Source organism: Marmota monax, unplaced genomic scaffold (assembly GCF_021218885.2).
Source record: "Marmota monax isolate L192 unplaced genomic scaffold, Marmota_monax_Labrador192_F-V1.1 WCK01_AAM20220418_F8-fsc00003, whole genome shotgun sequence".
Taxonomy (NCBI): domain Eukaryota; kingdom Metazoa; phylum Chordata; class Mammalia; order Rodentia; family Sciuridae; genus Marmota; species Marmota monax.
Genome location: NW_026694084.1, coordinates 4,132,440 through 4,204,528, shown reverse-complemented (window position 1 = coordinate 4,204,528; position 72,089 = coordinate 4,132,440). Strand labels below are relative to the sequence as shown.

The window sequence follows — 72,089 nt, the reverse complement described above, 5'->3', positions numbered from 1 at the left end:
TATCAATCAAGTTTTGTTTCTGAAGCTGAGTGGCATATACACCAGTGCCAGGGATCCTGTATACATAACGGTATTTTGTTGTTGTTTTAATTTCAAAGTTTCAATGACTATGAAGTAAACATTGATAGATAAAACCCTCATGTACAAAAGCTCTTGAAGGCCTTCAATATTTATTGTAGGAAGAGGTGCTTGATCCCAAGGCCTCACACATGCTGAGCTTAAGCTCTACCCTTGAGCTATCTCCCCAAAGTCCTCCCCCCACCTCTCTCTATATATAAATATTGTGGTCAAAAATACACAATATAAAATTTACCATTTAAACCACAGTTGGCATTCTTTTAATGCTATGACACATGACAGGTGAGTAGGGGAATGATACCAACTACCCTAGAAACCAAGATGGTTCGTGTGTGATTTTCCTGTTCTGCCAGTGTTTTGAAGGGATCAGAAGGAACATTCTCACAAAGAGAAAGCCTTCCCCATCTTGGAGAACCCCAACAAAAAAGCTAAGGACCCAGCAGAGGTGCCTTCTGTTAGTGGACACTGTGTGACCCTCCACATCATTATTTTATTATTATTTTAACTCTCTGAGGAAGTCCAGAGCTTAAATAAGAAATTATGAAGACATTTCTCCTTATGTTTAAATAAAATGACTTAAGAAAGCTACCTTTATAGAAACAAATGTGCTCAGGAGCTCCCTTCTCTGAAGAGATGTTTCAGGATGTAAGTCTGTGAGGGAAGGTGTGGCTGTGTGGCTAAGCTGGCTAGCTACGAATGCAGAGTGGACTGTGCCAGAATTTTTGTTAGAATAATTGCTTTTTTTTTTTAATCAGGGCCCTTCTTTAAATTTATTTGTTGTTGTTGTTGTTGTTGTCGTTAGGGATTGCTCCCAACAGTGCTTTACCACTGAGCTACGTCCCAGTTCTTTTTAATTTTTTTTGTATTTTGAGAGGGTCTCACTAAATTGCTGAGGCTGGCCTTGAACTTGTGATCCTCGTGCCTCAGCCTCCTGTGTTGGGATTTCAGGGATGTGCAATCATATGTGGCTGCTTCAAATGTCTTAAGGCCTTGAGTGGTCTGGCCCTGACCCTATTTTCCCCATAAGCCCTGTTATGCATGATTTTGTTGGAGATGAGCTTTTTGAAAACTACAGACTTGTACAAAATCATATGAAATACATTATTTATATACATTTTTATATGTTCTAAATATATAATTTTTTAAAATTTAAAAAGGCTGCAAAGGAAAAATACTCTAGGTATGAGAATTATGTGTTTTCTACTTTCTGAGCTGATATCAACTAGGAGTTAGGCCAATTGAAATGGCTTAAACAATAAGGAAAATGTATCATTGAACACAACATGAAGTTCCAAACACAGGGTGGCATATGTAGCATGGCACACTGATGTCATCAAAGAATAAAACACTCTATCTTCTCCTCTGCCCTCCTCAACACCTTAGCTTTCCTTGTTGGCTTGTGTTTTCATGGTTACAATGTGGTTGCCAGAGCTCAGAGGTCACACTGTCACAAAACTGGATTCAAAGGCAAAAAGAAGTTTTTGCTTTTGTAGGGATTTTTTTTTTCATTAGGGAAAAAACATTTCAGAAGTTCCCTACAGATTTCCCATCAAGTCCCTGTGCCACATTTGGATCACATGGCCATGCTCTAGTTTTAAGAGAGGCCGGTAAATAAGTATCTAGCATTTCCACCCTTTAGAGGAAAAGGCAGCTCTCCAGTAAGGGACACTCACTGGGAATGCTTTTGGACTGGCCCCTAGCATTGTCACCTGAGGCAGTAGGTAACCAGACAGGTCTGTCTGTCAACAGAGTTTATGCTTTAACCTCTGTTCCATGATATCACCTTTGAGATTCATCCAGCTCTTAAATTACCCTTCCATCACAAACACCGTCATAAAACCACACCCCCACACTCACCTTGTCCCTTCCCACCTCCTATCTTTGCACACCGAGTTCCCTCAGCCTGGAATTCTGTCCCTTTCTACATTGTTTTTATGCACGAAATCCATTCTCAATGGTGTCATTCAAACACCAATTTTTCCACTATTGCGACTCTTCTCTCTGATCTCCCAGTATAGAGGAGCTCCCCACACTCAACAAATCCAGTGAACTGAGTTGAACTGTTTTGCCCTCTCGGTACAGAGGTATGTGCCTGTGATTCCAGATACTAGGAAGGCTAAAGCAGAAAGATTTCAAGTTCAAAGCCAGTCTGGGCTGGACAACTTACTAAGACCCTGTCTCAAAATTTTAAAAGGAGTGAAGTTAGTAATAAAACACGCCTGGGTTCAAATCCAGAACTGAAAAAAAAAAAATTAACATTATCTGTTATCTATTTATACAGTGTTTTCAATATAAAAAAGGGTTCTTCCCCGAATCATGCAGGTAATTTTTCTTAAAATTAGTTCTTTTTGGGGGGTGGGGCTGGGGTTGTGGCTCAGCAGTAGAGCGCTTGCCTAGCACATTTGAGGCCCTGGGTTCCATCCTCAGCACCACAGGAAAATAAATAAATAAAGATATTATGTCCAACTAAAAAATAAATATTTTTAAAAAATTAGTTCTTTTCATCTTCCAAATTATTTGGGTGACTATTTTGAGTCTCAAACACTAAATACTTTAACTGTTAAGCACCGGTCTCTATGGAGTTTTAAACTGTTTCTCAAAATTAGCAAAATGTTAATAATTACTAAACCTAGATGATGGGCACTTAGGGATTCATATACTACTGTACTTTTGCATATATTTAATAAATTAAAAATGAGTTGGGATAGGACTTCTGGTTTCCAGTTCTGCATGTACGGAGTCTGGAAGTCACCACTGTCCCAATAGCAAGTAAAAAGCTGAACACACTGAAAAATCACATCTTCTTTGAACTATATGAGAGATGAAGACTCAGGGCAAGCGGCTGCTCCCAAGATCAGACAGATAGACAGGTGAACGCAGAGCGTGAGGTCCAGGTCAGGAGTGGAAATGTGGCAGGAACCACTGAGGGGCAGGAAAACTGCACTGCACTTGACGAATGACTAGAGGCTCAGTGCAGACACATCCGAAAATTAAGAACTCTGGAGGGAGTCAGTCATGCCATGGGGACCCCACACTTTTGTGAGTTTTACTTCCTGGGGCTCAACCGAGTTCTCACAGTAAATATTGGAGAAAAATCCCCATGTGTTTCTCAAGAGGGGAAATGGAACCATTTCGAAATACACCATTAGCACTCTGTGTCCTTAACAAGGTCCACCCTAGGAAAAATACTAGTTAACCAGAAGCTAACTTGCTGGGATATTACAAGAGCCTAACTGACCTGGGGGAAAGGAAATACCCAACTCCAGAACCAGACATGGCAGTAATGCTGGAATTATCAAACTGGGAATTCAAAACAACAGTTACTATGGCAAGGACTCCAGAGTGACCTGGAGTTGGGTATTTCCCTAATTAATAAAGTAAATGGCATGCAAAAACAGATGGGCACAGTAAGCAAAGAGATGGAAATTCTAAGAAAGGACCAAAAACCAATATGAAGATTTAAAAATACTGTATCAGAAATGAAGACTACCTTTGATGGGCTAACTAGTAGAGTGGACTAGGAAAGAATCTCTGAGCTAGAGAATGGATCAACAAAAAACTCCCAAACTGAAAAACAAAGAGCAAAGACTGAAAAAAACAGACCGGAATACCCAAGGAATCTGGGAAAACTATTACAAGAGGTGTAACATATGGTAATAGGAATACCAAAAGGAGAAGAAAGAAACAAAGAAATATTTGAAACAATATTGACAAAGTATTTTCCTAAATTAATGTCAGACTCCAAACCACCAACCCAGAGAACACCAAGGCAGGATGAATGCCCCCGCAAACCCCTCCAAACCTATTGAGGCATATCATTTTTTTAATAGTTTTCCATGAGATTTATTACTATTGATGTTTCAATAATGTTTGTTTTCTCTCTCTCTCTCTCTCTCTCTCTCTCTCTCTCTCTCTCTCTCTCTCTCTCTTTCTTTTTTAGTTATTGGTGGACCTTTATTTTACTCATTTATTTATATGTGGTGCTGAGGATAGAACCCAGTGCCTCACACATGCTCAGCAAGCGCTCTACCACTGAGCCTCAACTCCAGCCCCCTGAAGCATATCATTTTTGATTTATAAAAAAAAAAATTTAGATTCCTGAAGAATCCTATATATGGATGATAGATAGATATACAGAGATATACAGATACAGTTATATATTTATATCTACATCGATATACACACATCATATATGAAACATGTGAATCATATCCAACTTCTTTTTTTTAATATTTATTTTTTAGTATTAGGTGGATACAGTATCTTTATTTTATTTTTATGTGGTGCTGAGGATCGAACCCAGTGCCTCACACATGCTAGGCAAGCACTTTACCACTTGAGCCACAACCCCAGCCCTATATCCAACTTCTTAGAAATCATGCAAGCAAGAAGAGTGGTGTGAGAAAAAATAAAATCCACCAACCTAAAATTCTGTACCCTGAAAAATTATACTTCAAAGGTGAAGTAGAAATACTTTCTCAGATAAACAAAAACTGAGGGAAATTGTTGCTAATAGTTCTGCCCTACCAGAAATGTTAAAAGAAGATCTTTAAAGGAAAGGAAAATAATCCAAGAAGGAAACTCAGATCTGCATTTAAAAAGGAAGAACATTAAAGAAGGAATAAGTGAAGATAAAATAAAAACTTAAAGCCTAGTGCAGTGGTGCGCACCTGTAATACTAGCAACCTGGGAGGCTAAGGCTGGAGAATTGCAAGTTCAAGGCCAGTCTTAACAATTTTGGGAGACTATCTCAAAAAAAAAGGCTAGGGATGAAGCTCAGTGGTAGAGAACTTGCCTAACATGTCAGCGGGCTTGTGTTCAATTCCCAGTACTGCCAAAAAATAGAAATAGGGATAGCAACAATGTATTTGATTGTGTACACTTAAGGTATACATGCTTATAGGAAAGTGAAAAGAATGACAGCAATGATACAGGGGACAAGAGGGAGGAAGCAGGATTATTTTGTTATTATAAGGTCCTCACAAGCCCACAAAGAAGTATAGTGCTATTTTTGTCCCAGTCCCCTCACCCTCCCACAACCCCACACTGCCACCAACGAACACAGGAATCTCTACCACTCATATTCCCAGCCCATTTAATTTATTGCATTTTAGTTTTGAGACAGGGTCTTGATTTGTTGACCAGGCTGGCCTGAAATTTGTGATCCTCCTTCCTCTGCCTCCTGACTTGCTGGGATTACAAAGGTGTGCCACTGTACCCAGCCAGTAAAGCCTTATTTGAAAGTGAACTAGAAGCCGTGTGTCCTGGGGCAATCACAGCAACTCAGGAGGTGGAGGCAAGAGGATAGTAAATTCAAGGCCAACCTTGGCAACTTAGTGAGACCCTGTCTCAAAATAAAAACTAAAAAGGGCTGTGGATGTGACTCAGTAGTAGAGCATCTCTAGGTTCACTCCTCACTCGGGGATGGGGTGAGAAAGAAAAGAAAATAGACTTGAATTGTTGTGAAGGTACATTGCAAACCACTTTACAAAGTTTTAAAAAGTACAATTGGTATGCTAAAAAAGGTGAGTGTTAGAGTCTGTAAACAAGTCAAAAATAACACCTGGCATTTTGCCAGGGGAATGTTAGAGTTCATAAACAAGTCTGGATGGTGCCTGGCAAAATGCCAGAGGGAGTGGTTTGAGAAGTAACAAAAGCGAGCCATTAAGTGTGGAGATTCCATATTGGTTGACTGATGTATCTAGTTTATGCTAATTAGATAAGCTGTGTGGAATGTATAAATACTGCTCCTGTCCTGCAATAAACGGCTCCTACTCCTGCTGTATCAACGTTCACAAGTTGTTCGTCACCCCCCGGTTATTTTGCTGCAGCCGGACTGCGGCATTTGGTGGCCCGTACGGGGAACGTCTGAAGCTTCGGGGTAAGTGAAATTGCTTGCCCCTAAGGGAAGGCGAGAGAATGGGCGACCATTTTAAAAAACAATGTGTTCTTGTTTTGATTTGTTTTGTGTTTGTTTCAAGCTGCCTATCCCTAGAATTTTCTCAGGCAGATTGGGAAAAATGGTTGGCTCAAGGTTTGAAGTTCTTCACCCCTGAGGAAGAGATAGAAATAGACCACAAATGCACATGTCAAGAAAATAGGAAAATTGATACAACGATTTTTTGTTCCGTTTTTGTTTCATCCTGTTTCGGTTTTGTTTTGTGTTATCTTACTGGGTTGCGTTATCTTTATAACAGATTAGAAATTAGTAAAAAACAAACTGAAAGAGTGTTAAGTAAATTGTTAGAGGTTCAGACCATGGAGAAAGACATTTTAGATCAAGCAAAAGAGAAGGTCTCTCAAGCTAGTCAGACAGAGGAAGAAAATTTAAAGGAAGAAAGCTTAGAGGAGAAACAGCTATTAGGGAAAAAGCTACAACAGGAGGCTGCTACTAACACCGTTCTATCACCAGAGGGCGTAATTCAACCAACAGCTCCCCCTATGGAGATAGCTGAGTGGCCCTCAAACCCCGTAGTTGATAGATGGGATCCTGAGACAGGACCTCAAAGATTAGCATGCCCTGTACTTGAGCAGGCAGGAGGGCAGCGAATTCACCGTGCTTTAGATTTCAAAACAGTGAAGCAGTTAAAGGAGGCTGTAACAACCTATGGTCCTCAAGCACCGTTCACTGTAAGCATGGTCGAATCCATTACCAACTTGGACATGACGCCAGCAGATTGGGCTAGTATGTGTAAATCTGTGCTAAATGGAGGACAATATTTGTTATGGAAGGTTGCCAATGAGGAATTTTGCAGGGAGACAGCTAGACGAAATGCAGCAGCCGGTTACCCTCAAAGAAATCTAGATATGTTGTTAGGAAAAGGGCCTTATGAGGGTCAACGGCAACAAATTGAATATGATCCTGGCGTATACGCACAAATTGCTGTAGATGCGGTTAGGGCATGGAAAACTTTACAGGGGCATGGAGGTTTACAAGGTCAATTATCTAAGGTAATACAAGGAACTAATGAACCTTACGCTGAATTTGTAGATAGGCTTATTCAAGCAGCTTCCAGAATTTTTGGGGATACAGAACAGGCAATGCCATTTATAAAACAACTGGCTTATGACCAAGCAAATCGTTGTTGCAGAGAGGTCATTAGACCATGGAGACATGAAGATTTAAACACATATATTAAATTATGTAGAGACATTAATGAACAAGGGCAAGTCTTAGCAGCAGTACAACAGGCTTTAGATGCCAGGCCAAAAACATGCTATAATTGTGATCAAACAGGACATTTTAAAAGGAGTTGCCCCATAGGAGGAGGGTTTAACAAAGCTAGATATCAAACGAATAGAATACCGGGTATTTGCCCACGATGCCGTAGAGGGAAACATTGGGCTAATGAATGCCGTTCTCAAACCACCATAGAGGGTATTCCGTTATCAAAAAACAGACAAGGACCAAGTGTTTACCCACGATATCGTGGAGAAAGGCATCGAGCTCCATTGCCAAAAAACGGACAGGGGGGCCCAATGCTCCGGGGCCCACGACCACAAATGTACGGGGCACTGGAGGAACCCAGAAACACCATGGAGGAACCCAGCAACACCATCAGGGTAGTGCCCAGGACACATTATCCATCAGATCTCTCATCAGACGAACCAGAGGAAGCGCAGGGTTGGACATCTGCGCCTCCGCCAGAGCAGTACTAACTCCAGAGATGGGAGTTCAAATCATTCCCACAGGAGTAAAAGGACCTCTTCCCCAAGGAACAGTAGGCTTATTGTTAGGACGCAGTTCTTCTACGCTAAAAGGACTTATGATAAGTCCCGGGGTAATTGATCCCGATTATGAAGGTGAAATAAAAATTATAGCTAGCTCTCCAAAGGGTATATCAGTAATTTCACCAGGAGATAGAATAGCACAGTTATTAATAATACCCAGCCTACATGATAAATTTTCCAGTAGTACTATAGAAAGAGGTTCCAGGGGATTAGGCTCCACAGGTGTAGATTGGGCTATGCTGTCTTTAAATTTAGATTCTCGTCCCATGCTAAAACTAAATATTCAAGGACATGAATTTAATGGACTACTGGATACAGGTGCAGACCTTAGCATCATATCTCGTCAAGAATGGCCAAAACATTGGCCGTTACAACAAGCCACTCAAACGCTTCGAGGCCTAGGAGTGGCGACTAATCCCCATAGAAGTGCAATGGTATTAGATTGGAAGGATCCTGAAGGATGTGAAGGAACTATACAGCCATATGTATTGGATCATCTTCCTATAAATTTATGGGGACGAGATGTCCTAGATCAATTAGGTTTGACATTAACAAATAACATCAATCCAAATGCGCCCACTATTAGGGCTAGACAAGGTTTCAGGAAAGAAAAAAGATTAGGAGAACAAGGCATAGCAGCACCAATTCAGATAGATCAGGGAATAAATAGACATGGACTGGGTTTTCAGAAGGGGTCACTGAGGCAATAAAAATTACTTGGAAATCAGATAGACCAGTATGGGTTCCTCAGTGGCCCCTGACTAAAGAAAAGATACAAGCAGCCCATGACCTGGTCAAACAACAATTAGCGGAGGGACATATACAACCTTCCGTATCTCCTTACAATACTCCCATTTTTGTCATTAAAAAGAAATCTGGTAAATGGAGATTATTGCAAGATTTAAGAGCCATTAATAATGAGATGGTTATTATGGGACTTGCTCAATCAGGGATTCCTCAATTGTCTGCTTTGCCAAAAACCTGGTACGTTTTAGCTATAGATATTAAAGATTGTTTTTTTTCAATTCCAATTCATCCTGAGGATAGTCCACATTTTGCATTTACTATCCCTGCACTGAATCATGAAGGTCCTGATCAGAGATATGAATGGAAAGTACTCCCTCAAGGGATGGCTAACAGCCCAACTATGTGTCAAATTTATGTTAACAAAGCAATCCAGCCACTTAGAAATCAAAATCCTAAACTACAAATATTTCACTATATGGATGATGTATTGTTAGCACACAAAGATAAAAACACATTGCTAGAATGTTATGCCACACTTACAAATTTATTAAAAAATTATAATCTAGAGATAGCAATAGATAAAGTACAATTAAATTTTCCAATTAATTATTTAGGAGTTCTATTATCCTCAACCATGGTCCGTCCACCAAAAATTCAAATACGAGTAGATCAACTCAAATCACTTAACGACTTTCAAAAGTTATTAGGAGACATAAATTGGATAAGGCCTTATCTAGGCATACCAACAGGAGAGTTGGGACCTTTATTTGATATCCTAAAAGGTCCATCAGATCCAAATTCACCCCGCATGTTAACGCCTGAAGCAAGAAAGGCATTAAAAATTATTGAAACATATATGGAAAATATGCATTTGGATAGAATTGATATAACTTTGCCTTTATTATTTATTGTAATACCAACAAAAAATATTCCTACAGGAGTATTTTGGCAAGAAGGTCCATTATTGTGGATACATTTATCTTATTCTCCTAACACTATTCTTACTAGGTATCCTGAGGCTGTAGGACAATTAATACTCAAAGGAATAAAAGCAGCAAAGGGAGTGTTTGGAATTTCTCCCAATAAAATTATTACTCCATATACTATGGATCAAATTGATGAGTTAGCTAATGAGTTAAATACTTGGGCAATAATCATGTGTAAATCTAATGTTTCATTTGATAATCACTTACCATCTAATCCTTTGTTGTCTTTTTGGTCTTCGCATCCTGTAGTTTTTCCAAAAATGACAAGAAAAACCCCTATCATGAATGCTCCAAATGTATTCACTGATGGGTCAAATAATGGTACAGCAGCAGTAGTTACCCCTGATCAAACTTTTACATTTTTAGTACCCAAACAATCAGCTCAAAAGGTAGAGCTTAATGCAGTTTTACAAGCTTTTGTGATGTTTAAAGATTCTGTATTTAATTTATTCTCTGATAGTCAGTATGTAGTTAATGCTATAGTATCCCTTGAAGATGCTGGCAGGATTTCCCCTTCCTCTACTGTTTTCTCTTTGTTTTCTGCTATACAAAGTGTAATCTGGGACAGAAAAGATCCATTCTTTATAGGACATATCAGAGCACATACAGGATTGCCTGGAGCCCTTAGTTTGGGCAACGATTTAGCAGATAAAACTACACATGACATACATATTTTCTCTACACTAGAAGAAGCTACACATTTTCATAAAAGGTTCCATGTCAATGCTAATACTTTACAAAAGCGTTTTAAAATAACTAAGGAACAAGCTAGACAAATAATAAAACAATGTCAAAATTGTGTGACCTTTTTACCACAAGTTAATCTTGGAGTCAATCCTAGAGGACTGATACCTAACCATATTTGGCAGATGGACGTCACACACTTGCCACAATTTGGAAAATTAAAATATTTGCATGTTACAGTTGATACTTCTTCCGGATTTTTGATGGGCTCCCTTCATTCCGGAGAAAAAACTAAAGATGTTATAGCTCATTGCTTACAAAATTTTGCCACTGTGGGCGTTCCAAAACAGTTAAAAACAGATAATGGTCCTGGTTATATTTCTACCTCTTTTAAACAATTTTGCTCATCATTTGGCATTACTCATATAACAGGAATTCCATACAATCCACAGGGACAAGGCATAGTTGAAAGAGCTCATCAAACTATTAAAATGTACTTACTAAAGCAAAAAGAGGGAATTGGAAAGGGGTATATGTCACCCAAAGATAAACTTAAAATAACCCTTTTTACTCTAAACTTTTTAAATTTGGATTCCTCAGGGCTTAGTGCTGCGGAAAGGCATATGTGTCCAAAAAATGTACATAAGCCTAAGGTACTTTGGAAGGATATTCTAACAGGACAATGGAAAGGTCCTGACCCAGTGATTGTCTGGAGTCGGGGTTCTGTTTGTGTTTTTCCACAGGGAGAACAGCAGCCGATTTGGATTCCAGAGAGATTAACTAAAACAATTTCTACAGGCCAAAAGGAAGATGATTTGACTCAAATCCATAACAGCTGATATCCAGAACTCCAATTTGGCTATTCTTACATCTGCGACGGTGATTAACCAGGATGTTTTTTTCAATATTTATTTTATTATTTGCCTTTTCCCACATCATAAAGTTCTATTTTATTTTTGAGCTCATACAGACCTAGGATAATGTTTTTCTGATCAGTTTTATTTTTTGACTGTGGAGTTTTTAAGCATTGCAATGGAGATTTCACCTAGGTAAAGCTACAAGGCCTTTACTATTGTCTTATGTGTTGTATGTTATGTGTGCACACTTCTGTTTTGTGTTGTATGTCTGTATGTGTGTATGTCCATATATCATATATGAGGAGCGCTCATGAATAAATGGATCCAAATTTTTTTATTCATGTGATTTTAATGGTTTAATTTAGATTGGGTAAACAGCTGTTGAAAATTGTTTTAATATGTGAACAAATAAGGAGGTTAACAGATCTGTTTGTTTACTTTCACCTTTCCTTCTCATTATATTTAATAATTCTGTTCAGGATAATGTAAATTGTTCAAAAAATTGTTTTCTTAGTGCCTGTTGGAATGTTACATAATTTTTTTCTTAGCATCATTGCCAGAATTCCTATCTTCATCCCAGTGCCGGTGAAGACAAAGATAAAACCAAACTACAGCTTCTTCGATAGTTATCACAACAAACTGTAAAAACTGATGCATCAATGAATAATAACTCAACAAGTAATGCTCAATTAAGGAGTTGATTTACTTTGGGAGGAAATGGACACATTGACAGATTCCTCTGCTTTGAATTGCTTGCAGACCTTGCCTGGACTATGTATCATTTGTATGTATTGTGAACTATCTGTTGGTACAGCGAATTGTGGTAGTGCTGGAGTATTTTTGCTGATGGTGTCACCGGTGGTACAATTTTTCAAAGGAGCCCTCAATTGGCTTAGTGTCATGGCATTTTGCATCCTCCTCCCTTCTACTAGTGATGGTCTAAAATTTGGGGGCCAACAGAGGTGAGGCAAAGAACCTCACCCCCCACTGGTGCAAAGGCCTATCCACAAGTATGGCTGTATGCTGGACCGGTAGTCAGTGACGGGTATGATCCAATTGCAGTGGTACCAACCTAAGACAGGAGGCTGACGCCTAGAGGTCAGTTCATCCGATGACGGGTAAGGACCATATGTTGAATTGGACTGCCTAACAGGCACGGTCCCTAAGCCACATTGCTTGTTGTTTAATTAAACAAAAAGGGGGAGATGCTGAGAGCCACGGCCGAGTCTGTATGGCCCCTGGCATTTTGCCAACAGTATTGATTGACAGGCGAGGCATTACTATCCGCCTCTGCCGCAACTTTTGAGTTCTCGCACTATTTTGGAGTTCTCATGGGGATTTCCGGGGATTCCCCGAGAGTTCCCATTGGTTGGGGAAGTGCAGGAGGAGGGATTTCCGGGAGAGATATTTCCGGCTGGGGGTTCCTGGACAAGCCTCCTGGCGCGTTTGGGAGGATTCCCCGGGAGCTGTGTGAAGTGTTTTCCTGCAGTTTAAAAATAAAGTTTGTTCCTGCTTCAGTGGCTCGTGATTTGTGCCCAGCCAGACTGCGGCATTTGGTGGCCCGTACGGGGAGCCCCGGGACACTCGGGGGTAAGTGACGAAAAAAAAGCTGCCCGTCCATAGATAGGACGGGAGCAAATCTGCTCGTCCCTAGGCAGATAGGGCGAGAGGAAAAATGGCCATTTCGAGAAAATGGAGAAGATTGATACAGTATGTTTGTGTCTTGTTTTGTCTCAGTGTATTGTATTGTCTTTGTGATGAAAATATGGAAGGGGTGTTAAGTAAATTACTAAGAGAAGAAGGCACCCCAGTGGAACCAAGAATAGTTAGGGCATGTGTCGATAAGAGCCCAGGAACTCTAGTCAGAAAGAAAAAGAAAGTTCAGAAGAAGAAAGATTATCAGAGGAGGAAGGATTATCAGGAAAAAAGTTGCAGCAAAAGGCTATTACTAAATACTTTTCGTTACCGGAGGGTGCATGAAGCGGAGAGGCGGCTGCCGAGTGTGCAAGCCTCTCACAGCGCAGCAAGGATTTTCCAAGAGGTGGCGGCGACTGGCCCTTCCCCGCCTCCTGGCCTGGGAGCTGGCTCTTCCACTGCCGCGAGCCCAAATCTAGACCTGACCCCGAGGCACAGTCTCCCAGGCTCTTGTTCCCTGTGCCCAGTAGCAGTTTGAGTCTGGGACACTGCCCAGGGCCATCTGGGGCTGCCCAGGACACTACAGCCGGCAAAAGACGCTACTGGTGTCCCTGATGTTTGGTCATTTTCAATGCCAATAACTAAGCTACAATGGTTCTCCCACACCTGGAAGCTAATGAGTAATGAGCACCATTAAGGCTTATTTCAAATGCAAAAAAACCTTGAGATAATGTACTAAATTGTTCAGAAGGTTGTTTTCTTAGTAGAATGCTACAGGATTTTCTTTAGCCATCCGGAGTTCCTGCCTTCGTCCCAGTGCCGGTAAAGACCAAGGTGGAAGAATTTCCAGTGTTGCTGAAAACTGGAGGAGACTTCGGAGCTATTGCTGTTTCTGCTGCTACAACTTAAGCTAGCTGCCTGCAGAACTTACCTGGACTGTGATTTAAGCTAGATGCCTGCAGAACTTACCTGGACTGTGATTTAAGCTAGATGCCTGCAGAACTTACCTGGACTGTGAGTTAATCTATTGAGACATTGCTTTACCTGGACTGAGACAACAAACTGTAATGTACAACAAATTGTTACTCGGTATCTTTGCTAACAGTGTCATTGCTGGTATAATTTTTCCAAGGGCTTCTTGCATGGAGCCATCAAGTGGCTTGGTATTGTGGCATATTGTATCCTCCCTTTCTGTTTGTAGCAGGTTATTTATGGTGTTTCTGTAAAAACCACTATGGTCGTTATTTAAATTAAACAAAAGGGGGAAATGTTAGAGTCTGTAAACAAGTCAAAAATAACACCTGGCATTTTGCCAGGGGAATGTTAGAGTTCATAAACAAGTCTGGATGGTGCCTGGCAAAATGCCAGAGGGAGTGGTTTGAGAAGTAACAAAAGCGAGCCATTAAGTGTGGAGATTCCATATTGGTTGACTGATGTATCTAGTTTATGCTAATTAGATAAGCTGTGTGGAATGTATAAATACTGCTCCTGTCCTGCAATAAACGGCTCCTACTCCTGCTGTATCAACGTTCACAAGTTGTTCGTCACCCCCCGGTTATTTTGCTGCAGCCGGACTGCGGCAGGTGAGAAAAAAGAATCATAAAATATTCAAGTAAGATCACAAGAAGGCAGAAAAAGAGCAGAATACAAAAATAATTCTAAGGGATAGGCATGTAGCTCAGTGGTAAAACAATTAACTGTGGTGCAGAGAGCCTGTGTTCAGTCCTCAGCACTACAAAAAAGAAAGAAATAAAAAGAACAAAGACAGCAAATGCAAACCAATAACAAATATGGCAGATATCCATTCAACTAAACCAACAATTCCTTTGAATAGCAATGATGCTAATACACTAATTAAAATTATAGATGACCCAAGTTGCTCAAAAAACAAGATATATCTACATGTTGCCTACAAAAAAGGAATTGGATCTTCATGCTGCAAAATATTTGAAGTCTGTGATTGTGTACTTAGAAAAACATAATGGAATTCAGATGTTACATGTGGGAAATTAGTCTTTAGGAATTTAGACACAAAATCGGCAAGCATTCTGGTAGGATTTTTTTCTTTGCTTCCCCCAGATTTAAGAATCGATGGGGGGCTGGGGATGTGGCTCAAGCGGTAGCGCGCTTGCCTGGCATGTGTGCGGCCCGGGTTCGATCCTCAGCACCACATACAAACAAAGATGTTGTGTCCACCGAGAACTAAAAAAAATAAATAAATATTTAAAAAAAAAATAAAGAATCGATGGGGAAAACATACATTTGGCAAAAGGGTACCAGCATGTGTGAACACAATCCAGCTCATCGGTAATGTTAAAGCTCTTGTTGTTGATATACATTTGTTTTCTTTAGATTGGAAACTTCCGTAGTCACATTTGGTCTTTTTCAGGTAGTTTCCAAATGTGATATTTTCACATTTGCTCAAATAAGCTGGAGAACTTTCATTTTAAAAATAAAACAGCTAGTCGTGGTGGTACACACCTGCAATCCAGCTACTCAGGAGGCTGAGGCAGGAGGATCACAAGTTTCAGGCCAGCCCGGCAACATGGAAAGACCCTGTCCCAAAATAAAAAAAAAGGGGGGGGGGCCCAGATACAGAGGAAGAGCACTTGCCTAGCACAGCCCTGGGCTGGAACCCCAGTAACAACCAAAAACCTATTAAGTAGCTTTGGCAGAGCTGACAATAAATTTTAGCAACAACAGTTAACCAGTAGCAAAATTACCCAAAATTATTTTAGGTCAGATAAACTTTACTATTTTAAGGGTTCTCAGGATTTTCCTCTTTGTGAAGTTCTGTCTGTTCTCAGTTAAAATTCTGTCTCCTCTGTGAAAACTTCAAGATTGAGGTTTTTGTTGTAAAAACAACAAAAACAATTTTATCACAGTCTTAGCCAGTTCATATTGAACTCTTGCTATATGGAGGCAACCGATTAAAAATCGTAAGAGTAATCGTAAGAGTATGCCTTTTCCTGCTCGTATTCATCTGGGAAGAGTTTTAAAAGTAGAATCCTAGAGCTCCCCTACAGATCCTAACTTGATAATCATGACTTGGGCCTTGAAATCTGTACATTAATATGTGTTCCTTGAGATTCTTCAGTACAAGCCAATTTGGGAAACTGGATGAGCAACTTGACAACCCCTGGATACTACTGCCAGAGTTTGAATCCTGGCTTCATCACTTCTAGTATTATCTTAGAAAAGTTGTTACTACTCATAAGCCTCATTTTCTCATTTGTGATAATAACCATGTCTATCTCATAATATTGTTGTGAGGCACAAGATTTGAGGGATCTGATTTAAGAAAAATAATGGCAACAATATCTTAAATTGGCAAATTTTACAAAAATATAGGACCATGTGAATACATTTTTAGGGCTCCTCTCAGGGACCTGAAACTTCATTAGCTTCATGGAAAATGCACCTCTGAGTAGCTATTATTTTTCTTGAGCTTAGATTTCATATATATTGTTCCATTTAATTTTTGCAACAACCCTACATAAAAAGTATTATTATTACCATTTTATAGTAGAAGAATTAAATAGAGGCTCAGGGAGTAACTGACCTGCCCTTGATTATCCCAAAACAGTGGTGATACAAACTCAGGTCTAACCACAGCCCAGAGCCTACATATAGTATCATCAGGACCACGTGCCAAACATGCACACTCTGCCTTATTAATCCTCTTTCAGACAAATGACCTTGCTGAAGCTAAAGAGAGATATGAAGAGTCTTAAGCTGGCTGACTCCTCCATATTATGGAAGGTCACCATAGAGTTGGGATTGTTCTCGGCTTTGCATCCAGAATCTCAAGTTTTCTTCTTCAAGCATACTATAGCAACCAATGACTTAACTCAAATTCACAAGAGGTTGACTTAGCAAATATAATGCCACCATGAACATGGATAATGGGAAAGTGCTTGCCTGACCCCAACCCAGTCAAGAGGCCAAACTACAGGTTAGAAGATAGTTTGGTGATGAGTCTGGAATCAGAAATAAGAGTGGGGTAGCCTGAGGAGGTATTTTCACTGAGCTACATGGCTACCTGAACAAATGACTATTTCTTCAGGGGAGAAATACATCTGACCATTGAATAGTGGGAGGGTGGGATGAGAAGGTGGGGGGGAGGTCAGGAATCAGAACATTGGTTCTCTCAAGAAAACACTGGATAAAAGATACGACATTTCTTTTTCCAGTCCTCATTTTAAAGCCAATCTCTATAAGCAGAGTTTGTAGGACTATTTTTGTTATAAGTACCTAAAAACCTAACTTGACCTGGCTTAGGAAATGCATTGGTTCACAGAGCTAAACAATCACAGAGCTGACCTGGCCTCAGTATGGCCAAATTGAGGCTCAAATGATTTTCTCTCTTCCATGCATTGCTTAATTCTCAGGCTCCATGTGGAAGTAAGATGACGACAGAAGTTGCTGCAGCCTTAGAGTTTCAAGTTCAAGTATGGCATGCAAAAACAAGCAAACAAAAACAAAACAAAACCCTTTTTTTTTCTTTCTGTGGGGCTGGGGATCAAACCTTAGGGTCTTATATTTGTCAGAAAAGCACTCTGCCACTGAACTACATCCCCAGCCAAAAGAAGATGCTCTTTGTGGTGACTTCAGTTTAACTGGCTTCAATTACTTGCTATCTTGGAACCATTCACAAGGTAAGAGGAATAAGACCTGCTGATTGGTGTTAGGCCTGAGTCCTGTTCTGTTCCTGTGAGTCAGGGGTGAAGCCCGAGGCATTTCATAGGTTGTTGAGAGATGACTAAACAAAAGAAGATGCTTCTGGAAAGAAGGGGGATGAAGCTAAACATATGTCCACAAAACTTCATGCCTGATTCATTAACTACAGTTTACAGTGTCATTTTTCTTTGAACAATAACTGCACTGCAGTGACATCTTCCTCTGAGCATGGGTGTCCCTACACACTGTTTTATACAATGTGCAACTTCTGCCATTGACCAACTCCATGGATGGTTTAATATCCCTACCCATCATAAATGGAGAATATGCTTTTAAAAAATATATGTAAAATACAAAAATACACGAAGAACAAAAGCATTATCCACAGTCTCAACACATAAGCCTAACCACTATTTCTTAGGTATTTCCTTTGTCTTCAATGAACGTGGTTTATATTTTGTCATGTTTTTGATTTACATTGTTATGATTCTCCTGCACGTATTTCTACTTTTTCCCTTAGTTATTAGTTCATAAATATTTTTCCAGATTATTACATAGACTTTATGAATATAATTTATTTTCAAAAGAAGATTTTAAAGATCATTACAAAAGTTATACATTTGTGGCAAATAATTCAAATAACAGAGAAGTGTATAAAGTCAAAAAGTAAAATTCCCAGATTTCAAAAATATGGACTAAACTCATACTAAAATCGCCACCTCTTTCATAAGACCTTCAGAAGAGATTTTTTTTTTCAAAGATCTGAGAGCCAGGCATGGTGGAACACATCTGTAATTCCAGAAATTTGGGAAGATCATAAGTTCAAGGTCAGCCTGGGCAATTTAGTGAGACCTTGTCTCAAAAAAAAAAAAAAAAGGGGGAATGGGGAAGTGACTCAGTGGTAAAGTGCCCCTGGGTTCAGTCCCTGGTACCCCTCACCTTCCCCACACACAGACAAAAAAACAACCTTAGAATACTCAGTTAATGTCTAATTTTAGGGACATAAAAATGTCTGAATTCATACTTTCTTCAGATCTTTTATATACATTGGAATTTAATTTTGCCCATGATAAAGAGAGTGAATTTAGTTCTAAGGGACATTAGCACTTTTTAAAAATAAATTATTTTATTTTATGAGATGGGGTTCTCGCTAAATTGCTGAGGCTAACCTCAAACTTGTGACTCCTCTGCCTCAGCATCCTGAGTAGCTGGGATTACAGGCATGCACCACCTCACCCAGTATTATTTGCAGTTTCAAGTCTCGTGCAGATCAATAAGGAGATTACAGCAAGGTCCCAGGCAGGATTCTCATTGCAAGTTTACTGGTAGATAGAACTATCTTTTTCTGGTGGTCTAATAGATTGAAACAGCAAGTCATCACCTGTATCCACAGTTGGTTCCTCTTTGCCACTGCACTGTATTCCGTGGTTTGAGTGTACCATGGTTTGCTTAACCAGTCACCCACTGAAAGCCATCTGGGTTGTTTGTAGTTTAGGGATATTATAAATAAAGTTGCCACAAACATTCATGTGCAGGTTTTCATATGAACACAAGTCTTTATTTCTCTGCTTGGAAGTATAGTTGGTGGATTAGATGGTAGGTGCATGTTTAGTTTTAAGAAATGGCCAAACTGTTTTCCAGAGTGGTTTTACCATTTTAAATTCCCACTAAGAAGGAGCTGTGCCACAAGCAGAAACTACATACCAGATTTCACAATTAGTGAAATTTAAAAAGTAAAATATTTCAGTATTATGTATTAATTATATGTTCAAATAATATTGTAGACATAAACAAAACGTATTATTAAAATTAATTTACTTGTGTCCTTTGATAGTTTTTAATGTGGCTGCCAGACTCCAGTCGGTTCTTCTTTGCCACTCCACTATATTCCGTGGTTTGAGTATACCAATTTGCTTAATCAGTCACCCACTTAAAGCCATAGATTCTTTTTAAATTCTCCTGAGAAGAGAAATCGGAAACTCCTTTTTAATATCTATTTATTAATACTGTTTGTGGTGCCAGGGATTGAATCCAGGGCCTTGCATATGCTAGGCAAGCACTCTACCACTGAGCTACATCCACAATACTAGATATTTTTTAATTACAAATTTGTCTTATATTTCTGTTGATCAGTGCTGCTCTGACCTCGGATCTCTCATGGTGAAGACTGACATTTTCCTAGTCCAATATCCCAGGGTTCCTGAGTCTGGAGCACCTTGCTTCTAGGTCACATGAGGCATGGGAAGATGGGTGCTGCCTTCCTTAGCACACCACACAGCCATTCCCTTAAGGCCTGGCCCAGGTCCCACAGCTCCAGGCTTTGTAGGTCTGCAGCTTCCTGCCCTTGTCAGGGAGACTTCCATCCCCTCTTCCGTCCCTTCTTCTTGTACCCACAAGCCCTCCCACCTCCATCTCTTCTGTGACACTTAGCCTCACCTATCAGGTCCGTGGGCTCAGGCTTTCAGGAAACATGGGACAAGCCACGCTTCAGGTACCTTCGGTTTCCATGGGCTTCCTGCCCTACAAAAATCCCTCAAACCACAGGTACCAGAAAGCATGGCCACCTGCTAGACACAGGGCAGAAAGGACACACAGAAAGGAGAAACAAACACTTCATCTTACTGTCACAGAACGAATTTATGGGCTGGTTTTACTTGTGATAATTGCAAATGACAAAAGAAAAAAACTACCCTTTCATTTTATTTTATTTACGTATTTACTTGGCAAGTACTCTATAGAAGAATTATGAAGGTAATTGTAAAGACGTTTACAGATATTAGCTCACTTAATTCTCAGAATGACTTTATAAAGTAGGTCCTATCAATATTTCCATTGTCTTTTTTTTTTTTCGCAGTTGTAGATGGACAGCATGCCTTTATTTTGTTTATTTTTATGTGGTGCTGAGGATCAAACCCAGTGCCTCACGCATGCTAGGCATATACTCTGCCACTGAGCTACAGCCCCAGCCCCAATTTCCATTTTCAAATGAGGAAAAAAAACCCCAGAAATTTAGAAACTTGCTCAAAGTCACACAGAATACTGGCAGAGCCAGAATTTGAACCCAGACAGGTAATTTTGAGATACGAGAGTCCTAATGACAGGGTAGTTATTGAGAATTCCTCTTAAGAAATGAATTTTCAGCTGAGCATGTTGATACATGCCTATAATGCCAGCAGCTCGGGAGGCTGAGGCAGGAGAATTGCAAGTTCAAATCCAGCCTCAGCAACTTAGCGAGACCTTAAGCAACTTAGCAAGATCCTGTCTTAAAATAAAAAATTGAAAAAAAAAAGTGGGGGCTGGGGATGTGGCTAAGTACCCCTGGATTCAATCCCTGGTACAAAAAAAAAAAAAAACAGAGTTCAGAGACCGATGCAGGAGGCCAGCCTCAGCAACTGAGAGAGACCCTGTCTCAAAATTAAAAAAATAAAAAGAGCTGAGAATGTGAGTCAGTGGCAAATTGTCCCTGTGTTCAACCCCCAGTACAAAAAGAAAAAAAAAAAAGAATTTTCAAATTGCACTTATTTTATAATCAGAAACTGAATTTTCCTTTGGTTTAAAGATCACATTGTAGCTATTCTTTGCACCCTGAATCTATCTTAATTTTAAAGAACAATCTCTTTGAACTTTCCAGAAAGCAGCCTTCTAGAAGAGCTTTCTTCCTCAGCTTACTGGAACCAGTATTTTGCTTGCTTATCATTTGTGAAATAGCTGCAATTTGATAGGTGAAGGCAGCTAGGTGGAAATGACACTGCCAGAAAATAAATAATGTAGCTGGTTGGTTTTATAAGCAACCCCACCGTTGTTTGATTTGCAAATAAGTCAGAATTTTGTTTTGAAAAATACAGTCATGCATTGCTAACAATGAAGATATGTTCTGAGGACGCATTGTTAAGTGATTTCATTGTTATGAAAACATCATGGAGTGTGCTTACACAAACTTAGGTATAGATCCGTCAGTGGACATGGCCTCCTGATGCAACTGAGAGACACAGTTATCAAGATATATGAGCTGATTCCAGGGTACAACAGCATACTGTTTTACAGTAACCTTTTTTTTTTTAATAAGTGAAAAGAGTACACTTGGAAATAACAATACAATGTATAATATAATCAATATTAAACCAGTAAACCAGTAGCATAGTTGCTTATTATTGTCAAGTATCATGTACTATACATAATTATATGTGTCATGCTTTTACATGACTGGCAGCACAACATATTTGTTTACATGAGGATCACCACAAACACTTGAGTTATGGGTTGCACTGCAGACATGTCTCTAGGCAATAGAAAATTTTCAGCTCCATCATAAGCTTATGGGACCATGATCATTAGGCAATCAGCTGTTGGCCAAAACATTATTATGTGGCATATGATTATATGTGAAATACACATAAAAGATTCTGGAAATGTGAGGTGCCGTCCTCTGTTGTCTTCATTTATGAGAAGTCTGAAAACAAAGGCTTTTTAACCAGCCTGACCCTGATACCATACCAGGCAAAGAGGTGGGGAGGCAGAGTTGCCCAAGATGGAAGGAGTAACCACAATCCATATGCAGGCTGGTGGTTCTAAGCAAAGGCTGGGCAGAGGCACAGTTGCGCCAAATCTCTTCTCACAAGAAACTGGAGAATAAATACTGTTTAGAAATATCAGCTTCATCCTTCGATTCCATTAGCTAGACCTTGGTGTTCGTTCCTTAGGGCCAGGGTCATCTTAACTCCAGCACTTGGGTCTCCAAGAACTCAACTGACAGTTCAGTCCACCTCACAGCCCCTAGCAGCTTTTTTGACCCTGGGACTGTAGATCTAGGCAAGGCCACCTTGCAGCTGGCCTCATTTGTGCTGTGATATTTTTGGATTCAAGTTATATTTATATCTTTTGAGACTTTATTTACTCCCACAGAACAGTTTGTCAAATTTTAATTGGATATAAACTTCTCAAGGGCAGAACTTTCCAAGTTATCTTTGTACTCCCAGGACTTAGCATAGAGAGGCCATCACAGAACTCAACAAAGGTGTGCCACATGAAAGAATGGAAACCAGTCTTCCTGTGTGACCCTGAGGGAACATTTGGGTGAGTTTCCCTTTTTCCTATGAACATTTTCCCATAGGTGAGAATATAGGTATGATATACATTTATAGTCCTGCTTTTCTTTCTTTCTTTTTTTCAGTTAAGACAATATAAGCATTTTCCTGTGTTACAATAAATTCTTCCCCAAAATTTTTGTAAATGGATGCAGTTTAATATTCTTTTGTATGAATATGCCATAAATTTCTAAACTAGTCTCTTGGTGTAACCTATTTGGATTATTTTCTGCTATCACAAACAAAATTATGGCCAGTTCTTTTCATCTGCATTTTGGCTTAGTTTCTTAGGAATCTATGAACTGGAATTGCTGGGTTAAATGGTATAAATTGCTTTTTGATAATTGGTAGTTGAAAACATATCATCTTTGGTTTTCTTCTGTATTTCTTTCTTGGCTAACAAGCCAAGCATTTGTCTTTATCATATATCTTGTGTGCTGGAGACAATGTGAATAAAACAAACAGGGGTCCTGCCCAGCTGGGCCTTGTTCTAGCCATCCTTGGCTAAGTGAACAAGGGAAAAGATCAAGTCAGAGAGGTAGGGTGGGATTATGAAGTTCACATAGAGACAGCAGGAAAGTAAAGACCTTACTGGAAGGTTCTGAGCCATACTGTGACATGATCTGCCTTACTTTTAAAAGGCTTTAGTACAGGGAATAGATGGTATAAACCCAAAATGTGTCTGGCACGCAGTATGTACTCAGAAATATTTCTGAATGAATGAACGCATTTCAGGAATTTTGCTAGAAAAATGACCTGTCGCTGGGTGCCGTGGCTCACTCCTGTAATCCCAGTAGCTCAAGAGGCTCAGACAGGAGAATCCTAAGTTTAGAGCCAGCCTCAGCAATGACAAGGTGCTAAACAACTCAGTGAGACCCTGTCTCTAAATAAAAATACAAAATGGGGCTGGGGATGTGGCTCAGTAGTTGAGTGCCCCTGAATTCAATTCTGGGTACCCCCCCCCCACCAAAAAAAAAAAAAAAATGACGTGTCTTGCTCTGGACAGTGTGGTAGGCATGTGAATCTTGAAACTGCTTATACTGCATTATTACTATTTGGAAAGCCAGTCTGAATACAAGGCCAACACAGGGGAAGATCCAAAAAAAGCAAAGGTGTGAAGTCAAAGTCCCAGTGGACACACCTGCACTATCTGCAGTTTTTGGTTTTTGTTATTCAAGCAAAGTTTAAGCTAATTTGGGCTGGATTTTCAATCATGAAACTAAAATCATCCTCACCAGTATAATTTTCATAGGATCCTTTTCTCCTTTCTTTCTCTCTCTTCAAATGTTCTTCTTTGTCTATTTCTTTCCTCCAACTACCACTTTGGCAGAGTTTACAGGGCCCACCCAGTTTCCATTCTTTCATTTCCTACCAACAGGACCTGGTTTAGTTGGCACAGTAAGGGGCCTAGCTAAAGAACCACATCTGCAGCCGACCCTGAAGATGGTTCCAAGTTCTGGCCAATGTAAGTGGAAGTTACATGATCAGCCTTCTGGAAAGACTTCCCTAAATGCAGACTCGCTAAGCTGGCAGACACCTTTTTCTTTTAGCCCTTCCTCTTTCCTGCTGCCTGAAATAGGATGGTGGGATTTAAAGAGGCCATTTTTTGAGATGGAACACATAGAGTATGGGAGAAGAAAAAGAGCTTGGTCTCTAATGAAGCCAACTGCCACCCCTGGAAACTTCACCTCTGAACTCCACCATGGGAAAAACAGTCCTAACCTTGCTCCTTGCCTGTCCTGTGATTTGTCACATAACACAGAACTAACTGGTGTAACCCAGTACACAGGGTCTGTCTTTGTCTTCTCTTTCCACCTTTACCCCAGGTGATCTCATTTGTTTCCATGATGCAGGAATCCTTTGCATAATAAGGTTTCCCAATGTGATACCTGCACCTTCTGCCTGACTCCCAAGCTCCAGACTCAGAGTACTGAGTGATTTCCCCAATGTTCCAAAGTTGCGTGGCACTAAACAGCATGTGGGGGAGAAGCATGGATTACAGGCCAAGGAGATACCAGTTTCCAATTTCCAAGGAGATCCCAGTTTCCAATCCTGACACCGTTATTCTCTGAATGAAGGTGGGTGAACAACATCTCTGAGCTATTAGTTTTCTTAGCTGTGAAATGGGCACGATACTACTACTTCACATGGTTTTTGTATGCAAAACAGTACCTGGCATATGACCAGTGCTAAGCTTGTCTAGTTCTCTCCTCCCCATCACCTGTCCCCATTCCCTCTCACTCTCACTGTCTTCCAAACCTTGGATAAAGGACTATTAACTGCCCAGTCTTCCAAGCTAAAAATCTTGGAATCTTCTTCAACTTCTTTCTTTGTCATTGTCATCATTCCCTCATAGCCAATCAATGACTAAGTTCAGTTGATTTTTCTCCCAGAACTGTGACTATGTTTCTCTCTCCTGCTACTCTAACTTAACCTCTTATGAGCCCTCATCTGGCTTATCTCTGGGGCCAGCCGTAAGCTCCTCACAACTTAATCTCCTACTCTTCTACCAGAGTTTCCCCTTAAAAAAAATACAGAGTCATGTCTCCACATAGATTATTGAACTTTCCTGACTTCTGATACCTTCAGAATAAAATCCAAATTCCATAAATGGTCTATCCCTTGGCATTCCCTCAAGTCTCTTCCTCCTCATTCCACAAGGACTCACCAGTTTCCAAACACCTCACACCCTCTCCTGACTCTGACTTCATGCCTGTTAGAATGTGTGTGTTCTGTACTGAGTCCTTTAATACAGAATTGCCATCAATATGTAGCCCAGTAATTGTTCATAAGTTTGTTTTCTATTTATTTATTTATATCCTTTTTTCCTCTCTTCCTTCTAAAAGGATCTGTTCATAGCCTTGGGGGAAATTGGGCAGGTGGAGAGCAAAGGTAACTTCCCAGAATAAGAAGAGAGGCCTGGGCTTGGGGAGAAGAAAGATAAGTCTCTGGGGCCCACCAGAAGCAAGAACCTGTGCCCTGCTTTCTAGAAGCACCAAAGGATATACCAGGTGCTTTATGGAAATGTCAGGGATATATAAGGGAGATGGCATCCTTCTGCCAGATTACTGTGTCACATAATAAAGCAGCTCAAGGCCCTGCAGGTTGAGTAAGACACCAGAATTTTAGCCCAGCCGTGGGTGCAGGGGGAAGCCCCAGAAGGACTAAGGTTGAATTTCCCACAAGTCTAACAGGATGGGGGCTGAGAGTGAAAATGAAATTGAATTGTAAGTTCTATGGTTTCAATGTGTCCCCCAAAGTTCATATATTGGAAACTTAATCCCCAGTGCAACAATGTCGGGAGGTAGGGGCTTCAAGAGGTGAGAAGATCAATGGGGGCTCAGCACTCATGAATGGATTTGTATGTTACCACAAAGAGGGTAAGTTCCCTTGGAAGTAACTTCCTGATAAAAGGACGGGCTCATAATGATGGCCCCTTCCTCCTTCATGCACATAAGCTCTCTTGCCTTCTTCCTTCCTTCTTCCTTCCGCCATGGGATGATGCAGCAAGAAAGTCCTTACAGACATGGTCCCCTCAACTCTAGGCTTTTCAGCCTCCAGAATCACATGCCAGATGAACTTCTGTTCATTATAAATTATCCAGTCCCAGGTGTTCTGTTATAGCAACACGAAGAGGATTAACACAATGAGAACAAAATGGGGTATTTATTGAACTGCTGAGGTTCTGTCCTGATTGAGAAGTGAGTTTCCATTGATATTCTTGGGCTACTGTCCTGTCTGCCTTCTTTTCTCTTGCTCTTGTCTTTTAGCCCCAGACTTCTGGTGTCCTAGACCAGCTGTCAGTATTTTCTATTGCTAATCCTTACAACTTCTTTGTTCTTTATACTTTTGGATTTTTTGCAGCTGGTCCTGCTTGGAAGCTTGGGCTTTGGAATCCTCCTTTGTCTAATTAGAAATTCTGTTACAACCTTGTCCTCATACACCCCAGCTGAACCCCAAGAATAGGAGAGAGAAGAGACACAGTGGAGAAAGCTCCCCCCTCCTTCTTTATCTGACAGAATTTTATTTACCCTTCAGGACCTTGCTCAGAGGTCACCTCTTGGGAGAATTCACTGACTCCCTGGGCAGGGCTCCTTCTGAGCACTTCTGTAGCAATGTGTTTATACCTCTGCTTGTCAGAATGTATTATTATTTATGTGTTTATTTAGTGCTCTTTTCACCTTGAGTAGGAACGCCTTGGGGGTGGGGGCAGGAACCCTCTCTCATTTAGCACAATGTCAGCTATAGAAAAGGGCCTAAAAATGCCTGTGTAATGCCATGTCCTCAAACCATCATACACCTTTTTATTCTTCTTTTTCTCTTTATCAGTTAGAAATGCATTGGGCTTTAAAAAAAAAGGAAGAAAAAGAAAGAAAGAAATGCATTTGGGTGCAAATAACAGAGATTGACTACAGTGGCTTAAATAATAGGAGATTCACTTTTCTCACACAATAGGAAGACTGGAGGAAAGGAGTCCAGGGCCATCAGGACTCTTCCTATCATGCTAATTTTAACATATTGGTCATAAATAATGTGGCTTCTATACCTTTAAGTGTTGCATAGATGTTCTAGGCAGGAAGAACCAAGAGATGTGAAAAGTCAACTCTGTTCCTTTTCATAGAAAAGCACAGGTTTTCTCAGAAGACTTCTGACATCCCAATGGCCAGAATTAGATCAGATGGCCACCTCTAGCCGCGAGAGAGAAAGCAGAGGACCACGAGTGTGAGTGATGACATTCTTGGGCTTCATCCCAGACCTACTGAATCAGAAATGCTTGAGGGTGGATCCCAGGAATCTGTGTTGTAACACACCCTCCAGGGGATTTGAATGCAGCTGAAGCTGGAGAAACTTAGCCATCTTGATGGCCAGTATTATGGTAGGAAAAATTCCTGGACCAGAATTCCTATCACCCATTTGTTTAAATTTGAGCATTACACATAGTATACATATTAGAGTTATACAAAGTGGGTTCATCTGAGAAAATCACATGCACAGAATCTGACCCACTCCATTTCAGTCCCTGTTTCTCTTCCCTCTGTTCCTCTCCTACCCACCCCCTACTCCACTGGTCTGCCCCTTGCTCATCCATTTACCCATCCTTGATTGGCACTTTCCACATACAGGTGAAATTCCTTGTGGTATATTTATTTATGCACATAATGTGATTTTGTTAAAATTCTTTTCACAGTTCCTCTCCCATTCTTTCCTCTTTCCCTCTCCATCTCCTTCTTCTACTTCACTGCTCCCTGTCCCCGCCTTTTCTTTTATTTTGCTCTAGCTTCCACATGACAGAAAATATTTGCCCATTGATTTACTTTGTCTGGCTTATTTCACTTAGCATGATGTTCTCCAGTTCTATCCATTTACTTGCAAATGCCATCATTTCATTCTTCTTTATGGCTGAGTAAAAACGCCACTATGGATATATACCACATGTTCTTAATCCATTCATCTATTGATGGGCATCTGGGATGATTCCATAATTTGGCTATTCTGAATTGCATCTCACTCATTTTTTATTACAAGTTTGATTACTTGCTAGCCAGGAGACCTTAGTTTTCTTACCTGTAAAAATGGGAATAATGGTTGCCCTGATTTTGTTCTCTGAATTGTCATTTGGACCAATTTAAATAATATAGTTGAAAACTGTAAATCATTAAGCAATTTTCCTGATTTTAAATATTAAGAGTGTTTGCTGAATGAATGAAAATCAGATGGTGCTAATTGGAAGGAGGAAAAATTCTAAATGATGTAGGCTAGAGTTCAGAACAAAATAAAACTTGAGTATAGTAGTGAGTCTTATGTGTCAGTGGAGAACCCTGACTAATACAAACAGCAAGTTTCTATTTGGGAATGAGGGGTTTATACTATTGTGCTCCTCTGTACTGCAGGTCAAGTTTTCAGAAAAAGGATATTCTCGTGGCACAGTTTCTGATGTTTGGGAATAGCTGAAGATACAATACAAGGCTGAAAATGTCCACGTGCTGGCCTCTTAGAGTTCTGGTCTATCACAAGGCATTTTCTGGGGGTAATAATGATGGAAAAATTTTGCAATAGTCTTATCACAATTTATGTAGCTGACGTGTTGGGCAGAGTACAAAAGCCTGGGAAATGCAAAGCTACCCCTAAAAGGTATGAAGAGATCGAAAAGTTACAACAGTCAGGTACAAAAATAGAAATTGAAACCACAGAAGTTCAAAATGCACTGTTATCAAAAACAAATGTTTGCAGCAGCTCCAGGGGTGGCTGCTACAGGTGGTTTCCATGAGAGGAAGGAGGACATAGGTGGTTTCAAAACAAACACTTTGGAGAATGAAATGGAGCATTTAGCAGAAAGCTGGGTAAGAAGATATGAAACAAATGCAAGGGATTTAGTGTCCTGCCATTTGGATTAAAAATACTGAGATGCCATTGTCTGAGCACTAAGTAAGGCAGCCATCCCTTGCTGTATTAAACCTCTCAGTCAGTTCCTTGTTTATTCATTCCTCAACAGTGTACCAGTCGTGGTTTCGTTGCAGTCATCAGCTGTACCAAGGCACCAAATTACATCCGCATTTGCCTTCAGATAAACTGCACATGTCTGGAAACTGCTGTGACGAAAACAGCAAAGCCCTACCAAGGTTAGGAGCCCGACCTATCTATTCAGGTGAAAACCACAGTGTTGAGGAGGAAATGTTGGGAGTGTGGCTGTATTGTCACCCCTGTGACACAGAGGCTGCGCAGTAGCTAAGAGACTTTTTGTCTGTGTCAGTTAAATTTGTCTGTACAAAATGTGAAGCCAAGGTTTATTTATTGATTTGTTTAACATCTGGGCTGCAACACGCAAGTGCTGTGATAAGAGAGTTTATAGAAGCAAAATCACAAAGCCACGTGTCCCTTGGCACTGGTAACAGAGGATACAATCTGCATATGGGAAGCTAATGATGTAACCTTTTGAAATGACTAGTGGTGACTTGCCAAATTCAACACCAAGTTGACCAAGTTCAGTTCAGACAGGCCAACATTGGGTCATGGATTTGAAATATTCAACCACATTTGCACTGGACTTCCTTTGGGAGTTTTAGTTTATCAGTCAGGCAGATAGCCCCATCTTCTCATCCTCATCTTCCCTCCGATGAACCCACTGACCTACTTTGCCCTCTGTGAGCCCTGAGTATCTAGTATGTAGGAAGCCAGGTCAGCTGACATTTGATATGTTAATGTGTTTCCTTCTCTGTGTTCTGGAGGATTGTGCTGGTTCTTGTTGCTCCCAAGGAGAGGATTGAACTATAATTTGGTGGAACTCAAAGAGTCTCAGAATGAACATCCCTGGGGTCAAGTGCAGGCCCCATCACTCACAGGTTATGTGACACGAGTGGGTTATCTAACACCTCTTGATCCCTTCCCTTCTCAGGCTTTGCTACTGCAATTACCCCCGTCTCTCCTGCAGCCAGTTTCGGCTTCTCCACCAAACCATTTGCAGCGGCAATACCAGCAGGCCTCATTTCTCCCACAGTAGAAATTTCAAGATTGGGATACAATTGCCCTGTCTCCCCACTTCCCTCTCCTTTCTGTTCTCTCCTTCAAAACAAAATTCCTTTTAAAATGATTGCTTAGTGGTATCAGCTGAATTGTGTCCTCCCCTCAGATTTACATGTGGAAGGCCTCACCCGTGGCACCTCAGAATGTGACTGCATTTGGAGGCAGGACCTTTAAAGAGGTGGTTAAGTGAAGACCAGGCCATTCGGGTGGGCCTCATCCAGTATGACTGGTGTCCGTGTGAGAAGAGGAGATTAGGACGGGGACAACATGCAGGGCATGGGAGCACCCAGGGAGAACTCGGCAGCCATGCCAAGGAGAGAGGCCTCGGGGGAAACCAGCCCTGCCCACACCTTGGTTTCAGATGTCCAGTCTCCAAAACTGTGAGAAAACCACGTCCATTCTTACTCCACTGTCTGAGGTACTTTGTTACAACAGCCCCAGCAAACAAATACAGCTGGATCATCCATCTTCCTCCTTGGCCCCAGTCTGTTTCTGGTGATTTTCCTTTCTCTTGTTAACTCTCTCCAGTCAGGATTCCACCAGTCTCCAGAACCACTATGTCAAGGTCATTACTGGCTGTGATTTCTCTGGATTCGGGGACCCCTCGGCTGTCCTCATCAAACTGGGCTTCTCTGCAGTTGGTGACACTCCCCTTTGGAAGGCATTTTCAGCACTGGGATTCCAGGCCATTATACTCTTTCGTTTTTCACTCACCCCATAGACTGCTCCTCTCAGACTTCTTGGCTGGATATCATTTATCCTTCTTTCTTCTGAGTGTCAGAGCCCTCAGCCCTCTTCTCTGTCCGTAATCTCTTTTTAGCTCACTCCCCCCAGTTCTATGGCTTTGACTACTATTAGTTGCACACTTACCTCCGTTGGGAGTACTCTCACCACTCCCTTGAGACCCAGACCCAAATATTCAGTTGTCCCAGACATGCCCACCTGGCTATCTAAGAGCATTTCAAATTCAGACATTCCCCAAGATCCTCTCCTGTTTCTCCCCATGCCCTTTAATAGCATCACCATTCATCCAAAGAGGTCAGAAACCCAAGCACCGCCCTTGCTTATCTCTCATACCTCATATCAATTCACTAAGCAGCCTCATTGTCTCTACTTCAAGACTTACCCTCATTTCTTTTTTATTTATTTACCTATTTTTGTGGTACTGGGGGTTGAGCCCAGGGGCACACTATCCCTGAGCTACATCCCCAGTCCTTTTTTTTTTTTTTTCAATAATTTTCAGACACAGTTTTGCTACATTGACTAGGCTGGCCTCAAATTTGTGATCTTCCTGCCTCAGCCTCCCAAGTAGCTGAGATCACAGGTGTGAGCCATCATGCCTGGCACATAAACGCCCATTTCAACCGTTAATCCCCACCTCTATGGCTGCCTTCCAGCTCCTGCTCCAAACTGCTCCTTCTTGTCCCTGAGTGACTGCATCTCATTTCCTTACCCAAAGCCCTTCTCCCCTATAGGCTGTTTTCTATTCAGTGACCCAGCTGATTCTTTTGAAATTACTGGGCCTCTCATTTCCCATCACATTTTGAATGCAATCTAGACTTCTCATTCTGGTTTACAGGTTCTCTCTTCACCTGAGCCTTGCCTACCTCTCTGAGCTGGTCTCCTTCCATGGTCCCCTTCCCTTGCCATTCTCCAGCCACAATCCTGTACACTAGGTACTCCTGTGGGTGGGGTGGGTGGGGCTGCCACTCACTGCTCCTTCTGCCTCTACTATTAGTTGCTGCTTAGGGCTCCACAGAGCTCTCCGGCTCCTTACATCATTCAGGGCTTGGCTTAAAACTCACCTTCGGGAGAGACCTTCTTTGATACCCTCTCACCTAGCACTTGTCCAAAGGTCAGAGAACTCAGCACACTCAGGTTTACACTTATGAATTTTAATAAGTGCTTACAATAGTGCCAAGCATTGTGTTGTAGAGGACAGATGAGGCAAGGCACCAAAGATAGCAGGAAACAGTTTTATTTGTCTGCAGCCAGGTTCAGAGGGCATAGCTTTCGCTGTAATCAATTAATCCCCTGAAATTTGTAATCAATTAATCCCCTGAACCCCAGGTAGTTTCAGAATTTTATACCCAGCATGTAAGGGGAGGGGCTCAGAAGTTCACATAAAAGCAGCTTTTTCTTTCACTGTTCTGGGCAAGTTAACCCTTCAAGAACAACACCTGAGAAGGGGAGAGCTTCTTCTCCCCTTTCTTTCCTCCCCCTGTCAACTGTTACCATGGAGCCCAATTGGTAACTTCTCTTATCTTAGAAATGTAGACATCTCCATGAAGCCAAGCTCAAGGCCAGATATATATTTTAAATCACATCTTGCATTTGCAAACACACTTCTACAAACTACTATACTGGATACATGTTTGTGAAAAACAAGTCAAGGGGTGTTCAGCACTGGGAGTGCTGATTTCTTCCAGGCCAGTGGCTAAGTAATAGAGCACCAGGAAAATAGGAAGTTTACCTACATTGAACTCTTTTTGTAGAGACTCTTTTGCTGATAGTCCTAAAATCAATTATGGTGACGATTTCTGGAGAAGCTTAGTTAAGATTTTCTGTGTGTGTGTGTGGGGGGGTGCCACTACAATTGTATCAGATACTTTAATACACATCATCTCAGTTGATCCTCAGAACTACCAAAAAGAGATTTTTTATCATCCCCATTTTATGAATCAGAAAACTAAGGCTAAATGAGGTCAAGCCCAAGGTCATACACTTGCCCTAAGGCCTGATTCCAGAACTAGTCCTCTTAACCATTACATTCAGCTGCATCTCACTTTAAATTCTATTATGAGTTATGGACAATATGGATACTAGCTGAGTTTATTTTCAGGGACTGATGGGTTTCGATTACATATGTGTTTGGACAGGTAAAGTAATTCAGGTATAGCAGTGTATGTTAGAGAGTGGCTTATTTTCCAAACTATGGTTTTAAACATTTGGATAATGCATAATATGGGTCAGGTAGGCACAAATCCAAGCATAGGTCTAGACTACCTGCTTACAAACATAGGAAAGAAGCTGAGGATGTTTTGCTGCTTACTCTGTTGGTTTTCTTCAGGACCTCAAGTTCTCAAATGCTATTAAAGATGTAAACTTTAGGGTTTTAAAAATATTTTTTAAAATCCTATTTCCACACGAGATAAGACATAAAAATCCTTAAAACAAGAAGGGTCTATGTGCTGGTGGGAATACACTTGTTGAACACCAGCATGAGTCAGGCATTTTCTGCTTTCTGTCCCCATTCCAGAATAGGGTCTCCATCTTACCTGTTCCTTTCCTTGCCAGGGAGCATAAAAGTGCTTCTGCTTTCCCCATCAGCAGCAGGACTGATTCCCTGCAGCCCATTCTGTGAAACCTGTTCTCAGCACTCTGAAATGCAGTTCCATGTTATAATGATAAACATAAAGAGTTACCTTTCAGGGGTTATAGGCCTTTTTGGGAAGTGTTGTGAAAACCTCCAAAAAATTGTAAAGGAATTTGAAGTTCTATGGCGAGTCCTCTTCAACCTGAAGAACAATGGATCTGGACAGGTAACATCAGATAACCAGATCCTGCAAAATTCTCAGGTACAGTGAGAGGGTGAACACAGCGCTCTTCCTTGAGCACACCAAGGACTCTCCTGCCTCAGGCTGTTGCAATTGATCTTCCTGCTGCCTGGACCACTCTTCCCCTCACACTCTTCAGTTCTTGCTGTTCAGCCTAACCATCCTACCTGCGCCCCTCCATCAACTTCTCTAGATCTTTACCCAGCTTTGTTTTTCTTCACGGCACCCTTTATATTATATATTAACTTGATTATTGTAACTCATCTGCTAGATGGAAGGTTCTCGAGGACCAAGACAGTCCTTTGTTCACTGCTCTATATCTGGTATGTGGCATAGAGTAAGTGCTCATTAAGTAATTATTGAATCAAGAGAGGTAAATAGGGAGCCTACACTCTGGGAACAAATCTTTACTCCTCACACTTCAGATAGAGCCCTAATATCCAGAGTATACAAAGAACTCAAAAAATTAGACAATAAGAGAACAAACAACCCAATCAACAAATGGGCCAAGGACCTGAACAGACACTTCTCAGAGGAGGACATACAGTCAATCAACAAGCACATGAAAAAATGCTCACCATCTCTAGCTGTCAGAGAAATGCAAATCAAAACCACCCTAAGATACCATCTCACTCCAGTAAGATTGGCAGCCATTATGAAGTCAAACAACAACAAGTGCTGGCGAGGATGTGGGGAAAAGGGTACACTTGCACATTGCTGGTGGGACTGCAGATTGGTGCAGCCAATTTGGAAAGCAGTATGGAGATTTCTTGGAAAGCTGGGAATGGAGCCACCATTTGACCCAGCTATTCCCCTTCTTGGTCTATTCCCTAAAGACCTAAAAAGAGCATGCTACAGGGACACTGCTACATCGATGTTCATAGCAGCACAATTCACAATAGCAAGACTGTGGAACCAACCTAGATGCCCTTCAATAGACGAATGGATAAAAAAAATGTGGCATTTATACACAATGGAGTATTACTCTGCATTAAAAAATGGCAAAATCATAGAATTTGCAGGGAAATGGATGGCATTAGAGCAGATTATGCTAAGTGAAGCTAGCCAATCCCTAAAAAACAAATGCCAAATGTCTTCTTTGATATAAGGAGAGTAACTAAGATCAGAGTAGGGACGAAGAGCAGGAGAAGAAGATTAACATTTAACAGGGATGAGAGGTGGGAGGGAAAGGGAGAGAGAAGGGAAATTGCATGGAAATGGAAGGAGACCCTCAGGGTTATACAGTGGAGGGGGTAGAGAGAGAGGAGGGGAGGGGAGGGGAGAGGTGGGGAGGGGGGAGGGGGGAGGATGGGAAAGGCAGCGGAGCACAACAGACACTAGTATGGCAATATGTAAATCAATGGATGTGTAACTGATGTGATTCTGCAATCTGTGTATGGGGTGAAGGTGGGAGTTCATAACCCACTTGAATCAAAGTGTGGAATATGATATGTCAAGAAATTTGTAATGTTTTGAACAACCCACAATAAAAAATTAAAAAAAAAACCGGGGAGGGGGGTGGCATGAGAAAAATGGAGGAAGTTGGATGGGCAAGAGGAGGGAGCGTGGGGTGGGTACATGGGTCAGGAAAGATGGTGGAATGAGATGGATATCATTACCCTAGATACATGTAAGACTGCACATAGGGTGTGATGGTACATCATGTACAACCAGAGAAATAAAGGAGTTGTGCTGCGATTGTGAAAAAAAAAAAAAAGTAATTATTGAATCAATAAGTGAGTGAATGAATGCTGTGAACATAATAGGCATTTTGTGGCCCGAATGAATGAATGGATGATTCAGCCTTTATGGAACTATACTACATATCTGAGCTACAAAGCAAAAGAAATGACTACCCCTGCCAAAGAGGAGTAAGGCAGAAGAGGTCCCAAAGGAAAAGAAATCAAAAACCCTACCTCAGTTGATCAAAATATTTAGGCCTGGCAACCCCAAGACCAAGAAAAACCTGGATATTTAAGAACACAAATTAACCTGGCAGAATGTAATGGATACTAAAGGTAGGTATTTGAAGCAAAAAAGGATGACCTAATAAACAACTTTTCTTAAATAGGTAGAGTCCCTGGGCAGTGTGGCGCTCATGTGAGCAGCAATCACACTGTCTGCGGCATTCTTTGTAGACAAGCAGAGAAGCACGTTCTGCTCAAGCTGTCCCCATAACAGAGCAGTTCATGATTACAGACCCCACCTTGGGCCACCTCTGGCCCACGCAGCCTGTTGGGCACAGGTCCAGAAGTAGTAGTGAGAGTATAGAGGTAGATTTGGTAGCAAGAGTTAGAAAAGACCTTAGCTCACACACTTTAGTTAATCCCCAACAAATGCCCCAGCTCCAGGGGTCCACCCAGACCCAGTGGGTCCCTTCAAGCCTCCCTAGGACTGGGAAAGTGTGTGGAGGGACACCATATAGCATATATCCATTCAGGGATGACCTTGACTTCTGTTCTTCTATAAGGATAAGTTTAATATAATTCTACATAATTTACTTCTTAACTATGCATTCATCCAGAAACCAAAAAGCCTTTAAATTTAGGACTTTACAGAAACTGGAGAAAGCACCACAGGCCTGGAGAACTGACATGGACCAGCCACAATCCAGCATATGCCCCCACAGTTCTAAACGGCTCTTCTCCCCTGTACTGGCTGCTGAATGATGTGGGGACACCTCCTGCACCTTTCTGGTCTCTCTGCCAGCACACCGGTCCTTTGTATTTTAAAGGCTTTATTTCTAATCACCATGTGGAAACAGGGTTAAAAAAAAAAATCTAATGGGACTGGGATTCCGGCTCAGTGATATTGTACATGTTTAACATGTATAAGGCCCCAGCACCAAAAACAAAAACAAAACAAAAACGGAAAAACTAACACACAGAAGTCACAAAGGTTGCAGGATTACGAATATCTGTTGCACTTATGATCCTGTTTTTATTCCAAAAAGTAGAGCTCACTGAATCTCTTGCTTCTTTCTCTTCCATGCTTTCTGGTCCAGACAGATTTCACTGGACAACAGATTTCACTGGAATTCTAAGTGATTAAAATGCAATTTTAAAAAAATGTTTTTTCTAGCCAGGTGTGGTGGCACATGCCTGTAATCCCAGTGGCTCAGGAGGCTGAGGCAGGAGGATAGCAAGTTCAAAGCCAGGTTCAGCAACTTAGCAAGGCCCTAAGCAACTCAGCGACACCCTGTTTCCGAATAAAATACAAAAAAAGGCTGGGAATGTGGGCTGGGCTTGTGGCTCAGTAGTAGAGCACTTGCCTAGTGTGTGTGATAGACCCTGGGTTTGATTCTCAGTACCGCATATAAATAAATAAAGGTCCATTGACAACTAAAAAAAAAAAAAAATTTAAATTAAAAAAAAAAAAGTCTGGGGATGTGATTTAGTAGGTAAGGGCCCCTGGGTTCAAATCCTGGTATTAAAAGAGATAAATAAAAATGTTTTTACTGTCTTTCCAGACACTTGGCAACATGCTGAGTACATACTCGAAGCCCAATAGACCTGATTTATTGATGGATAGATTGAAAATGACCTAAGTGGACTTCACTTTGGGATTTTCCACAGCACAGACTGGATAACTTGCTGCTTTGTGCCACAAGTTTGTCTTGTATGGGGTTCTCCTGTGGCGTGGTGGGAAACAACAGTCTTTAGCAGCCTGGGTGCAACTGGCAGGATGATGGTCACAGTCTGCGTTCGTGGACAGGAGGCAGGAGCATTAGTTGCATTGTATCTGGATGTTGGCATAAATGTGGTCCTGCCCTGTGATCCTTCCAACAAAACTTGAGGTTGAATCCCTTTTGTTTGGGTAGATAAGAGAGTGTATTGAACTCAAGGGTACTCTGACAGATGGGGAAAGGGGCACACCACAGCAGGGGGTCAGCCTGGAACTGGGTACTATAGCAACACTCTAAATATTATCCTATGAATTAAAGGATGGTTAGAGTGACTGGATCTGCCCAGGCAAAGAACTGGCTAGGTCTTTGTCAGCTAACAGATGAGAGGCTGGTTTGCAGTCCTCTGATCTGACAGTTTGGTTGTGTTCACTGAGCTCTCTGCTGAGGAGATGACATTACTCCTGAGTCTCACTGCATGTATGTATGTAAACGAGTGGCCTACCATGGAGGGAGACAGACAGAGGGATTCACCCTAGGTGCAGGCAACTGGCAGTGAAATGTTTTATTTTATTTTTTGTCTGTAGAGAATTTTAAAACAATAATAGAACTGACTAAAAGTCAATCTGCTTTGTAATATCATCATGCCCCAATAGTTCCAAACAGTGTCAGTGATAAAGTATTCCTCCCTCACAAGGCAGACTTCTCCTAAGCTTCCTCCCTCCACCCATTCCTTGGTACATCACTGGGATAAACAACTACCAGGTGGCAAGATTATAAATCAGCAAGAGAGTAAACAGAAAGCAAATGACTCCTGAGATAAGATTTTTGCAGTGCTGGGGATCACTGGGGATCGAACCCAGGGCCTCTCATGCATACTAATCAGACACTTCACTTCTGAGCTACATCCCCAACACAATACATTGTTTTTCATTTTATTTTTTTTAAAGAGTGAGAGAGGAGAGAGAGAGAGAGAGAATTTTAATATTTATTTTTTAGTTATCGGCGGATACAACATCTTTGTTTTGTATGTGGTGCTGAGGATCGAACCTGGGCCGCATGCATGCCAGGCGAGCGCGCTACCGATTGAGCCACATCCCCAGCCCCCAATACATTGTTTTTTAAATCACAAAAGCTATCCCTGTGTGGAGTTTAGAAATGAAAGACCAGTGATGGGCCTATCTAATATTTTAGCTTTGTATTCTGGTTATCTATTGCTGCTTTAAAAAATACTCTAAGGGCTGGAGATGTAGCTCACTAGTACAGTTCTTGCTTAGCATGCAGGAAGCCCTGAGTTCAATCCCTAGCACTACAAACAACAAACAAAACAAAATTTAAAAATCTTCCAACATTTAGTGCCTTAACACAATGTTTACTCAATATCTGACATTTTGGCAGGGCTCAGTGGGGATGCCTTACCTCACTTGTTTCATGCGGTATCTGTTAACTCTGAACTCCCTAGAGGGCTTCTTCACTCCTGACTGGCACCTCAGCTAAGATGGGTGGACAGCTATGGGCTGTCTCTCTTACCATGTGGCCTCTCCACATGGTTAGCTTGGGCTTCTTCACGGCCTGATGTTGTCTCCTTCCATAGTGGCTGGCTTTTGCTAGAATATAAAGCAGAAGCTGTCAGTTTTTCTTAATGTCCAGGCATGAAAGTACCAGAACATTATTTCTACCACATTCTGTTAGTCAAAGCAGATGCTAGGACAGCCCAGCTTCAAAGGGAGGAAAACTATTCTACTTTGTGACAAAGGAGAGATTGTGGTGGCCATCTTTGGGAACATCGCCTACCTTACATTGTTTTCTCTACCATAACAAGGTATTAGTAAGTTTTCACATGTTGCCTTTAAATGTAATAAAACTTATCAACATGGAAAAAGATAGGACTTTTTGACTTTTAAAAAAATTGCACCCCTGCTGGGTACATGCCTATAAGCACAGCAACTCAGGAGATTGAGGCAGGAAGATTACAAGTTCAAGATCAGCCTTAGCAACTTAGCAAAACCCTGTATCAAAATAAAAAATAAATTGGACAAAGGATGTAGCTCAGTGGTAAAGTGCTCCCTAGGTTCAATCCCTATCACTGAAAAATAATTAGATCCTTGTAATGGTTATCATACTTTTGCTTTGGATGGAAAGATGGTTTCCTCGTGGACTCCTAAGGAGACACCTAACATAGCAATGAATTTGAGAAAAAATATTAGGGTGAACCTTATTTGTCAAAATCTGAAACCCAATCCACATTCAATTCTGTGAGACTATCCAGTCCACAAACTACAGTCTTGTAACTTGTAAGGTCAGATGACTATCATATTTTAATCATTACTCCTGTCAGACAATTCCCTGAACTTTAACTTATACTCTTTTAAAACCAATATTATTGGAAATGGACTGACCACAGAATCCTTGTGAGGGTCAGAGCGTGAAAATCTTTCAGATACTGTAATGTATGGTAAATAGACCTCTGAAGGGTTGCTATACATTTCACTTGGGTCAGAGGTCTACATCTCTGTTTAAGCAGGATCCAGAGAACTGATAGGCTTCAACATGATTCCTTTGCCAACAATTAATCTACCTATATGTGTACAGAGCTTTGGTTTGTATTTTTATGTCTTACTTTTTTCTCACTATAAACAGTCCAGTGAGTAGGTAGGCTGTGAATATCCACAGTTTGCAGGTATGTGAGCAGAAGAGAGGCCATAACCTCCTTGGATCACAGGAGAGCTTAGCTGCACAGCCTGGGGGAAGAAGCAGTTCTTCTAACTCTTCTTCATGCAGGGTTCTTCTTTTCTACTGGAACAGAGGGCCCTTGTGGCTCTGACTTCAGGCTTGGGCTCACAGTATGTTTGCCTGGCTTCTGCCCTGTCCATAGGCAGGATTCTAGGGGCAAGTTCAGTCACCTCCCAGTGTGTTAACACAGCAGGTTGGACCCGGCTCCCTGTCTTAAAAAGGTTTTGAGGGCTGGCACCCTCTCTATAGGGCCCAGATCTTCCTTACCAGGAAGGCCCAGAAGCGGGCTTGCCTTGGGCACGGTATCTACAGGTTTACCCTACACCGGACGGGAGGGGGCCTTGGAGTCTAAATTTAGTCTTCGTCACCCTTGGCCACCTTAATTTTCCTCTTACAAGATAAAAGTGTTTCATGTTCCCAGTGCCCCCAAGAAGTCGTGAGCCCCGGCTCTTCCGTGCTTCCTCGCACTCCTTCCTGCTCTACTTCCCAGCAGCTCCAGTGTGGGGGGGGCCCCAGCCCTGCGCCACAGCCCTGAGCCCCTCCTCGCCCTCCCACTCGCCCAGGTCTGCACGCTAGACTCCGGGCTTTGTTGCCCGGGCTTGTTTCTGAGTCCAGAGCGTTGTCGGCTCGGCGCCAGGTCACGTGCGTTGGTGACAACCTCTCGCAGGGCGGCCCCGGGGCTCCCGCGCCGCCGATTGGTGGGGCCGAGCCTGGCGCGGCCCCGGGGCGGGGCGGCCGGGCCGGACGGCGGGCGGAGCGGCCGATCAGCTGTTCCGAGGGCTGCACAACAACAAAAGGACCTGGACGGGCCGGCGGCGGCCAGGACAGCAACGGGAGGGCTGGAGCCGGCCCCACGCCCGCCGTCCCGGACCCAAAAGAGGCGCAGCCCGGCTCCGCCGCAGCTACCTCAGCAGCCTCCGCCGCGCGCCCGCCCCGAGCTCGCGGTGCTTCGGTGCCGCGTCCCCGCTGCAGCTCCGGCCCACGTAAGTGCGGGTGGGGCCGGAGTCCCGGGCCGCGGCGTCGCCGGCGGGGTCCGGAGTCCGGAGCCCCGCGGGTCTGGCCGCGCGCCCTGCTCTCGGGGAGCGCCGGCTCTCGCTCCCCCGCTCGCCGCCGCAGCCCATTCCTGGCTGGCGCTCAGCGGCCCCCGCGGCCCGGCGTGCGGACACGGGCCGGACCGAGCCCCGGCGCTGGGCGGCGGTTGGGTGTTCGGTTTCTGCCTCCTCCCCCGAGTGTGGCCTGTTTTTCTGGCCGCGGCAGGACCTCCCCCTCTTTCCCTCCTCCTCACCCTCTTCCAGTGCTTTTCCTCCATCCCACTGCTGCCTTTGCCCTCCGGCGCTCGGCCGTTGGATGGAGTTGCCCGCTCGGGACTCGGGACTCGGCGTCGGGGCTCCAGAGGAGCGGCCGCTGCCCGGGACGCGTCGCTCGGACATAGCGGCCCAGCGCTTCGCCGCCTCCCTGCCCTAGGCTCCTAGTCCCCTCTGCTTTCCCTCCCAGCAAAGGGTCGCGCACCGTAGCTCAGCACCGGGAAACTTGCTCCGTTACTCGGGACCCGCCCCCGCCTGAGTGTCCGCCTGTCGGTGGCTTCTTCCAGGACCCCACCTGATCTTACACTTCACGGTTTGAGGTTGCACCCGTGGAAGGAGGACTTGTCTTACCCGTCATTTAAATCCTAATCATTTTGATCACTGGTGCTTAGAATGTGCCATATACTAAGCCGAGGGCTTAAATACATTATCCCAGATGGTCTTCACAATAAGCCTATGTAGCAGGCCTGGCTTATTTATAGAAAGGAGACCCAATGCACAGAGAAATTAAGTAATTTGAGGGCCAGGCAGCCCATTAAAAGAAAATGATATTTACTCTTTCAAAGTTGCAGATGAATTGACGTGGGCATTCTAGGTTTTGATTTGTATTTTCTGAGCACATCTGCTCAGTATGTTAATTCCAGTTTTCAGTAGATTAAGGAGGAGCCCCTTTCCATCTGTAGCTCCTAAGGACTTGGGCATCCCTAGCTAAAACAGCCTTTTCTAAATGCAAAGTAGTTTTGAGAAAAAAAGGGGGGAGGGTGTGACCCTCGGGTCATTAAACAGAGGTCATAAAGACTGCCCCCAAGATCCTGAAATCACTTGCTTCGTAACTGAATTATGTTTTTCATTTGTAGGTGGAAAAAGTACTGGGAAGCTTTTGATTTTAGGTTGCAACCATTGTAATTCTGAACTGGCAGCATAATTTTCAAAGGCCCTTGCCTGAAATCAGGACATAATTTCTGTGACCAAGGTCTCTTTTGTTTTCTCAGGCTACCTTTTGTTCTTTTCTGTCCCCTTGTGTATTTCTTTTAGGCATGGCTCTGCTTTCAAAATTCAAGGTTAACAGGCTATGAATTACATCCCACTGATGCCTTTGCCCACTGCTCAGCTTTGAGGAAAGACAGCAGGATCCATGGGGAAATAGCCTCCAATGTAAACTGGGTGAACAGACTGAGTAGACTTGGAACAAGCAAAGGCCACTTTCTTGTTTTTTTTTTTTTTTTTTTTTTTTGTTTTGTTTTGTTTTGTTTTTTAGTTCAAGACTTTTTTTTTTCTTTAATTGAATCAGCATCTTTATTTTTCGAAACTAGTGGTAGAATACTTTTGAGGCTGCTTTTCACTGAAGGTGTGTTTAGCCACCTGATATTTTGAAACTGTAAAGGAGCCACAGCTGCACTCATCAAAGTTATGGTTGTTTTTTGTTTTGTTTTTTAAGTTTTAAAATGTTGCTTTTTTGGTGCCGCCTACTGGCAGCTAAAATCAACTGAAAAGTGCTCTTCTGTGAAATTCATAGAACAAGAGTTGTGGTTAGGAGGAGACTGAGAGATCATTTGCAGAGAAAAAGAAAGGGGTTGAAATCAAAGGGATTTCTGCTGTAACGCTGGCTCCACCTGTGACTAGCTCTGTCGCTTCAGAGCAATTAATTTCTGAGCCTCAATTGCCTCATCAGTAAAATGGGACAAGTATCTCAAGTTCCTGTCACATATGATTAGTATTCTACAAATTGTAGCTCTAATTATTATATAGATACTTTACAGGTAAAGCAGACCCAGAGATGCTCACATGCTCACAGGTAGCTTGGAATGAACTTGTAGTTAATAGTTACAAATGCTTGTTATGTGCCAGGCACTATTCTAAGTGTTACACACCTAATCCTCACATTGGCACTAAGAAGTAGGTAATATAACTATCATTCTTATGTTAAGTATGAGAAAACTGGAGCACCAAGAGGTTACTAAATATCCTGAATTCACATGGGTTGCAGCACAGAGCCAAAATTTCAAAGGGAGCAGGCCACCTTTAGGTACCACGTGTTACCTCTTGTGTATTACCTATCCCAAAAATGAGAAGATAAACCAGGAGCAGTGGCACACCCCTATATATATTCCCAGTAGCTCTGGAGGCTGAGGCATAAGGATTACAAGTTCCAAGCCAGCCTCAGCAAAAAGTGAGGCACTAAGCAACTCGGTGAGACCCTGTCTCTAAATAAAATATAAAATAGGGGTCTGGGGTTGTGGCTCAGCGGTAGAGCACTCGCCTAGTATATGTGAGGCTCTGGGTTTGATCCTCAGCACCACATATAAATTAATAAATAAAATAAAGGTATTGTGTCCAACTAAACTAAAAAATAAATATTTTAAAAAATATATAAAATAGGGCTGGGGATGTGACTAGTACCGCTGAGTTCAATCCCCGGTACCCCTCCCCAAAAATGAGAAGATAAGTTATACTCACAAGACCTTCCAAACAAGCAACTGCATTCTAAGTTCTCAAATAGAATGCTCTTATCCATAAGTATTAAACTCAGCTACCCATAGAGCTTTCCTATTCATGTGATAATATGAAGAACATCCATGATAAAATGTTCAGTAACAAAGCAAGATACAAAATTGTGCATTCACTAGGCTACAACTATGATAAAAAGAAACCTTGTAGAAGAAAAAAATTAGAATATACCAACATGCTAACAATAATTGCAACAAGATAATGGAATAATAACTTATTTGCTTTCTCAGCTTTCTAATATGGCTTTGCTTATTTTATAATAAAAAATATGAGTTGTTTTTTAAAGGGAGGGGTGGAGGTATTTTGAGCCAGACAGGACCCTGACAGAGCAGCCTTCGCCAAATGCTTGTGCCAAGGATACTTTTTCTCCACTGAGGTCCTGCTGGGCTGAGGCTGCTTCTAGCTTAGAGGTTGCAGGTGTCTCAAAGAAAAGCAGTGTTGCCCCACCCAGCCTTCTCTACACCTACCTCTTTGGTAAATTCCAGAGTTGTAAATGTGTCTTCTAGGACTCATGGTATTCTGGAACTTTCATTTTAGTTTTATCATTATCCTAGAGTTGTAAATATCAAAGAGTCAGTGGCTGTGTGGGGTAGAGAAAAGTCTAAAGCCCTGCTTTGATTTTTAGCTCCAAGTAGGACCAGCCGCCACTGAGAGTCTCCACCCCTGTGTGGGAGCCAAGGTCAAGAGGAGCAGTGACTATGCAGGGACAGTCTCTGGGTCATCCGTGGGAGGAGAGTCCCTTAAGATTTTAAGGAGATTTTCCTGAAACAGCACTGTTAAACAGAAATTACAATGTGAGCCACGTGTGTTTTAAACTGTCTAGTAGCCATGTTGAAAGAGGCAAAAGAAATGAATTTTATCAATATTTAATCTAATGTGTCCAACATTTATTATTTTGACAGGTAATCAAGGTAAAAATCATCAAGGAGCTGTTTTACTTTATTTGGTTCTAAGTCTTTCAAATGCACTGCAATGTATACTTTATACACAACATATCAATTCAGACACAAAATTCTCATAGGAAATACTTGGTCTGTATTAAGGTATCTGAAGATTACAGTTGAAAAAGCAGATTCACACACCCTAATTGTTCCAGACACACTTGAAAGTCTTCCAAAATTTGACTCCATTATCAAGTTTTTAATTTTAAGTGGATTTAAATGAAAAATTAAGCGCCTCAACTGCACTAGTCACATTTCACGTATTTGTTCACCTTCTGTGCCTGGTGGCTACTGCACTAGACAGTTTTAGTGTATGATGGTCTCTCCAGAAGCTCCTTGTCCCTTGTGACACCCACAGAAAGCAAGACTGAAGGAACTTTCCTTTGTGTAGTTACACCAGTCTCACTTTTTCACTGAACCCAGCAGTCTGTGGGGATCCCCTTTAGGCAATTTGGTGCTGACTGCCTATTTTTCCAACAGTGATGCTAAGCCTCAGGAGGGCTGAATTGTATAATTCCAGCTACCTGTGTTAGAGCCAGAGCTTCTGCTGGTACCCAGGCCAGTGCTCCTCCTCTTCCCCCAGGACTCCATTTTGTGTCCTTCCAAACACCCAGTAGTGACCCAGGGGAGATGAAGGATGAGCTCTTCCCTCCCTCACTTGACTAGGCTTCGGCACTCTTCCCACCTAAGGTTGGTTGTCCTTAAAGAGACGTGGGACACCTGGAGGCATTAAAAAAAAAAGCACTGGCCTGTGCTGCTCCTCAGTTCTTTTGGCAGAGCCTTTCCTCTGGCAGAGCTGCACGTGTTCCAGGCACAAGCCAGTTTCCACTCCATGGGTTTGGAGGTGTAGCTAGAGGGACATTTTGTACTTAGGAATTCAGCAGCTGCCCCAGCAACGTTTTCCATTTTCTGCCCTGTAGTTGCCACTAGTCTGGCCTGGGCCCCAGTACCTTGCCTTCAGGAATCATCACAAGTGGGGGACAAGGCACTCATTCAGTTCTAGCAAGGGTCTCTGTGGGGTGCACTCCTCCTCACCCAGCAGCTCCAGCTACTTAGCTGATATGGACTCATAATCCAATACTATGCTCTCCAGAATTATTAGAAAACTTTTTTCCTCCTAGCTTACATGCTCAAAAATATTCATTTATATCAGAACTTGGAATGGTTCATCTTTGGGGACATAACTATCATACTGCAGTAGGTCATGCAAACTACACAGCCCATTTAAAAAGAATTTTTTTGTAGATGGATACAATACCTTTATTTTATTTTTATGTTGTGCTGAGGAGCAAACCCAGTGCCTCACATGTGCTCTACCACTGAACTACAACCCCAGTCTGCTGAGCCCACTTTTAATGTCTTACATGGGCCATACAGCCAAATCTAAGTTCTCATGCTAGAGCTCCAGCTTTCATGATTTGGCCATGTTGCTTTCCAGAAGGTGTCAGGAAGACTGGTTATGCAAGTAATACTTCCTGTTTACCCACTTTTAATTAATGGCTGAGGATGATGAATTGTGACCACAAAGTATCCTAATGTCATTTACTTGAAATGTTTTACCCTTGTGCCAAACAATTGGAACAGTCTTGTTTGTACACAACAAGTTAAACCCAGCAAAATTCTCATCAGCTACATCTCTCAACTACTTTCATAGCTGAAGATGATTATTCTGAATGTAAAAGGTCAAGAGTCTGAAGTTATCCAAAGCTGATTCTTGCCATAAGAACTGAGTAGTGAGGTTCTTTTCGCCATCCTTGGGTAATCTCATCCATTCTTATGGTTTCTTTCCCCTTTTGTGTTGAAAAGTCCCAGATCTGCTTCTCCACCTAACATCATACTCCTGAACTCCAATGTCTCATATTCAGCTGCCTACTAGACATCTCCAGATGCATTATCATGAAGACTCCCCAAATACAGCATGTCCACAATGCCCAACCTGTTCTTTCTGCAATACTATTTCCCCTAAATTTGCCACCATCTCTTAATTGGCCAAGTCAGAAACCCAATCTAACTGTCTCCCCACTCCCCCCATACCTTCTGCCTTCCAAAGCCTTGCAGATTCTGGTTCCTGCTTAGCCTGCAGTCTGCTCTTATCACCTTCCATTTAGATCTTGAGCCACATTCTCACTCATCTACAGGCTTCCATAGAGTTCCTTATTGTTTTCCCCTCCCTGCCTAGTCTTGTCTACTCCTCAAGGTTAAAGCCATTTACTGCAGGGGTACACCCAGGAAGGTGGAGGACTGTCCAGTATTCTTCCTGCATGACTTCATCCCACCAGGTTGTGTCACCTGCTGTGGGAGGGCCTTGTTCACTGCCATCTCCCCTGTGCTCAGTATATGCCTTATACCTAATAGGTGCCCAGTAAATATCTGTCAGAAGAATAGTTGACCTAGACAGAGAAGTTTGTGCCAAGTACATATGTGCTAAGCATATTGCCTGCATTAACCCAGTTAACAAAAGTAAGATCAGGGAGACTTTTTAGAAGATGGTTTTGGCAAAGCCCTGGGGAAGTTGTCTTCAACTAGGGTGAGAGTGATGAAAGACAGTAGGTAGATTTGAGCTACCTGTGCAGCCCAGAGTCCACAGAGCTTGCTGGTAGTTTGGATGAGAGCTGAGTGGGCAGGAGTCAGCAAAAGGAGTGAAGGAACTGTTTGGCTGTCTGCCTCAACGACTGCTGGGGCAACTGCTGCTTACTGAGAAGGTGACAAAGGGCAGTGTTGATGAATAAGTGTGTGTGTGGGGGGGGGAATTGAAATTCTTTTTGATATGTGAGCAGGTTGATATACTATCTAGTAACCAGGTAAAAATGCGTAAATAAATCTGCATCTCTGACAAGATCAAGCAAACTGGAATTCCTCTTTTAGAACTCACTAGAACTCCCTGAGGTAGGAACTCTTAACAACTGAAGTCACATAGCTTCTATATCTCATAGTGAGTAAGCAGAGAGCCAGGGTTTGAACCCCCTGCTGAGCTGCTCCTCAGGGAATGGTGTCTCCAGCTCCACTTGCTGCCCAGCTCAGTTTTCTCCAGTGTAGATCTCTCCATGCCAGATATAGGAATTGTCTTAGAGGCCAGAGTGTGCAGTGCTTGTAGATTTTAAATGTAGTCATAGACAAGAAGTACAGGATGGAAGGGAAACAGAGCCAGGGGAAGACGGCGCCAGGTATAATTGTGGTCACGTGGCACAGTTGCTATGTTCACTGGAAGACTTCTGGGCATTGGAGCCTTATATAACAAGACCCTTCATGTGTAGTTTTGCTTATACCAGAGAGGTACTACTGTTTGAGATAAAAGTGGTGTGTGTGTGTGTATATATGTATGTGTGTGTGTTGGCAGTGCTGGTGATTTAGTCCAGGGCTTCATGCATGCTTGGCAAGAGCTCTACTACTGTGCTATACCCTAAGCCCTGTAGTTTGAAATATATTTTTCAAATTCATCCCTTATAAAAGCACAGGTGTGACAAAAACAACTCCTTCCTTTTTATTTTGCATTTTAAGATAATGTGAAGGTTGCATTTGGATACTCGATTCATGATTTTTTATAAATAAGGAATGTTGCATGTCTCCGGTTTGGCTCCTGCAGGAAGAGAATAGCTGTAGAATGTAGGCTAAAGTGTGTGCTTTCTTCTGAGGGTATGTGTGCACTTTAAAATGTCCACATATAAATATATGCTGATTTGAAATAACCTCCTCCTTCTGTTTTGTTTTAGGGATGATGATTCTTATTGCTTCTCACCTAAGTTGAATAAGCACCCTGTGCACTTTAATCACCTGTCTGCGTTGTTGGGCTAACTGAAGATAGGATTTTGAAATCTCAGCTATAAAGACACCCAGCCAAAGTCTCAATCTTGCCTTAATAATGTTCCAGAGGCTGAATAAAATGTTTGTGGGTGAAGTTAATACTTCTTCTAACCATGAACCAGAATTTAGCGAGAAAGAAGATGATGAATGGATTCTTGTTGATTTCATTGGTAAGGTATACTCAAGGATAAATCTTCACAATAAAAGTAGAAACTCTCACATATCATTTTTTGCCTAAGTAAACCAGTAACTGATGATTTTTAAGCTTTAAAAGTAAGTAAACAGGGCTGGGGATATAGCTCAGTTGGTAGAGTGCTTGCCTCACATGCACAAGGCCCTGGGTTCAATTCCTAGCACCAAAAAAAAAAAAAAAAAAAAAAAAGAAGTGAGTAAACAAACATTGTCTAAAGAAACAAAATTTGGCAAACATTTTGGCCCAGATGATCAGTCAGTAAAATTGATTGATGTCACACTTTCCAGTTTTGTCACTTGTACAGCCCGATCCAATCAGAGGCCCTTTAATAGAAAAACCTCATATTAGACAAGCAGGAACCTTAATGGCTCATTATATGTTTATTTAGCAGAATAGAAACAGCCCTAAAACCATTCCTGCAAAGCCGATATAATATTCCCCCATTCCCCAACATATACACAGTACTGGAAAATTATTTTATAATAAGTATGAAAAAATATAAATGGTTTTGTTTCTGAACTAAATAAAGGGAGGAATGTGAGCATCAGCTAACAGTATTGTCTTTCCTTTTTCTGTGCTGTGAATTTGATGGGTGGCTCCACTGTGACTGATCAATGTGATAATCATCCTCCCGTGGATGTGAACTGCAATGTGGACTGCTATCTAGACACTTGCACTAGTTTCTCAGCAGAGGAAGAGGAAGAAGAAGACATCACTGAAGAGTCACCTACAGAACACCCTTCAGTCTTTTCCTGTTTACCTGCATCTCTGGAGTGCTTGGCTGATACAACTGATTCCTGTTTCCTCCAGTTTGAGTCCTGTCCAATGGAGGAGAGCTGGTTTATCACCCCTCCCCCATGTTTTACTGCAGGTGGATTAACCACTATCAAGGTGGAAACGAGTCCTATGGAAAACCTTCTCATCGAACATCCCAGCATGTCTGTCTATGCTGTGCATAACTCCTGCCCTGGGCTCAGTGAGGCCAGCTGTGGGACTGATGAATTTCATAACCCAAGTAGTCCCAGGTATGTTGCAAATAATTTATTCTTTGCAGATAGTCTGCTGAGCATGTGTTCTCTTTATTTCTGCTACAATTCAAAGATAAGTTTTTAGGAGATGCAAAAGTGATTCGTTTAGAGATTTAGGAAGGCATGTGCATATAGTGCACAGGTGGTCAGTGGTATAAAAATTTGTTCATTTAAGATTTTTTGAAAAGTAGTAGCATGGTTATATAATAGAGAGCTCTCATTTATAAAATTGTATGATAAAATTCTGCTATGAAGGAAAATAAAAGACTGGCATTTCTGCCAAGTATTTTAGAATATAATTCTGGCACATTATAGACTAGATCATCTAGAGTATCAAACTCAGCCAAACAGTCTGTATTAACACACTTAACAGTATAGTATGTCTTATGTCTTTTACTTTTTTCTACATATTCCTAGCTAGGCCACATTAAATGGTGCTTAACAATGAAAACCTAAGAAATCTTAAACATAAAGTACAAAAGCTGCTTTACCAAAATATTTGTTCAGAGAATTATCTTCTGCCTTACAGAGGAAAGATTTCATACCAAAATGATGTTTTGTTGTTTTCTGGGGGTCCAAGTGGCCTGAGTGTTCTGTCTGAATGGCAGATGGGGAGAGAGGGCCTGGTAAATTCTGGCAGGTACCCAGTGAGTAAAGATTATGATGTTCCAAAACAGACTTCCAGATATTATGTGGCTTTTATCAGAGAACATATCCAAGGAATATGTTTGAGATTGCCCCCACCCACTAAATAAAGCCCCATTACCATGTTAATTAGCCCAGTCCAGCTAATCCATTATGCATTTCAATAAAATGTTCCCTGTGACATTGAAGCATTTGGGGGATATTGGCACCAACTTATAAGTCAAAGGTCCAGGTGAATTTGGATACTTTAGAGCAATTCACTGTTATCTAAAGGGCCTCTTCTAGATTGTCCAGGTCCTGGCTCCACTAACAAGACCATTGTGTATATATTCTGTTTCCTGTTTGCCAAATATAAACAAGGCCCAGGAAGCTCTTTAACCGTACCAGAGTTTGCTGCCCTCTCAAGTCTCAATATTGTAATGATCTTTTTTGAGGTTAAACATATTTCATTTTGCTTATACCAAAATGAAAAACAATGTGCTTATATAGTTAAGTGATATAGGTTGTAGACTGGATAAGATCTTTGGTGGGAGATGTTTATCTAACTGGCACTTATTCAGCCCCATAATTTTATCAAGAGGTGCTTCAGGCATTCCAACAAAAATTTAAACTATAACTTTTTGGAGGTGATATTTGATTTAGTTGCTTCGTAGTTTTTTAAAATTTCTCCACTTCTTAAATATTCTTCCCTTTTGATTCTGGTCTCACCTCTGAGGAATTTCACTCAAGAATTTAGCATGATTAATAATTAACTTTAAACTTACTGGCATTTGTATATTTACTTTTCATTTTTAAAAGTACATGTATATGTCTGTAGTATGCAGCTTTGTAAAATAACTCAGTATTACAGAAGCCAAGGAAATGCAAGTATGCAAACATTTAAAAAATTGAAATGACATTCTCATGACCCAAAGGTATATACATAGCCTAGGGCAGATTGTTTTTCCTGTGTGTACCCATACCTACATAACCACACAAATGCTTTTACCCCAAATGGACCATGCTGTATATACTATTTAAAACCTGTTTATTTAGACAGTGGTACCCATTTTGCTTCAACAAATTTTTATACTGCTAGCCAAATTATACTGACATTTTCTTATATCAAGTTTGTCCAAAACCAGCATCTAATCCAGGACCATGTACTGCATTTGGTTGTTATGCATTTGTAGTTTTGATGCAGTGAGAATGTTGTTTTTCTATCTTGTTTGTTTTTGTATTCACGTTATATAGAATAGTTAAATAGGTACTTTTCTATAAATTATCAAAAGAATGCACTAAACTTTATGTGAATTTTTTTGCACATAGGAAAATCCTGAAGATTATTATAGTTTAATGATAGCAGCTAATTTTTTTTAACATTCATATTTTTGGATTTGAAATTCTAAGGCCCATTATATCCAGATAGAACCAGGTGTTTGAAAAATTAGGAGGCTAGCTATGTAGTAAACATCAGTGTTTTCTAAGGACTGAAGATAGAACTCAGTGGTAGGGCATTTGCCTCCCATGCATGAAGCCCTGGGTTCTATCCTCAGCACCATAAAACAACAATAACGGCAACAACAAAATCTATGTTTTTTAAGAAGGCAATAAACCATATATCTTTCAAAAGTTAAATTGCTACCATGCTGCTGTCCTCAGGGATATTACCATAAAGCACATAAAAATAAGGTGCTTTATAATTATAATGAGCTTTGGCATATGCATTTTAGCTTTTATGAATATTGTTTGTGAAAGTTTATGAGCTCTCATAATCTTAATATATGTGCCTTTAATGACCTATAGTAAATTAGTTTTAATAAAGAAAAGTTGACCACGTCCTAACAATAAAATTAAAATAGCATTTTAAATCTTACTAGTGATTTAATAGTTCACCATTTAACATTTGTAGGGCCAGGAAAAGCTGCTTATAAGACTCACGGGCACAGAGTAAGTATACTCAACTTTGAGACTGTGTGATCTCTGTTACCAGTTTGCATAGGGAGGCTAGATACCCAAATGCCCACCTTTTATAAACCACTTTCTTTATGTCAACTCCTATTATTTCTGTTTTGTGAGTGGTGCTAGAGATGAATCCAGTGCCTTGGACAAGCTGGGCCAGTGTTCCACCACTGAGCTATACTCCCAACCCTCTATCAGTTTCTTAATGAAACCTGATTTAATTCAAATTTAAATACATGTGTTTGTGTGTTAAAAGTATTTTTCCTCAAGTGATTTTAGGCAAAACATTCAACTGCCCTTCCTGTGTAAAATAACCCTTAACAATTTTGAAACTTGGGCTAGATGTTTAACTCAGTGGAGGGCACTTGGGCAGCATGTGCAAGGCCATGGGTTTGATTCCCCAGTACTACAAAAAAATAGAAACTTAAACTCTTTATGATATATATTAATATAGTCTAGACCAATCCTACTTGGTTAACTTTTAATATAGAAGACACGATAACCGTAGTGGTGTGTGGCCATGTTTTAAGATGATGTGTTCCTCAAGGGTCTTGAAACCTCAACAGTAAATGCCATTCCAGAATATGCCTTATCATATATAAATAAAATTTGGAGTTGTCCTCTATAATAAGCAGTGGCTTCTGGCTAGAAAAATGTTGTCAGTAGAATTTCCTTATGCATATACTTCCATGAAATATGGGCTTAAAATATACTTCCTAGAACATTTTATTTGTAGGCAGAAAGTATCTGTGAATGTGCTCTTGGCATAGTTCATTCTGATAAGTAAAATTTGAGAATTAAAATATTTTCCTTCTAGGCATAGTGGCACACACCTATTTCCCAGCAACTCAGGAAGCTGAGGCAGGAGGATTACAGCCAGCCTCGGCAACTTAGTGAGACTCTGTCTCAGAATCAAAAATAAAAAGATTTGGGAGTGTAGCTGAGTGGTAAAGAGTCCCTGGGTTCAATTCCCAGTACCAAAAAAAAAAAAAAATCTTTTTTTCTTTTTAAGATAAAGTGACTGCCCTGCACAATAGCACACATCTGTAACTCTAGCTACTCAGGAGACTGAAGAAGGAGAATCACAAGTTCAAAGCCAGCATAGACAACCAAAGTTTAAAAAAATAAAATAAAAAGGACTGGGGATATTGCTCATGGCAGAGTACCCTTATGTAAATCCCCAGTACTGTGCAAAAAAGAAAAAGGAAAATAGATAATGGTAAGAACAAAAATAGATAATACTTCCCCCAAAAAAGATGGCAAATACAGAAATTCAATCAATGTTAGTTCCCTGACTAGAAAAACTTGCTTTAATTCTTTCAAAGTATAAAGCATATTTTTAGAGTACAGTCTGCTTCATCTGTGAACCAACTATTAAAAAGTTGGTTTCTGCCAGGCAGGGTAGTGCACGCCTATAATCCCAGTGGCTCCGGAGGCTGAGACAGGAGGATTGCAAGTTCAAAACCAGCCTCAGCAAAAGCAAGGTGCTCAGCAACTCAGTGAGACCTTGTTGCTAAATTAAAAGTACAAAATAGGGCTGAGGATGTGGTCAGTGGTCTAGTATCCCTGAGTTCAATCCCTGGTACCCCACCGCCAAAAAAAATTATTTTTTTGGCTTCTACTTTCCACCACTATCAGTCAGTATGGTAACAAAATATAAACTCATCTAACCACAAATCAATGTGTCCAACTGAATTGTGAAATGTCTTTTTGAGTTTCCTTAATCACATACTTTGCTCTTCAATGCATCTTACTTTTCTGTTTCAGAGTGGAAGCCCAAAATGAAGTGGGGCAACACATCCACTGCTATGTTGCAGCTCTTGCTGCTCATACAACTTTTCTGGAACAACCCAAGAGCTTTCGCCCTTCCCAGTGGATAAAAGAACATGGTGAAAGGCAGTCTCTGAACAGAAATAGTCTTCGTCGCCAAAATCTTACCAGGGATTGCCACTCCCGGCAAGTCAGGCACAGTGGCTGGGTGGTTCATCAGCCCTGCCCGCGTCAGTACAATTACTAAGAATTTCAAGTTTTGCTGGTTGGTTTCTCTTGGTTTGTGCACCTGTGTGGGATGTACGTATATGTACAATGAAAATGCTGTCTCTTTATAGCCAATTGATGACCAATCACATAGTTTATCAGTGTATTTAGACACTATCTTAAAAACCAGATTTCTATGCTGTGTTTCACATAATGCCTTGCTCCTAACATGTACTTTTTTGTAAAATTTTTCAGGATATTTTTGGAAACATATCAATACAATTACAGTGTTTGGTGTTTGGGGATGTCTTTGAATTTATTAAGGTGTACACAGGTTAGTCAGCAATTTAAAGACATTTCTTCCCCCAAGTACGAGAATAGGCATCTTACAATTTTCATTTTATTTTGTATTACTTAATCTTTTGAGTAAGCAAAAATTTATTCTCAGGGTCAGCCATACACTTTATTGACCAGTACTTGATAATCTTTTCTGTATAATATGAATACATTTTTACACACTAACATGAGCATTAACAGGTGATAGTTGCCATTGGATATAATGGAATTATGGCTGGACTTTCTTTTGAAAGAAAACTTGATATTTTCTGTATGTGATTATTTTTTTCCAGATTAGTCATGCAGTTCATTGTGGAATTCAGGTACATTAAGCTTTAGTGAACAGTCATTCAGCAATTCCGATGGGACTATGTGATGTGGTACAGATCAGGTTTCATGGACAAAAGCACTTGTCTCATGTGCAGAGGGAAGAAATTAGACCTGTGAAATTATAGTTGAAAAAACCCATGTCTATAAGTAACCCATTAGTCCATATTTAAGTTGTTTGGATTCTTTCCTGCCACTCTGCCCACTCCTCCTCATAGCAGCTATAAATTCAGATGTACTTGTCCAGACACTTGAGTGACTTTTCATATTTCTATCTGCCCACAAGAAAAGCGATGGACTTCTTATTTCTAGACACAGTGAAAACCCTCTGACATGGAGCTTGTCCTGCCAAGGGGCAAGCAAGGGTGAAGAGGGACTTCTGGTGATGTCTTCATCGTGCCTGTGAGAAGAGTGACAGGTGGCTTCCTTGAGCTTTCATTTTTTGTTTTAACTTCAGGCAAAATCTTGAACCACTTTGGCCTCTGTTTCCTCCACAACAGGAGAGTAGTAACATTTACCTCCCTCACAGGGTCGTTGTGAGGATCGCATACTGATGGGAAATGGGGCTGTCCACAACTGAACCTCGTGTGAACTTCCAAGGGCCTTTCTACTGAATCTAGTGATGGCGGGCTGTCGCAGTTCTTCTGCCACCATTGTTCTTCACAGTGTTGGTGCTAATGAGGCCAGGGTGCAGGGTTCAACTCACACGAAGGCCAGTTAACTCGACACAGAAAAATCTATTTCCGTACCTCTAGCCAGTTGCTTCATTTTTTCACTCTGGTGATGGCTTCTGCGGAACTGTCCACACCCTTGCTGGCTTCCTCTGAAATTAACTTAAATGCATTCACGGTTGAAAGCTCATGCTACCCACAGAACAGTAGCACTGCCTGCACATTCAGCCTATTTGTCCATCTCCTCTGCAACCCTAGTAGATGAGCACATGTCTATGAAATGCTTTCAAGGAAAAAGCAGCACAAAGTCCTGTGAAGTATTATATTTTCATTAACCCTGCAGCAGCTTGATGCAGGGAACCCTGGGAGACTTCCAGGGAAGAGCTGTGCTCTTTTCTGACACGACTGGGGCATTTGAGTTGGAAAAGGTCAAACATGCAGTTAGTTGGTGGTTTAGATTGTTCTTCCACTGGCTGTGATGAAGTGCCAGACGTCTCTTTAGAACAAGAGTCTAGAGCCCCCTTCTTTTTTTATTCCCCTTTTCTAAGGACTTCCCCTTTTATTTATTTATTTTCTAATTAGGGGCCAAGTCTGTAAAGTTTTGTCAAACTGAGAAGTTATTTGTTAATATTTGTGTTTACCAGAGTTGGGAGAGTTTTCATGAAAGTGTGTGTGTTACACTGTGTCTGTTTTAGGGCCTCACACTGGTGACTCGAAAACAAACCAGAGAGGTGTCTTTTGGACCTAAACTTCTGCCTTCATGGGGCCACTTTCATACAGTGCATGAGAGTTGTTAGTACCCCACAAGCCACAGAAGTTCAGTCATGAGAATTTGTTAGGCGGCATGAACAGATTTGTATATAAAACTGCAATAATCTTTTTTTTAAACTACTTTTTATTTCAGACTTCTTGATACCTTAAATACATTTATGTCTCTAACAGTTATTGACTTTTTGTTTGCCTTACCTGGGCCTTGTTTTTTTATGCTTTGTACCTGGAAAACAAAAAAATTCAGTCACTGGGACTTTTTTTTTTTTTCAGAATTAGGATTACCATACCACCTGTGATGGAAGACTGTGGTTTTGTGTCAGTATCTAAGATTTCTGTCTAAAATTGGTACATGTAAGAATTGAATAAAATGGTTATATAATTCAGCTGAAATTCTTGGTCATGAGATGTTTAAGAGGTATTGACCATGTGTAAGACATAAGACCAACAAAAGAATGATGTTGACTTATTACATATTCTTTAAAACATGGCCAAAAAGCATTTTGTGAATTGATTGCTATTTTTGCTATTGTGATTATTAGTGGTTTACAATGCATATTTGTGCATATTACTTAAAAGTTCAGGCAGTGAGAAATAAGATTCCTCTGAATTTGGGAGCTCTGACTGTTTCTAAACTGATACCATAGAATGTTACTTGGAAAAAGTCTGGAATGTGTGGTGCACACAGGCAGTGCTTCATGAATAGATTTCTGACTTTTAATAATGCGCCACATTCCTCAAAGTTTATGTTTTCATTAGTAAAATATTTTTTAATGTGTACCCTATGTTTATTTTTCTTCCTCAGCTAATCAAATTATGTTCTGCACTATAAGTTGAAGATTTGCTATCTGTTATTTATCTTCTGTAGCAATGCATTTATATGGCTGGGTGGGTGGGAAGTTTTTTGCAGAAAATGCAAAATGATTGGATTTTAGACTTCCTGTTGCAGGGAGATGTCACTCACACACACACACACACACACACACACAAGCACAAACACATTAATTTCCTGTATATTTTTCCAATTCCCATACAGACTGTTCCTGTTTACATACCTTCTCTGTTCTATCAGTTCTTTGATTCTAGCAAGAAGATAGTTTACTTAAAACTTGAGAGGGCCATTCAGCATTACCTGTTGTTTTTGCTTCTCAGATCTGTTTAGTAGACTGGTTTTGTAATGCTAGTTTGTTGAAATTTGAATTACCTTGCTGTCTCTTCCTCCTTAAGGAAATATATCATCTTTTTTATATTCTTAAGAAAAAAGAGCAAGGACATCTTCATTATTCTTATTTTCTTTGAGTTGGAAGCAAAAAATGAAGGAACCCAACTAGAAGACAGATATCTGCATTTAAATAGATTAGTGAGAAAAGTTTCCAAGTATTTGTTTCTGTTTTCAAATCAGTTAAGAGACTGCTCCTTGTACTAGGAGATACTAGTATGTTTGTTATGTTACCTTGAAATTATCTTTTATTTTATAAGGCCCATAAATACTAGTTAGACTCTTTTAAAGATGGGTACCTATCATGGATAGTTTCACAGCTATCAGCCATGCTGATGTATTATTAATGACATCCCTATGTACTTATTTTAAAGCTTAAAATTTTATATAAAATGCTTTATTTAGAAAACTTACATAATAAAATGGTGTCAGTCTTGCCATGTAGCAATTTCACTTGAAATCTGACACCAATTAAAGAGGTTTAAGTGGAGGAAAGGGGTACCTACAAGGTACAGATGAGGAGAACTTTTGTTTGCAACAGTATCCTTTATGTGGAAAGAGAAGTTCCTGTTCAGAGGAAGGCAGCTTATGTGGATAATGTTTGTATATTGTTGAAAAATTTCCATATGACTTTTTTTTAAATGTATAATTGTTAAATGCCCAATTTTGCTCTGTATTTGCCTGAAGTTTTAGTTTTCTAGGTGGACTTGTGTAAAAAACCAAACCAGTACTTGGGGAGGTTGGTGTGTGTTCAGGCTTGGAGTGTGTGAGTGGTTTTGTTTGCCTTTTGATTGTTTCCTCCAGAGGTTTGAACTTTAATTAATAATTGTGTGTGTTATTTTTTTAAAAGTGGATTTATGTTTTCCTCAAGTAAAATGGTGAACACATTTGCTTTTCAAGGGCAGGGCATAAGTTATGAAGACTGAAGAGTGTTGTAGATTGTACTATGTGCCTTCTTAATGTATTCCTGGACACCTTTTTTTTCATCAACTTGAAAACTCAAAAGGGACATTTGGTTAGGTTATATACTGTACATCAATCTATGCATAAATGGCAGCTTGTTTTCTTGAGCCACTGTCTAAATTTTTTTGTTTTTATGGAACTTTTTTATACGGATTGGTTCATAGAAGGTCAGTTTTATACAGAGTGAACAATACAGCACTTTGCCAAAAATAAGTGTAGCATTGCTTAAACATTGTGTATTAATACCAGTTCTTTGTAATTGGGTTCAGCAGTGCATTTTGCACTGTCTGGAGTTATGGTTTTTATTCTGTCAGTAAATAAAATGTCCTTTAATGTCACACTTGTCAGATTGTTTTATTTAATCTTTATGATCATTAGTCTTGAAAGTAGGTATAACTAATTTAAAATACTTGCTCTTTAATTTTAATTGTACAAAAGATCTATTTAACATGCACTTTAAATACTTCTTAAAAAGCTTGTGTAAAATTAGTATATGAATGAGTAATCATTTAAGTGAACAAGATTTGAGTGTGAATCCCCTAACCTCTATATTTCCATCCACCAACCTATATTTAAAAATAAAAATATATGAGGTTGAAGCTGTAATAAAAGCCTTCCAATAAAGAAAATCCCAGGGCCAAACAGATTCTCAGACATTTAAAGAAGAACTAAGGTCATTCCTTCTCAAATTATTTTATAAAATAGAAAGGAAGGGAATACTCCCAAATTCATTCTATGAAGCAAGTACCACCCCGATACCAAAACCAGATAAAGACACATCAAGTGAAATAAAACTACAGACCAATATCTCTGATGAACATAGGTGCAAAAATCCTTCATAAAACATTAGCAAACCACATTCAGAAACACAATGAAGAAGATTGTACACCATGATCAAGTTGGATTTATCCTGGGAGTACAAGGTTGGTTCAGCATACACAAATCAATAAATGTAATTTGTCACATAAATAGACTTAAGGGGAGAAATCACATAATCGTCTCAATAGATGCAAAGAAAAAAAAAAGCCTTCATCAAAATCTAGCACCCATTCATGTTAAAAACACTGAAAGAACTAGGGATAGAGGAGCTTACCTCAGTATTGTAATAGCTATAGACAACAAACCCAAAGCCAACATCACACTGAATGGGGAAAAGGTATTTCCTCTAAAATCAGGAGCAAGGCAAGGATGTCCACTCTCACCACTTCTATTTAGTGTAGTACTTGAAATTAGCAGAGCAAGTGGGCAAGAGAAGAAAATTAAAGAGATACAAATAGGAAAGGGGTAAGTCAACCTGTTTGCTGATGACACGATTCTGTACTTAGAAGATCCCAAAACGACAGAAGACTTCTAGAGCTGACAAATTCAGCAAAGTAGCAGGATATAAGATAAAACACAAAAATCAATACCTTTCCTATACTCCAATAATGACTCTGTTGAGAAAGAAATCAAGAAAACAATTCCATTCCCAAACACATAAAAAATAATAATAAACCTGAAAATAAATTCTTCGGTGTTCAGTGATTTAAGAAAGATCTCCAAATCACTGAACACCGAAGAAAGCAACTGAAGACTTTAAAAAATGGAAAGAGCTTTCCATGTTCTTGGATAGGCAGAATTAGCATTGTTAAAATGGCCACATTACCAAAAGCAATGCACAGATTCAGTGCAATTTTCATCACAATACTGATGACATTCTTCACAGAACTAGAAAAAAAGTCCTAAAATTTATGTGAAAGAATAAAAGACCCAGGATAGCCAAAGCAATACTGAGCAATAAGAGTAATGCTGGAGGCATCACAATACCTGACCTTAATCTATACTACAGAGCTTTAATAACAAAAGTGATATGGTACTGGCATAAAACCAGACAAATCCAGATAGACACAGGTGTAAATCCTTTACAAAGATGCCTGTTTTAGTCAGCTTTTTTCACCACTGTGATCTAAAGACCTGACAAGAACAATTTTAGAGGAGAAAAAGTTGATTTGGGTCTCACAGTTTCAGAGGTCTCTCCACCGTCAGCTAGTTCTATTGCTCTGGGATGGAGGTGAGGCAGCGTATCACGGTAGAAAACCCCAGTGGAGGAAAGCAGCTCAGGACAGAACAACCAGAAAGCAGAGGAGACTTCTCCTCTCAGCAAGGACAAAATATATACCCCAAGGAATGCCCCCAATGACGCACCTCCTCCAGCCGCATCCTACCTGTCTACAGTTACCACCAAGGTAATCCCCATCAGGGGATTAATGCGCTGATTAAGTTAAGACTGTCATAACCCAGTCATTTTACCTCTAACCTTCTTGCATCGTCTCACACGTGAGCTTTTGGGGGACACCTCATATCTAAACCGTAATAGTGCAACAAACATACATTGTAGAAAAGTTAACCTTTTTAACAAATGGTGCTGGGAAAACAACATCCATATGTAGAAGAATGAAATTAAGTCCCTATCTCCCACCCTGCACAAAAAATCAACTCAAAGTGGATCAAAGATACAGGAATTAGACCAGAAACACTGCAACTTCTAGCAGAAAACACACAGACAACATTCCAACATACTGGTGCAGGCACCAAGTTCCTTAACAAGATTAATCCTTAAAGTTCAAGAAATAAAACCAAGAATCAACAAATGGGATGGCTTCAAATTAGCAAGCTTCTTCACAGCAAAGGAAACAAGTGTGAAGACAGTCTTTGTAATGGGAGAAAATCTTTGCCAGCTCCTCTTCATATATAGGATTAATATAGTTTCTCAAAAAGATTAATTTCTCAAAAGAAGAAATATAAATGGTCAACAAATACATGAAAATATGTTCAACATCCTTAGCCATCAGGGAAATGCAAATCAAAAGAAAACTGAGCTGGAGACAATAGTGTGCACCTGTAATCCCAGTGTCTTGGGAGGCTGAGGCAGGAGGTTCACAAGTTCAAGGCCAGCCTCAGCAACTCAGTAAGGCCCTAAACAGCTTAGCAAAACCCTGTGTCAAAAATAAAAAGGGTTGGGGATATAGCCCGATGGTGCGGCAGCCTGGGTTCAGTCCTCAGTGTCAAAACAAATTGCACTGAGATTTTACCTTACTGCAAGTTAGAATGGCAATCATAAAAAATACAAATAACAATGTTGTCAAGGATGTGGAGGAAAAGGTACAGTTATACATTGTCGGTGCACTGCAAATTAGTACAATCACTTTGGAAAGAAGTATGGAGAGTTCTTAGGAATGGAACCACCATGTGACCCAGCTACCCAACTTCTTGGTATTTATCCAAAAGAACTAAAATCAGGGCTGGGGTTGTGGCTTAGAGGTAGAGCACTTGCCTAGCACGTGTGAGGCACTGGGTTTGATTCTTAGCACGACGTATCAATAAATGAATGAAATAAAGGTCCATCAATAACTACAAATTTAAAAAGAATGAAAAAAAAATAACTTAAATCAGCATACTGCAATGATACAGGCATGTGCCTATTTATAGCAGTGCAGTTCATAATAGTTGTGGAACTAGTCTAGGTGCCTGTCAACAGAGGAATAGATAAAGAAAATGTGGTCTATATACACAAATGGAGTTTTACTCTCAACTATACAGAAGAATGAAATTTGTAATTGGCTGATAAATGGATAGAACTGAAGAACATCATGCTAGATGAATGAAGCCAGACTCAGAAAGTCAAGGGTAGTATGCTTTCACTCACATGCAGGTGTGTGTGTGTGTGTGTGTGTGTGTGTGTGTGTGTGTGAGAGAGAGAGAGAGAGAGAGAGAGAGAGAGAGAGAAACTAAAAAGGGAGAAGGTGAAGGGAGGCACAGAATTTCATGAAAATAGAAGGGAGACCAATGGAGTAAGGAAGGGAATCAGAAAGGAGGAGGAGAGGGTATAGGGAAGTACTGGGGAATGAAATCTACCAAATTACATCCATGTACAAATACCACAATGGATCCTATACACACACACACACTGTAATGCACCAATTAAAATAACGATAACAACAGGGGATCAGTAGAGTAGAACATGCAGATCAGGGAGAGGGAAAGGAAGATACTGGGGAATGAGACTGAGCAAATTATGTGCATGTACAAATATGGCACAATGAATCCCACCGTTAGGTACAATTATAATGCACCAATAAAAATAAATGATAAATATACAATCAAATAAAAATATAGAATTCAAAACTATTTCTTAGCCTTGTTAAAATTAGCTTGGTGAATTCTTAATGTATTTTCTCCCAGCTAAACGGAGACATAATCTTGCAGAAACATTTAGGACAGTATGGGCCTTCCCTATGCAATTAATGCAGCCCGTTTGAATTGTCCAGTAAAATTCAGAATACTTGAACAGGAAACCTAAAAAGAAAAACTCCATGTGACTGAATCCATGGGGAAGATCCATACTCCACAGCTGTAGCCTATCACAAAACAGATCATTATCTCTGAAGCCCTCAGCTGAGCTGAAAAGATTGTGGGGAAAGGTAAGGAGGAGTCTTTCTGATCTGCCTGCTCTACGAACTTCCAACTTCCAGGCAATCTGAAGGCAGGATGCATTTCTCCTCTTGAACTGCCTCAGTGCTGCAAGAGGAAGATCAGACCTTTGTGGGAATGGGGGCCATGACACACTGAGGGTGCGCACGCCCAGGAGGACACTGTTTGGCAGATTATTTGTGTGCAACTAGTCAACTGTATCTTATTCCCCTTTTCTGCTCTCTTCAACACTCCTAAACCCAGTATTTATCAAACATTAATATGCATACAGTCCATCTGAGGGATCTTATAAAAAATGCAGATTCATATAGAGCAGATCTGGGGTAAGGCCAGAGAGACTCTGCAATCCTAACAAGTTAGCTCCCAGGTGATGCTCATGCTGCTAGCTCACGGGCCACCCTTTAAACAGCAAAGCCCTCACCAATGGTTCTCAGACAGTGGGCATCCCAGTAACCCAGAGGGCTTGGTCCACCTCAGAAGATTTTAGTTCAGTAAGTCTAGGATGGGGCCTGAGAATCTGTATTTCTAACAAATTCCCAGGTGATTCTGTTACAACTAATCCAGGGAACACATTTTGAAACCATCACCTTAATCCACACTAGCCTCCTCTCTACCTTGTTCCATGGAGGCAATTGAGGTTTATAGGTAGGAGGTCCTGTGTAGGCTCCTGTGGAACCTGCTTTTCCCTCATTTCAGGATTATCACACTGACAGATGTTATTAAATGAGTACAGCTGTGCTGGGTATGATGTCACATACCGGTAATCCCAGCAACATGGGAGACTGAGGCAGGAGGATCACAAGTTGGAGGCCAGCCTCAGCAACTTAGCCAGACCCTGTCTCAAAATAAAAAATACAAAGGGCTGGAGGAGCTGGTGTTGTGGCTCAGTGGTAGAGTGCTCCCCTAAAATGCATGAAGCACTGGGTTCAATCCTCAGCAACACATAAAAATAAAATAAAGATACTGTGTCCACCTAAAACTAAAAAAAATGATTTTTTTTTTAAATACAAAAGGCTGATAATGTGGTTCAGTGGTTAAGCATCCTTGGGTTCAACCCCCTGTACCAAAAAGAAAAAAAAAAGTACATGTGTAATGAACTAAAACATCAAGTGAAGCAAATATGTTTTGTGGACAATCCTCAACATTTCCCTTCTTCTGACAATAGCATCCTAATTTTCTTGTAGGGAAATCGCTCCCTCCACATTAATTTCACTTGGTAGTAACTATTCCCTGTTCTACTGTAGCATATGACTTGGGCCTGACCAGTCAGATTGGTTCCCCAGTCACAGGCTAGCTCAAGGATAGGGCTGTGCCCCAATCAAAGCTAATGAGATGCACTAAGGTTCTTTCTGGGACTCGGGGATAAAAACTGAGACTCATTTCTACTTGACATCAGTAAGGAACACCTGAACCAAATCTACAGTGACTTATCTTGCTTCACAGGATGGAGGTTGTCAGAGCCAAGTACCAAAGGTAAAGGAGGAAAAGATAAGACTTGACCTTGGTAACATCATTGAATACCTTGATCAAGCTCTACCCTAGGAGAATCATGAGCTAAATCTTCTTTTTGCCTAAGCTTGATTGGGTTGGGTTTTCCAACATTTGTGACTTAGGCTGTTCATATGTCCTCTTAGATTTCAGTAAAACAATTACTGAAAAAAAAAAAAAAAGAGCTTTTTCTCTAGCCTCACTGAAAAGGATTGAGTTGGGTGGCTGCTTCTTCCAGTTTTTAGTCCATGTGGAATCTCTGGGCTGATATCGGTGTACTTGGTTTCCAAGTGAGAGGGGGGCCCTCTCCTGGACACTTCTAGAAATCTGGTAAAGGGTTTTTCCTAGAGCCTGGAGCTGCTGGAATAGGCTCAGCTCACCTAGCTGATGGGAATCCCTCCCCTTAGTTATTTATTACAGGTGGGGGTCATCCAAGCAGGATCTCAAATGGGGAATACGTGTGCTTCCAGGTGTACAGACCCAGAGGAAAGCCACAGGGAGGAGCTCTACCTATGAAATCCCTGTTTCCTGACATAGTTTAGCTAGAGTGGTCTTTAGGGTGCAGTTCATCTGTTCAACTTTCCCTGAACTCTGTGCAGCTTGATTGATTCCCAATATTTGGGTGAGCTCTGAATGACTTCAGTGATGAAGGCAGATCCATTGTCCAACCTGATGGACAGAGGCAGACCATTCCTGGGGATGATTTCCTCTAACAGAGCTTTAGTCACTTCTTGGGTCTGTTCTGTCCAGAAGTTCATGTGGGTATGGCCTTGTTACGGTTTGAATGTGAGATGTCCCCCAAAAGTTCATTGTGAGAGACAATACAAGAAGGATCGGAGATGAAGGTTATGAAAGCCTTAACCCAATCAGTGAATTAATCCAAATGGGATTCACTGAAGGTGGCCAGGGTATGGCTAGAGGAGGTGGGTCATTGGGGGCATGCCTTTGGGGTATATGTTTTGTATCTCATGAGTAGAGTCTCTCTCTGCTTTCTTTTTTAAAAAATTTCCTTTATTTATTTATTTATTTTTAGTTATTGATTGTCCTTTATTTATTTTACGTGGTGCTGAAAATCGAACCCAGTGCCTCATACATGCCAGGCAAATGCGCTACCGCTGAGCCCCAGCCCCAGCCCCCTCTCTGCTTTCTGATCACCATGTGAGTTGCTTCCCTCTGCCACTCTTCCACCATGATGTTCTGCCTCACCTCAAGCCCCAAGGAATAGAGCCTGCCTTATGTGGACTGAGACATATGAAACCATGAGCCCCTAAGTAAACTTTTCTTCCTCTACAATTGTTCTAATCAGGTCTTTTAATCACAACAGAGAAAAAAGCTGATTACAAGAGGCTTCTCCCCATCCTGAGTGGGTGCACAGCATATCAACAGGTATTAGTACCCTCTACTTGGTCTGACTTAGTGAAGTCAACCTCTATGTCTTCACAAGGTGAAGTCCCAATGACCTGGACCCCTGGAGGATGAGCTGGATGCTGGTTAGCATTATTTTTGGCACAAATCACATACCTCTGGCTGATTTGGTTGCTTAGAGTAAGAAGTTTGGCTATGTAGTAATACCTGATAGGCAAAGCATCCAATTTATTTTCCTAGGTGACCCATTTCCTGGTGTTGAAGAACCACCTGACCTCCCAGACTATGTGGGATGAAAACTCAGTGGTCTGGCAGTATCCACCATCCCTCAGAAGTTTTTGTCCTCCTTCTATGGTGACCTATTAATGTTCTTCATTAGCGTACTTTGGGTAGTCTGGGAAGCTTACACTAAGGCAGCCAGGACGCCTTAGGGGTGATGTCCTGATGCCGAGTAGCTTCTTTGGCCACCTGATTGGCCATTCTGTTTCCTCTGTTCACCTGGTTGGCCCCTTTCTGGTGCTCAGGGAAGTGCAGCCACCTATGCTGGTTTCCAGACTGCCCCTAGGAGTCTGAGTATTCCTTCTTTATTTTTTATTTCTTTACCTCCTGCTGTCAGAGGTCCTCTTTCCTTATAGATGCCCCACGCACATGCAAAAGGGCAAAGGCATATTTAGTCAATGTAAACGGTGACTTGCTGGTTAGCATCATACTCTAAAGCTCTGATCAGGGCCCATACCTCTGCCCATTGGCTGACCACCCCTGAGGCAGCACTCCTGCTTCCACCACACATCTCTCTGGGGTTACTGTGTCTCTGGCCATCCTTTGTCCATCCTGCAGGAAACTACTCCCACCTGTGAACAGGGTGAGATCCAGATTCTGGAGGGGCTGGTCAGTCATTCAGGCCGGCTGGAGTAAACTCCAGCTATCGGGCCTTCACAGTGGTGAATGGGGGTCCCAGTGCCCAATTTACAACCTTCTCCAAAGCCACAAACCAGCTAGCAGGAAGGATGCAGGGTTTAGAGTGTGCACAGTTTCCAATTTTACGCAGGGGGTTCTCACATAACAGCCCTTGATGGTGGGCCATCTTGACACTGGTCAGCCATTGGTGTCCCTTGCGGTCCATCAGGGCAATTATAGCATGGGGAACTTTTACATGGATATTCTGCCCAAGCATTAGCTTGTTAGCCGCCTGAACTAAGATCACAGTGGTTGCCAGAGCTCTTAAGCATAGGAGCCATCTCACTGATACCAGGTCCAATGTTTTGATAAGTAAGCCACTGGCCACCACCAGGGGCCAAGTTCTTGGGTGAGGACCCCAAGGGCAGTCCTGTTTTACTCTGCCACAAAGAGGTTGAATGCCCTTGTTATGTTGGGTAGTCTAGTAGCTGGTGCCAAGGTTAACTGCATCTTAATCTCCTGGAAAGCATATTCCTGTTTGCCATTGTAGGGGGTCATTTTCCAACCCCTTGGTGACCTCATACAGTGGCTTAGCCAGCCCTGAATGCCCAGGGATCCAGATCTAACAAAAGCCAGCTGCTCCCAAGAACTCTGGTATTTCTCTCTTTCAGTTCAACAACTATCAGGGGTGAATTCTTGGCCAATCCCAGCAGGTTGTTTTCTACCCAGACCACAAGGAATCCTTGAAGTAGGAAGGAAGGATTTTTAGGATTTTTAGTGGTAGCCTGTTTTTAGCATAGAGCCTCCATTCATCTCAGCATAGTGTGACCTGGTTTCTTTTCCTAGGGTCAAGCAGGTGGGACCATCCGGAGTGAAGGTGATCTGGGCTCCCAGTTTTGAGAGATGATCCCTTCCAAAGATGGGAACCAGGCGGTCTGGCAAATACCAGAACTTAAGCAACACCAAATATACCCTGAGTCTGCAGGTGCAGGATTTATAAAAAGGTCTAGTTGTCTGTGTGCCAGTTGCCCCAATTATGGTAATCTTTCGTCCAGGGAATGGGGTGATGGGCTGGGTGACCACAGAATGTTCAGCACCCATGTCAACCATGAATGTCATTGGGTGGCCCCCACTGTCATTTTGACCATGGTCTCCCAGGGGCCAAGGATCAGAGAGGCCAGTCCTCCCTATTCAGAGTCCATCCTGGCCAGGACGATAAGACTGCTGGTGCCAGGTTCCCCTTGATATCAGCCTTCCGGATTTAGCAGTAGATTTTTCTGAAGGGATTTAGCCTTTTTACGGTTTAGGCATTCATTTTTCTAATGGTCTAGTTCCTTGCAGTAAATACATTGGTCCTTCTGCATTGAGGGGCAAGGGCGGGGGGTAACTTGCAGGCATCCCGTTCTTGCGAGGTGGTTCAGACCACCTGACTGGGTCCAGACATCCAAGTGCTATCTCCAGGAAGGGCAGTTTCTGTTTCACACATCTGTCTGCCCCTCTCTGTGCATCTTGTTCCCAGTTGATGAAGAGCTTGTTAGCCACCTCAAGCAGCTGAGAAGTGTTCATAACTGCAAATCCATCTAACTTCTGGAGTTTCTTCCTGATATCTGGACTGGATTGGGCCACAAAGCCTGCATTGACCATGCGCTGATTCTCTGGGACTTCTGAATCAAGTGATGTAAAAATTTGAAAGGGCTTCAGAGCTTTTTGCAAAACTCCAAAGGCGGCTTTTCTGGCTTCTGGAGCACTGTGGCTATTTGAGACATGCTGACGGGCTTCTTTGCACCTGACTGGACCCCTCAAAGGAGGGCGGTTCAGTATTGTTCAAGCTAATTGCACCCCTCTTTGGAGTTGTGGTCCCAGGAAGGGTCCTCCTCTGGGGCTGCTGTTCATGCCCAGTTTTCATCATCTACTTCTTGTGCTGGGGCCTGTTCCCAGAGCCATTTTCCAGCTCCTCTCAAAACGTGTTTCCTCTCCTTGGTATTGAAGAGGGTGAGGAGGAGCTGATGGCAGTCTCCTCAAGTCAATGGGTTTGGAAGATTGACTCCAAGAGATCTATTAGTGCTTGGGGCTTTTCTGAGCGAGGAGGGGTATGGAGCTCCAGTTTGGGAGGTCAGTAATGCTAAAGGCTGATAGCAGAAAATGGAGCACTCCTCTTGAATGGTGCTGTCTGCACTGACGTGTAGGAGCCATGAGTCATACGCAAGGGCAGCTGTAGAGTTTGTGTCTACTGGATGGATCTGAGTCATCTCCTCACAGGTTCTAGACTAGGATCTTCTAGTCTAAGGTGAAGGTGGGGATGTAGCCAGCAAGGCACATGGTGGGGGGGTATCAGGCAGCGAGGCTGGTTGACTGGGGGCCCATAGTAGAGCAGTGGGTATGTAGGATGGAGGGAGCAGCAGTTCCAATTTGGGGCTCCTTGATGAATGGGTTTGGCAGGCTTTGGAGTGGTTGTGTTTCTGGTCAACACTGGCCCTTGGAGTTAACACAGAACCACACCCACGGGGGCAGAATCTGGGCAATCTGGAGCCAGGAATATTTGTAAGGAAACTGATCCAGGTGGCTTGGGACTCCAGTGACAATGTGGTAGACTGCCTCGATGGTGGGGACTTCCTTCTGGAAGTCAATCAACACCAAAAGCAGGCCATATACAATCAGAGTGCAGAATTGGCCCTTTGTCAGCTTAATTCCATAATCCCCCAGTAGCCCCTTTTAAAATCCCCCTTCCCTTAGCAACTCAGGAAGCTAAGGCAGGAGGATCACAAGTTCAAAGTCAGCCTCAGCACCTTAGCAAGGGCCTAAGCAACAGCAAGATTGTGTCTCAAAATAAAAGATAAAAAAGGACTGGGGATGTAGCTCTGTGTTTAAGTGAACCTGGGTTCCATCCCTGATACCTCCCCACTCCAAAAAAGGCTTTTATTCAAATAATTACACTAATACATCTAGTAGGGTGACATTTTTCAGGTTAAGCTGGAAATAATACAAGTTTAAAAATAGTCCTAAAAGAGAGGAATTTGCTTTCTTTGTAACACGAATAAAATTAGTTTTCAGTTCATTTGTTTGTTTGTTGTTCTGCTTTTTGCAGTTGAATTATCTGGCCAAAGAGAATGTGTCCAAAAATTGCTTCAATATTCCCTGGCCTAAAAATTTTAAATAAAATTTAACATTTAACTAAATTAAAATTAGTGCTATATCCAAAGGAGAAGACTAGGAAGGGAAATGAGACAAGGTGACAAAATGTAATGGGGTACCCTGGATTGGACCCTAGAACAGAAAAAGGTTATTAGTGGGTGTTATGGTTTGGATCTGAGGTGTTCCCCAAAAGCTCATCTGTGAGACAATGCAAGAAGGTTTAGAGGGAAAATGATTGGGTCATGAGAACCTTAACCCAATCAGTGACTTGATCTCCTGACAGGATTAACTGATTGGTAGCTGAGGACAGGTAGGGTGTAGTTGAAATTGGTTCCCTAGAGGCATGGCCTTTGATATATATTTTGTATCTGCAGAGTGGAGTCTCTCTCTGCCTTCTGATCCTCATGTGAACCACTTCCCTCCACCACACTCTTCCACCATGATGTTCTGTCTCACCTCAAGCCCTGAGGAACAGAGCCAGCTGTCCATGGATTGAGACCTCTGAAATTGTGAGCCCCCAAATAAACTTTTCCTCCTCTATAATTGTTCTTCTTGAGTCTTTTAGTCATAGCAGCAAAAAAGTCTGATTAAAACAATGGGAAAACCGGTAAACTCTGCAAAGTATAGACTTTATTCAGTAGTGTTATATAATTGTCAATTTTTAGTTTTTAACAAACGTGTCATGGCTGTTTAACATTAGTAGAAGACATGTATGGGGTATGTGGAAACTACTACCTTTGCAACTTTCCTGTAAAGCTAATTATTTCAAAACATGTTGACTGTGCTGCTGGTGAGTGTTCTCTTGGCCTGGGGCTAACGAAGGTGGATTAGTGTCTCCCCAGGGGAAAAATATCAGGAGATAGAATCCCTACTCCCCTCCCCAATACCTTTAGAGACAAAGTTAAGAATAGTGTACTATGGTACCTGACCCTTCGGAGGTTATTTACCTGGTACATCAGTTATCACTAACCCAGCTGAGAAGTTTTAAAAAATGTGTGGCATGATCTGTCTTACACTGATGTTTGAAAGCAAATTTACAGACAAATACTTTGAAGGATTTCACATCACTAATGAGAAGACTACCTTATGCTGAAAGTTGATCAGCTAAGATATAAGTAAAACTGACATTAAAAAAAAAATAAGAAAAAAAATGAAGTTTCCAGGCTAGGGTTGTAGCTCAGCTGTAGAGTACTTGCCTAGCACATGTGAGGCTCTGGGTTTGATCCTCAGCACCACATAAAAATAAGTAAAATAAAGGTATTATGTCCATCTACAACTAAAATAAGGTTCAAAAAGAAAAAAAAAAGAAGTTTCCACATTGACAATAAGACTCCTATTATACACATGTCTGCAGTGGGGAGACTACATGATGGTTTTAAATGTAGTTAATCATGAGGATGATAGTGATGATTAGGGGAAATTGTAAACAGGTGGAAGGAACACACTAGATGATAGTGAAAATGTGTGATCAGTGTGGCCTTCACTACGCACACTTTATCAGTGAACGTGAGGTTATGGCAGTTTCCATAATTAGAGACTGCTTAGACAGAAAGCCAAAAAATGATCCATATGGCCGAGGGAAAGTCCTTAAAGCCCTTAACCCTGTTCCTGCTGGCATGGGACATCTACCCTGGCTTCTGCTGAGGACAGGCAGATTCTCCTCTCCTCTAGGAGGCACAAGAATCACAGGTAACCCTGTTCTGAGATTTGTGTATGCTGAACTTAACCCTGAATACAATGAAAGGTTTACAGAATATTTTACAATCTGTACATATTCCACTACTTCATTGACTAGTTTATTATTTAAGTAGACTACACTATTTGTCCTAACTAGTGTTCCAGACATTTCGCTGTAGGGATATTCATGTTTGATTGTGATGTGTTGCTTTACCCTTGCCAGGGCTGTTATATAACAAACAGCATCTCCACGTGCATGCCACCTTTCAAAACATCTGAAAAGCGCTGAATTTCAAAACTCATCAGGCTCCAGAGACTTGGGACTATAGACTGTGAACCCTATTTTACTCAAAGAACAAACAATGCACTTGTGGGAAATCACTCCATTGTGATCCTTTCTCAGTAATTTCTAACGCCTGTCACAGTTGGTTATGCAGATTTCTAACTATATATTTTTCCCCTCATAGTATAAAAGGCACTATACTTTTTAATAAGCAAAACTGAAAGACTATCCTATCTGGGG

At 41.3% G+C, this 72,089-nt stretch overlaps 1 protein-coding gene across 2 annotated transcripts; it reads left to right on the top strand.

Moving 5' to 3' along the window:
* The first annotated feature begins 40,695 nt into the window (after positions 1–40,695).
* On the top strand, positions 40,696–58,875 carry Tp53inp1 (tumor protein p53 inducible nuclear protein 1). 2 transcript variants are annotated; one of them, XM_046464676.2, is made up of 5 exons: positions 40,696–40,898; positions 48,379–48,639; positions 49,330–49,687; positions 52,227–52,264; positions 54,044–54,184. In XM_046464676.2, exons 2-4 carry the CDS (start codon positions 48,528–48,530, stop codon positions 52,246–52,248), a joined length of 492 nt encoding a protein of 163 aa, XP_046320632.1. In that variant the 5' UTR covers positions 40,696–40,898; positions 48,379–48,527; the 3' UTR covers positions 52,249–52,264; positions 54,044–54,184. The 2 variants fall into 2 exon arrangements, with proteins under 2 accessions (XP_046320632.1, XP_046320631.1); XM_046464675.2 differs by lacking the exon at positions 52,227–52,264 and having other exon boundaries at positions 40,697–40,898; positions 54,044–58,875.
* The last annotated feature ends 13,214 nt before the right edge of the window (positions 58,876–72,089 follow it).

What these genes read in the sequence shown, in the direction of transcription:
- Tp53inp1 (XM_046464675.2), top strand. Translation starts at nt 48,528, where the DNA reads ATGTTCCAGAGGCTGAATAAAATGTTTGTGGGTGAAGTTAATACTTCT. An exon ending in GATTCTTGTTGATTTCATTG is followed by an intron (nt 48,640 to 49,329) that starts GTAAGGTATACT and finishes ACTGCTATCTAG; the next exon opens with ACACTTGCACTAGTTTCTCA. An exon ending in CATAACCCAAGTAGTCCCAG is followed by an intron (nt 49,688 to 54,043) that starts GTATGTTGCAAA and finishes TTTCTGTTTCAG; the next exon opens with AGTGGAAGCCCAAAATGAAG.